The sequence below is a fragment of the Rhamphochromis sp. 'chilingali' genome (genome assembly GCF_963969265.1).
Source record: "Rhamphochromis sp. 'chilingali' genome assembly, chromosome: 14".
Lineage (NCBI taxonomy): Eukaryota > Metazoa > Chordata > Actinopteri > Cichliformes > Cichlidae > Rhamphochromis > Rhamphochromis sp. 'chilingali'.
In genome coordinates this window covers 26,149,047-26,220,009 of record NC_137941.1, presented here as the reverse complement: position 1 = coordinate 26,220,009, position 70,963 = coordinate 26,149,047, and the positions used below count along the sequence as shown (strand labels likewise).

General features: G+C 39.5%; 11 protein-coding genes across 11 annotated transcripts; 8 read left to right on the top strand and 3 right to left on the bottom strand.

Moving 5' to 3' along the window:
- Positions 1-20,941: 20,941 nt before the first annotated feature.
- Positions 20,942-21,905, bottom strand: LOC308410437 (gamma-crystallin M2-like; the record flags this gene model as incomplete). Its single annotated transcript, XM_080903774.1, has 3 exons — positions 20,942-21,214; positions 21,556-21,798; positions 21,888-21,905. The coding sequence occupies 3 exons, from the start codon at positions 21,903-21,905 to the stop codon at positions 20,942-20,944; spliced, it is 534 nt and encodes a 177-aa protein (XP_080759900.1).
- Positions 21,906-22,551: 646 nt separating this feature from the next.
- On the bottom strand, positions 22,552-23,278 carry LOC308410436 (gamma-crystallin S-1-like; the record flags this gene model as incomplete). Its single annotated transcript, XM_080903773.1, has 3 exons — positions 22,552-22,824; positions 22,899-23,141; positions 23,270-23,278. The coding sequence occupies 3 exons, from the start codon at positions 23,276-23,278 to the stop codon at positions 22,552-22,554; spliced, it is 525 nt and encodes a 174-aa protein (XP_080759899.1).
- Positions 23,279-25,511: 2,233 nt separating this feature from the next.
- LOC308410435 (gamma-crystallin M2-like) lies at positions 25,512-26,542 on the bottom strand (the record flags this gene model as incomplete). The annotated part of the gene is made up of 3 exons (XM_080903772.1): positions 25,512-25,787; positions 26,168-26,410; positions 26,534-26,542. The coding sequence occupies 3 exons, from the start codon at positions 26,540-26,542 to the stop codon at positions 25,512-25,514; spliced, it is 528 nt and encodes a 175-aa protein (XP_080759898.1).
- A 2,114-nt stretch (positions 26,543-28,656) lies between these two features.
- On the top strand, positions 28,657-33,805 carry LOC308410563 (gamma-crystallin M3-like; the record flags this gene model as incomplete). The annotated part of the gene is made up of 3 exons (XM_080903967.1): positions 28,657-28,890; positions 33,036-33,284; positions 33,524-33,805. The coding sequence occupies exons 1-3, from the start codon at positions 28,699-28,701 to the stop codon at positions 33,803-33,805; spliced, it is 723 nt and encodes a 240-aa protein (XP_080760093.1). The 5' UTR covers positions 28,657-28,698.
- Positions 33,806-36,390: 2,585 nt separating this feature from the next.
- LOC308410560 (gamma-crystallin M3-like) lies at positions 36,391-37,130 on the top strand (the record flags this gene model as incomplete). Its single annotated transcript, XM_080903964.1, has 3 exons — positions 36,391-36,432; positions 36,517-36,759; positions 36,855-37,130. The coding sequence occupies exons 1-3, from the start codon at positions 36,424-36,426 to the stop codon at positions 37,128-37,130; spliced, it is 528 nt and encodes a 175-aa protein (XP_080760090.1). The 5' UTR covers positions 36,391-36,423.
- Positions 37,131-40,244: 3,114 nt separating this feature from the next.
- Positions 40,245-41,026, top strand: LOC308410561 (gamma-crystallin M3-like). Its single transcript, XM_080903965.1, has 3 exons — positions 40,245-40,292; positions 40,397-40,639; positions 40,735-41,026. The coding sequence occupies exons 1-3, from the start codon at positions 40,284-40,286 to the stop codon at positions 41,008-41,010; spliced, it is 528 nt and encodes a 175-aa protein (XP_080760091.1). The 5' UTR covers positions 40,245-40,283; the 3' UTR covers positions 41,011-41,026.
- A 4,171-nt stretch (positions 41,027-45,197) lies between these two features.
- LOC308410562 (gamma-crystallin M3-like) lies at positions 45,198-46,002 on the top strand. Its single transcript, XM_080903966.1, has 3 exons — positions 45,198-45,260; positions 45,382-45,624; positions 45,713-46,002. Exons 1-3 carry the CDS (start codon positions 45,252-45,254, stop codon positions 45,983-45,985), a joined length of 525 nt encoding a protein of 174 aa, XP_080760092.1. The 5' UTR covers positions 45,198-45,251; the 3' UTR covers positions 45,986-46,002.
- An 11,109-nt stretch (positions 46,003-57,111) lies between these two features.
- LOC308410555 (gamma-crystallin M3-like) lies at positions 57,112-58,465 on the top strand. Its single transcript, XM_080903959.1, has 3 exons — positions 57,112-57,168; positions 57,261-57,503; positions 57,594-58,465. Exons 1-3 carry the CDS (start codon positions 57,136-57,138, stop codon positions 57,870-57,872), a joined length of 555 nt encoding a protein of 184 aa, XP_080760085.1. The 5' UTR covers positions 57,112-57,135; the 3' UTR covers positions 57,873-58,465.
- A 6,556-nt stretch (positions 58,466-65,021) lies between these two features.
- LOC308410554 (gamma-crystallin M3-like) lies at positions 65,022-66,385 on the top strand. The gene is made up of 3 exons (XM_080903958.1): positions 65,022-65,088; positions 65,181-65,423; positions 65,514-66,385. The coding sequence occupies exons 1-3, from the start codon at positions 65,056-65,058 to the stop codon at positions 65,790-65,792; spliced, it is 555 nt and encodes a 184-aa protein (XP_080760084.1). The 5' UTR covers positions 65,022-65,055; the 3' UTR covers positions 65,793-66,385.
- Positions 66,386-67,471: 1,086 nt separating this feature from the next.
- Positions 67,472-68,286, top strand: LOC308410556 (gamma-crystallin M3-like). Its single transcript, XM_080903960.1, has 3 exons — positions 67,472-67,533; positions 67,647-67,889; positions 67,972-68,286. Exons 1-3 carry the CDS (start codon positions 67,504-67,506, stop codon positions 68,245-68,247), a joined length of 549 nt encoding a protein of 182 aa, XP_080760086.1. The 5' UTR covers positions 67,472-67,503; the 3' UTR covers positions 68,248-68,286.
- A 972-nt stretch (positions 68,287-69,258) lies between these two features.
- LOC308410559 (gamma-crystallin M3-like) lies at positions 69,259-70,362 on the top strand (the record flags this gene model as incomplete). Its single annotated transcript, XM_080903963.1, has 3 exons — positions 69,259-69,270; positions 69,377-69,619; positions 70,059-70,362. 3 exons carry the CDS (start codon positions 69,259-69,261, stop codon positions 70,332-70,334), a joined length of 531 nt encoding a protein of 176 aa, XP_080760089.1. The 3' UTR covers positions 70,335-70,362.
- Between the last annotated feature and the right edge of the window lie 601 nt (positions 70,363-70,963).

The following is a 70,963-nucleotide window of genomic DNA, read 5'->3' as shown; positions in this document are numbered from 1 at the left end:
GTGACATGGACCATGAGATTGAGGCACAGGCATTAGAGCCTCTTAATGCGCGTTTTGTTTGGATTTCCACCAGCGTGGAATTACCAAAAAAAGATGGGACAGCCTAGCATATGAAACAGGAAAAGACCGCCGTGTAATCCCTTTATTTCAACAAAGTAACTGCATTCTAAATACCACCTTTTTAAACGGTAACTGTAACGGAATACAATTACTGATATTTTGTATTTTAAATATGTTACGCCGGTACATGTATTCCGTTATTCCCCAACACTGGTAACAATACAAAAAACGATTCCAAAACATGAGAGAGCCTAGAACTGATTCTGGATAGCAGACGATCTAGCGAGGAGGAGGAGTCAGCACTGGTATAAATATCGACTCAGTCCAGATCGGTAACAGCATATCCAACACCACCATACTGAGCACTGGAGCTCCTCAGGGCTGTGTGCTCAGCCTCTGTTGACTCGTGACTGTGCAGCAATGCACAGTTCAAACCATATCATCAAGTTTGCCGATAACATGATTGCAAAAGCGATGAGTTAGCGTACAGAGACGAGGTGCAACAGCTAACAGACTGCTGTAGAGTCAACAAGGTGTCTCTGAAAGTGGACAAAACAAAAGAGATGATTGTCGAATTCAGGAGAGCATGGAGAGATCACTGTCCATTTAACATTGATGGAGCCTCTGTGGAGGTTGTCAAGAGCACCAAATTCCTTGGTGTTCACCTGGCAGAGAACCTCTCCTGGTTCCTCAACACCAGCTCCATAACCAAGAAGGCCCAGCAGCGCTTCTACTTCCTGCGGAAGCTGAGGAAAGCCCATCTCCCACCATCCATTCTCACCACCTTATACAGGTGGACTATCGAGAGTGTCCTGAGCAGCTGCATCACTGTCTGGTATGGTAACTGCACCATATCGGATTGCGATACCCTGCAACGGATAGTAAGAACTGCCTATTCTGCCCACCTATCGTACCCGCTGCATCTGCAAAGCCACCAGCATTGTGGAGGATCCCATGCACCTCTCACACAAACTTTTTACCATGCTGCCTTCTGACAAGAGGTACCGAAGCATTCGGCACTGCAAGACTGCACAACAGTTTCTTATCCCAAGATGTCAGACTCCTGAACACTCAAGACTGAAGAAGTTTATTGTCATTTCGTATGGTGTTATCCAGCCTGAAACGAAATACTGTTTCTCACCGGCCTCTACAGTGCAATAAACAATACAGTCTAAAAAGAATAAGTTTAAAAAGAGCAGTAAAAAGGCAGTAATGAATTGCAACAATAGTTATGGATAAATAACATAAAATCTAAGTTCTAAAACAAACTCAAGTCACATTCATTCGGGTAGACAGCAGCAGTCCTTTCACAGAAGGGGATGGTTAAATTAGGTAGTGTATGCATCTGGGGAGTGTATTGTATGTGTGTATGTGTGTGTGTAGGTAGGGGGCATTACAGTCCGTTTGTGGACCTCACAGTGTAGCTGTGTGAATAGCTGTGTGGGTGGGGATGGGTCACAGTCTGTTTATCAGTCTCACGGCTTGTGCAAAGAACCCTTCCAGCATCCTGGTGGTTCTGCAGCTGATGCTCCTGTACCTCTTGCCAGATGGCAGAAGGGAGAACAGGTCATGCGAGCGGTGGTGGGGGTCTCTGATGATGTAGATAGCTCTGCATATGCAGCGCTGTGTGTAGAGAGATGCGATGGGGGGGGGCAATCTTCTTAACAATCCTACTGAGTTGACGCTTCTCATAGGACTTGCAGCTGCCAAACCAAGATGTAAAACTTTGTGTCAGGATATTTTCGATGATGCCTCTGTAAAAAGTTGTGAGGTGAAGTGTGGAGAGTGCTGCTTTTCTGAGTCTCCTTAGGGAGTGGAGACTTTTGTGCTTTTTGACAACTGGTGTGGTGTTAATGGAGAAGGACAGGTCATCAGCAAAGTGTACACTCAGGAACTTAACACTGCTGACCCTCTCCACAGCAGTACCATCTATGGTGAGGTCAGTGTGGTGATCTCTGCCAGCCTTCCTGAAATCGATCACCATCTCTTTTGTTTTGTCCACATTGATGGAGAGATTGTGGGGTCTACACCACACTTCAAGCTGCTCCACTTCCATTCTATAGGCAGACTCGTCGTTGTCAGTGATGAGACCAACCACAGTTGTGTCAGGACACACCCCTGAGGAGAGCCTCTGCTCTCTAAGATGGTCTTTGATGTGTGGCTGCCCACCTTGACTGTCTATTGCCGCTTTGTCAGGAAGCTGAAAACCCAGTTGCAGGTTGCCGGGTTCACGCCGAATACCATCAGCTTGTCCACCAACTGCTGTGGAATGATCGTGTTAAAAGCTGAGCTAAAGTTGATGCAAAGGACTCTGGCTGGACTGACACACACACACCTTCATACATCAAGTTACCTTTTGCACAATGGTCAGTGTTTTTGCACAACCAGCTGTCACTGTTGCACTTTTCTATTGCATTGTTGTGTCTGCACTGTCTTGTGTCTGTATCATTCTGTTCTGTCTGGTGTTGCACTGTTTTTGTTTTGTTGTTTCTGCAGTTTTATGCAATTTTGCATGCTTTGTTTTGTTTTTTTACAGCACATTGTGTTCTGCGTCGTGATCGGCTGTAGACCATTGTCAATCAATCTCTTCCGTGCCGTGTCTCCTGTACAGTGGAGAATGTGTTGAGCTTGTCAAATTTATCTTGATCTTCGATCACTACAGTGTGACTCTGAAGTGTACTGTATGTTTGTAAGTTTTCTCCCCAACAAAGACAACAATGTCGACAAAGCATTTTGCACCGTTAAAGGCACCTGCTGTAGCACCCAAAAGGCAGAGGAAGATGCTAACCATAGCCCACAAAGTTGGACTTCTGGACATGCTAACGGAAGGTAGAAGTTACTGTATTTTTCAGATTATAAGGTACATTAAGCGAAACAAAACAGTCAGATAAGTCAGACTTTACTCAACTCATTCTTCTTGCTTCCTCCACTTCTGTACCATTGATTCATTAATGTTGAATTCTCTGGCAGCTGCTCTATTCCCATGTTGTGGACCTGAAAACAGGGTTTCATCTTTGGTTTCATTCCATAATACTGGACTTATTTTTCTACGAAGGTTTGAATTTTGAGAGTGTTTAACAAGAGAGAAAAGTGTGAAAATGTTCGTGCCTGTCTGAGAAAAGTCTATAAAGTGTGTAGTGAGGGGTTTTACAGCCTTAAAGCATCTATAATAATTGTAAAAAATAAAGTTGGCTACTTCGCGGATTTCACTTATCGCGGGTTAGTTTTAGAACATAACTCACGATAACTACAGTCCGGCTTAATAAGACACAGTCAAGACCCCCAACTGTTGAGTAGATAGACACTTGTATCAGACAAGATTGGGATAGCATTCCTTCTATTATTATACAGGTTGAAGGGCCACTGCACACTGACCATACAAACACCAACAGAAGCCCATTTGTTCGTTTTCATTATCAACACTGGATTGTCCAATCAAATCTCCTAACGCAACCGGGCCCTCCCCTACCTTCCCTCTGGACTCAAGTGGTTGGCAATATGGACAAATAAAAGCACAAAGGTGCAGCAAAAAGCTAAAAGGAAAGAAAGAACCTAGAAATGATGCAGCAAAATGTGTCAAATTAATTGACATGCTAGCTGCCTTGGCTGCTTCACAGTCAACAGTAGTACCAGCAGCAACTTGTAAGTTCGGGCAGTTACAGAAGGCTCCTGTTAGTAGCATTAGCTTTGAAAAACTGCAGGAGGAGGGACAACAGCCCCCAAAACAGAGTGGCTAGGCAGAAATGGAGGAAATTGTAATTTATATGGTAAGAAGATAGATGGAGGAAAATAATTTGAAATAATTAGAAATTAAACCAAAAATGCCAGGGCCGATTTTTAGTCTTATATACAGCGGTAAAGTGGCCCTTTCCCAATTTTTTTTAAGACATGTTTCTGCCATTACATTCAGAATAAGCTAATATTTCTCTTAAAATTGTATTTTTGGGGGGCGTTCACTTCAAATATTTGGTGTGTTTTCAGTGTTCTATTAATCTCCTAGGACCTGGCGTCCACATATGTGGACATCACTTTTTGGGTTGTCTAGACCAAAATACTAAATTTTGCTCTACAAGGGCCTGATATCCACTTACGAGGACAGTATACTGCCACTGCTCTATCGAAATTTAAACCGAATGTGCTCATATGTGGATCTCATTTTTCTCAGAAACAAAAATCAGGTAAAAAATAAAAATCAGGCAATTCTTTGTTGTTACATTCATCAGGTCCCAATCAGCCCAAATAGCAAAGAGAAATATAAATGCACGCCATGAAAGAGTTCATGTCTTAGGAGGTTACGTTTTGGAAATCATTACATTCTTTTTTTTTCTTTTTAATGTACAGTACATTTGACATAAATAGACTTCCTGGCCGCTCCCTTAGAAATAGGGTGAGAAGTTCAGCCATCCTGGAGGGGCTCAGAGTAGAGCCACTGCTCCTCCACATTAAAAGGAGCCAGCTGAGGTGGTTCGGGCATCTGACAAGGATAAGATAAGATAAGATAAGATAAGATAAGATAAGATAAGATAAGATAAGATAAGATAACCTTTATTAGTCCCACACGTGGGAAATTTGTTTTGTCACAGCAGGAAGTGGACAGTGCAAAAGTTATGAGGCAAAAATTAGAATACAATAAGAATAAATACAGTACACAACTGTACAGAATAGAATAAAATAAAATACTATATACAGTAGAATAAAATAAAATAAATATACAATAAGATAAAAATAGAATACAAATACAAATACTATATACAACTGAGTAAAAATACAACGATGACAGAAAGGATTATTGCACTTAGTATTATTGCATATGTATGGATGTGTGTGCTTGATCAGTTAAAGTCTTTATTATGGAGTCTGACAGCAGTGGGGAGGAAAGACCTGCGAAATCTCTCCGTCCCACACCGTGGGTGCCGCAGTCTCCCACTGAAGGAGCTGCTCAGTGCTGTCACAGTCTGCTGCATGGGGTGGGAGATGTTGTCCATCAGGGATGACAGCTTAGCCGCCGTTCTCCTGTCACTCACCACCTCCACTGGGTCCAGAGGGCATCCTAGAACAGAGCTGGCCCTTCGGATCACCCTGTTCAGTCTCTTCCTGTCCCCAGCAGAGATGCTGCCGCCCCAGCAGACCACGCCATAAAAGATAGCAGAAGCCACAACAGAGTCATAGAATTTCTTCAGGAGTGGGCCCTCCACTCCAAACGACCTGAGTCTCCGCAGCAGGTACAGCCTGCTCTGCCCTTTCCTGTAGAGGGCGTCTGAGTTATGAGTCCAGTCCAGTCTATTGTTCAGATGATGCTTCCTGGGTGCCTCCTGGGTGAGGTGTTCTGGGTATGTCCCACCGGCAGACCCAGGACACACTGAAGAGATTATATCTCTCGGCTGGCCTGGGAATGCCTTGGTGTTCCCCAGGACAAGCTGGAGGAGGTGGCTGGGAGAGGGAGGTCTGGGCTTCTCTGCATAGGCTGCTCCCCCCGTGACCCGGCCCTGGATAAGCGGAAGAAGATGGATGGATGGACGGATTTGACATAGCCCAACAGGGTTCCAACTTTTTGTAAGTGCAGTCATAAATCTGTCCCCATGAGTTTAAGGACACAGGATGTCATGTGCTGTAAACCTTGTGAACCAAATGTGTAAGTTGCTATATTGGGCTATATAAATAAAACTGACAAATGTGGAATGCTTGAGTAAATTTCCTCAGCTACATTACACCAGTAAAAGAAATCATTGATCATTAACGCGACATGTTTTTAAGTCTGATTTCCAGAGGAAGCAAGGTCAGTTATATTTCATTTAAATAGGCTGACTGTGTAGCTACAAATCTAAAAGCAGAGACACCTTAATGGCAAATAGGAAACTATAAAAAAGCGCTATAATGTTCTATTAGTAAAAGACATATTTGCTGAGCCCACAGTCATCAAGAGAGACCGGAGCATGAAAAAGGAACCTTGAATTTCTCTGGAAAATCTTACGTTTCTATCAAAGACACAGTGCTAGTTTTCACTTTTGACTGCACACCCAGGGTCTGTCATTTATCAGCCTCTTGTAGTGCTTCATCAGCTCAAAATGCTCTCACTAGGATCTCAATTACTGTGACGCAACTGTGCTCTATAAACAAACCATTGTGTGCTGCTTAGGAGCAAAATACAGTTTATATTGCCACAAATAGATTCAGTAACTACCGTGCAATCTGAATCTGATGATGTTTAAGAGAAGCGCAGAGCTCTGCAGTTATGTAAAAACATGAGGCAAGCAGGGGTCTGAGATGAAAGGTTGAGGAAAGGAAAACATAGCGCTAGATTTGGGATGAACTAGTGTTCATCCCAGATATGTCAGTTTTCCACTCGGAGTGAGCTATCAATAGACCTCGCTTTGGGAAACTCTGATTCCATTATAAGCTTGTTTTTCTGTTTTGTCTCCATGACAATTGGCCTTCAAAGAGAAAGCTGAAGAACACTAATTTCCAAAAATATACACAGCAAGCCTCATTTCCTGAAGACTGTCCCTCATCTCAGTCTCAGGATCTTCCTTTTGTAAAGAACCATCACCAAGATTTCAGAAACACTGAACCTCCCCACTGATATCAACCACCAAGCATTTTTACTCTAATTAGATTTCATATACTAAAGTAAGAATATATTTTTACTTATTAAATGAAGTTTACCACCAATTGTTCTGTTATTTATTGTCTAAATTAATCAGCTGCCACCTGTGTCTTAAAATAAAGCTATAACCTTAAACCAAAACAATGAAGCTGTGGCTCAATAGTGACCCAAGACTCACTTTGATAACTGATTCGTTTTACTGTGAAATCAAACATGTTTTTTATGTCTCCATATTATTGTGAATGTGGTGCAGTGCAAAGGCATTACATCAAAGTTGGTGGTTTTCCATCTTCATTCAACTTCTACCAAGTTTTCCTGTCTATTGTGGCTGCTTTTAACACAGCATTGCAACTAGTATTTGTATTTGTATTTCTGAATTACTTTAACTACTAGAAGACTTTGGTTTTAGAACTGAGCCAGGTAACATGAAGCCTATGTGGTAGTACAAAATGGAATGACTTCCAAAGTTGCCCTTTGGACTGTAAAAGTGAGTTAGGTGTAATCACACCTAAATCACCAACTTGTATTATCAGCAGGTGGAGATATATATTTAATATATTTAAAGCCACAAAGTCAGTAGTGAGCAAAAAACGTATGAAGCACATTTCAGGGCCTGTAATTGGTGGAAAAGATAAAACTAGGCGGCTAATATTTAAATACATTAAAATTTGTTTATAATGTTTTTTTAAATGTCATTTTTTTATTTTGGCTTGAAATCTCCAGAGATGTTCAGTCAGGTTCATGTATGGGTTCTGGCTGGGCCATTCAGGAACATTCACAGAGTGGTCCCAAAGCCACTCCTGTGTTCTCTTGCCTGTGTGTTTAGGGCAGAGGTTGAAAACCTGCAGCTCAATAGCCGCATACATATACTATATGTATTAATTTATGCTCCCCTAGTTACATCTATCATCTGCCCATCTGTCCCCCATTACCCCCTGCTGCTCTTTTTGGTTTGGTAGGAGGAGCTAAAATTGTTCTTTTGATAGTGAAGGCTGCCTGGCTTGGGTTCATTGTCCTGTTGGAAGATAAACCTTCACCCCAGTCAGAGGTCCAGAGCACTCTGGAGCAGGTTATCATGAAGGATGTCTCTGTACATTTTGGCATTCATATTTTTCTTGATGCTGAGTAGTCTCCAAGTTTCTATTGCTGAAAAGTCCCTACAGCATGATGCTGCCACCACCGTGCTTCACTGTAGGGATGGTATTGGACAGGTGATGAGCAGTGCCTGAGTTTCCTCCAGACTTGACGTTTGGTATTCAGGCCAGAGACCTCAAACTGGCCACTCTACCATACAGGCCTCATTGGTTGAGTTCTGAAGAAATAGTTGTGCTCCTGAAAGGACAGTGCCATGTCGGAGTGACCATCGGATTCTTGGTCATTTCCCTGACTAAGGCCCTTCTACTACTCTGGGAAGAGTCCTGGTGGTTCCAAACTTCTTCCATTTATGATGATAGAGGACACTGTTCATTAGGAACTTCAATGGGTTTTTTTTTTTAACTTTGTCATTATTTGTTAATTATGTGTTAATTTAATCTATTTTGGCATATGACTGTAACATGTGAAGTCCTGTGAATACTTTCCAGATGTACTATATTCAACATCTAATGATCAAGTACAGCGGTCCCCAACCGCCGGGTTGAGTTGAGGCCTGGGTGTGAAATTTATGGTTTTCAGGGTTTTTATAGGATTTTATCGTTATTTTTTTTAAAATCATTTTTATCATTAACTTGGTTTCCCTGGGTATTTTCCCGTGTGTTATGAATAAATTTTCTTTCTTTTTTTTTGGTACCGGTACTGTTTTTATTTTGTTGTATTTATCCGCGACACCTTAAAGGCCAGTCCGTGAAAATATTGTCGGACATAAACTGGTCCGTGGCGCAAAAAAGGTTGGGGACTGGTGGTTTAAAATACATAAATAACCAAAAACAAATGCATAATGTTGATGTCCTTAACAGTAACTAGAATCTTAGAGTTGCAGAACTACTGCTCTATGTTACACAATGTTCCCACTGAGGTACCTCATTGTTACAGTGGCATTTTCAGTTATTTCATGTGTTTGTTTCATTCATATCACATTGTAAATGGTGAGAGCAGGAGTATGTGAGGGGTGTCAGGCTTGTACAATATAGAAATTGAAGGGGTGAGTCTGTTGTGGCAGCCCAGGGAGGAAACAATGGCCGGCTTCATGAGTTCAGAGTACAGCTGGTTAACATTCCCAACTAGCGTTACTACACTGCAGATTGAGGCTCCAAATGTGTGCTACAGCTTGGCACATTTAGCATGGCTGCTTTGCTAATAAATAATGCAAGCAAAATAATACTGGATAAATGTAAAAGGAGTGATGAATAAATGCTATCACAGTAAATTTATTAGTGATTATCGTGATTTATTGGGGATTCGAAATCGATGCTAGTTTGTCGTAGCCCTTTCTCTGCGTGTGTGAAGCAAAAACACTGTGTTATACTGCCATCCGCTCATCTCTTCATTAGAATGCAGCACCAGTCTGCAGCTGCACACAGCAGAGAGAGAAGAATGATGAAACCAGAGCTAAAAATAGCTGCCTCCCAGGATCCCCCTCTTATGGCACTGTAAACACTCAGAGAGCCAGCGACAGGCAGTGGCTGGCAGCATGTGTGTGTGCGTGCATGTGTGTGTACATGTATACATGGATAAGGATCCTGTGTGTGTTGGACATACTGCAGTCCTCGCCCTCCCCTCCCCCTTCATAAACTGGTGTTTAGATTGGCAAGCATTCATCATTGAGCCGCTGTACAATTAGAACCATCTGTGGGATTTTTACTTGAACAAGCCGAGGGAGCGTTAGTGCCTTACAGCTCTACAGAAGAAACAGTCACCTTGATAAAGCTTAGAGACACGTTCCCATTAAGAAAGGGCAAATTCCAATTGGGCAAAACCTGACATTATCCAAGCAAAGTTGTGGCCTTAGTTTGTAGTCCACATGTCAACTGCTGGTTTCTCTGAACTATTATAGCAGTGAATGAACAACCCAGGTTATTATAAAAATGCTTATTGTTATTATGGAATGAAATTAAGGATTAAAAACCATTTAATTCACTGTTTTTTTGACCAGTAACATTGTTTAATCGTTCCCTAAATTAGTCAAAACAAGAAGTCAAAAGCACACCACCTATGTGGATAAGAAACCAAGTCACAGCTTTGGAACCTTGCTAGAAATCTTATTCCTCATCCCAGGAATAAGTGAAAACAGTTGAAAAATCAAATTGCATGAACCTGCTTTGAAACTAAAAATTGACATGTAAAAAATAATGAGGACCACTGCATTAAATGGAATCTGGGTCACTTTTCTTAAATCTCAAGACTCTGAAGATTCAGGGAACATCTTATGATTGATCTTTGAAGCAATCTGAGTATGAGTAGTTAACTGACTTTAACTATGGTTTCTAGAAATGAAAGCATTGGTTTCTCTCCAGGACAGTCACACACTGCATCTGTTCATGGCAACAGACAGCATTTAGTCTTTGTTTAAAGAGGCAGTCAGCCTTATCAGAGGAACAGGTTGTCCACTTTTTACACACTATATGCAAACAGTGTCAGATTCTGCACACATGCCACAGTAAGGTTAGCTTCCTGCTGATCTCCAAGTCAATTAGGCACCATCATAAAAATAAGATGCAAACCTCCTGCTTACTTCACACGTTTCGCAAATTTACAAATGAATATGCTTTACTCTGTAAAACAATTGGTGTGACGCAGTAAATACATCTCTATATACTTCTGTTTCCCGCAGATTGAATTGAGTAGATTACATGAACAGTTCAGCCAATCTCACAGGCTCATTCAACAGCAAATCCGCATGGCTAAAGAGGACAACATGTGCACCACAGGCTGGAAACAACACAGGAACACCCCTGGAGATTTAAACAGTAGGTCTGAGCCAGATGAGGCTGTGACAACCTGATGCAAAAATAAAGAGTGCAGCTTCACCACATTCGACCCAAGAACCAAATAAATGCAAGTGTTGAGTGCTGACTTAGAGTCCTAATGCATCTGTGCAATGAAAGAAAAGAAGTGTTCAGATAGCCCATCAAAAAACTGAATTCGGTTGTTTTCTGTTCCACAATTTAGAAGCCCTGAATCAAAACCTGACTTTGTGCTGTAACTCATATGTAGATACCATATGATAACAAATATCAGATATTTAGTAAAACTAAGTACAATTTATTTAAAAAGTAAATTTAAACATGATTATCACTGACCAAAATGCTGTACTCACAGTGGACACACAGCAACAAATGAGAAAAGAGTGGGCTGGAAAGGCCGTAGAATGAAAATTTCTTTAAGGCCTACACTTCACAGCAGAGGTGGAGGGCCGCACTCTTTATGTCAAGTAGTAACTGATTAACCAAACTTGGAGCACTGACTGGAAAGGCTCTGTCACTGTGTTTGACGTATGACCTTGGGATATGTAATAAACCTTTGCCTGTGTATCTGTGACACCTGTGAGCTCACTGTAAACAAATTAGACTGGTAATATAAGATGGGGCCTGAAAAACAATCAGGAAAATATTCAACTGAATTCTAAAATTAATGTAGTAATACCAGGATGAGGATGAGTGATCTCATATTTTTTAGTGGCAGTCAGTAATTTTGAGTTACAAACATGTAAAATGTTAAAAAATAAATAAATAAATAAAAAGTTTCTAAAAAAAGTCACGGACGTCTTTTTCATATCATGCAAAGAAGAATTTGTCAGTGGTTCTAGCCATTTCTTTCTTTGTCAAAGCAAAGCTGCGAGTGACAGCTGTTTCAGCGCTATGAACAGCCTTAGAGCCCAACTCAAGTGGTCGGTCTATAGAGCCATGCTATATATATGTAGCATGGCTTGCTACCTACCAAGATGGCGCCGCGGATGGTCGCCCTGGTGCTTCAGTGCGTTACTTTTGTTTTGTTTTTGTGCATTTCTTCTTAACACATGACCCTACGCTGTGTCACTGCATCATTCCATGTTTGGCACTGATCACCACCTGCACTCATGTATATATCTTTCAACGTAGCACTCTTAATTCTTATTCTCATGTATATATCTCATGTATATCTCATGCACATATCTTTCCACGTAGCACTTTTAATTGTTATCCCTACTTTTATTTTTTTTCCATGTCTATTTAAGTGCTATTTATGACACTATGTTTGCACTGAAGCACCGCAGCAATTTCCTAATGTTGTAAACCTGCTCAACATTTGGCAATAAACCCCATTCTGATTCTGATTCTGATTCTGATGTATGTGTGTGTGTGTGTGTATTTGAGGAAAGTTTAACACAAGGTATATCACATATTACACACGTTTGAAACATCGTTTGAAATTCCACAAACAAATGTAGTCATCTGTTTAACCCAGTCCTTGAAGAGAAAGATTATCTCTTACTGCAGCTCCTGTCATAGACAATCCACCATGGGCAAAGTTTGACAGGCCTTACAGGGAACATAACACACTGGTCTCCAGCTCAGTTTATCTTATGTCCAATTCAGGCTGAAACTTATGCTGGACAAGAATTATGCTGCCTCCTCACTTGGTGTTTGCTAGTCAAACAACAGAAGTTATTGCATTCTTCTACACAATGAAGAGGGCTCACATCATCAATTTCCCCAAATCTAACTAGCTAATGAGAGACTAATAACTCTTTAATAACACATTAGACATGCACCACCTAAGTAGCCAGTTTAATTTATTGATTACAGCAAATCACCGACACAAGTATCAACATTGGACAGCCATGACAGAGCCCATTATGCTGTCTCTTTAACATCTGTAAGTCCAAATCCTCGTTTTGGCCGTTTTAAAGCAAAAAGTATTTGCTGGTGTGCGGAAACACACAAGAATCATTGTGGCTCCCAAACCACCCTTAAAAGCTTTGATGATGGCTTGAAGTTCATAAGGTCAGAATCTGTATATGGGACTAAATGTGTGGTTACACTACATTAGCAGCAGCCTGTCATTGAAGATAAATATGAAATCTGAAACAGAGTCCAAAGATATATTCAAATCTCTCCTGTGCAGTCATCTGCTCTGCATCCATGTGGTTTCCTGAAAGGATTGCCACGTCATGCACAAAGATGCATTATTTTGTGCGTGTCTGTGCAATAATACAGCCTTCATGTTCTCAGATTCAGGATAGATCAGAGATCATAGAGAAACTGAGGGAGATAGGTTTCCATGGCAATACCGTTTCTTTTTTCCTTGTCCGCTGTTTGACGTCACATCAGGCTCCCTGGTAAACCTTTAACACAAGGGTGTGTGTGCACAGATGAGAGCAGAAGAGGTACTAATAGAAAAGTAGGTTACACAAGGCTGCAAAGATTCATATTCATACTCTGTGAATGTAGTAGAAGCATGAGTGTCTGACCTGCTTAATAGCACTGCACGTCTTAGATACACGATCTCTCTCACGTTTTAAATGTAGCTAGCACAACAAAATAATTCTCGTTCTTATTTTCTAACACCCTCAAGTCCCTTTTTATTCATTCTCAGTTTGTACGAGAAGATCGGCTTGGGGGGTGTCTGCTTTTTTAAACTGCTGTTGCTGCAGCTTTAATGCTACACATCAATCACCTCGTGAAGGCTTTTTGGTTTTTTAAACTCAGCCTTACCCTGGTCCAACACTGGTCCCGGTCCAACACTCTGTGTGCAATTCCGCCATCTTGTGGTAACTCGTGACTCTTGTGGCTTGATCAAGCAGCAAAAAACAGCCTCTGAACATGAGATACAACCAATAAAACTTCCTGTAATTCTTAAAGAGTTAATGCAGTTCATTTTTTCAAACAACTTTAAATTAAAGCTCAGTTTGCACTTCAGCTACATGATGATTTTTTAATTCATAATCCACTATGGTGGTAAAGTTATATAAGTACTTATATAATAAGGAAGTAAATAAACACAAGTAATCGTTTAACATATTTAAAAATATTTTTGCATTAAATGTGTTAATTTTTCATATATTCATTAGATTATGGTGTTTATGCTTTTTTCATTTTTTTTCTTGTATTGTCTAATCTACATAGTGTAAATTCTTTCAATTGTTTTACACCAGGTTCTATTCTAGTGTATAAATGTGCTGTCACTGTCTATCATCAGCCTGAGCAGATAAGTGACTTACAGTGGGGCAAAAAAGTATTTAGTCAGCCACCGATTGTGCAAGTTCCCCCACCTAAAATGATGACAGAGGTCAGTAATTTGCACCAGAGGTACACTTCAACTGTGAGAGACAGAATGTGAAAAAAAAATCCATGACTCCACATGGTAGGATTTGTAAAGAATTTATTCGTAAATCAGGGTGGAAAATAAGTATTTGGTCAATAACAAAAATACAACTCAATACTTTGTAACATAACCTTTGTTGGCAATAACAGAGGTCAAACGTTTACTATAGGTCTTTACCAGGTTTGCACACACAGTAGCTGGTATTTTGGCCCATTCCTCCATGCAGATCTTCTCGAGAGCAGTGATGTTTTGGGGCTGTCGCCGAGCAACACGGACTTTCAACTCCCGCCACAGATTTTCTATGGGGTTGAGGTCTGGAGACTGGCTAGGCCACTCCAGGACTTTCAAATGCTTCTTATGGAGCCACTCCTTTGTTGCCCGGGCGGTGTGTTTTGGATCATTGTCATGTTGGAAGACCCAGCCTCGTTTCATCTTCAAAGTTCTCACTGATGGAAGGAGGTTTTGGCTCAAAATCTCACGATACATAGCCCCATTCATTCTGTCCTTAACACGGATCAGTCGTCCTGTCCCCTTGGCAGAAAAACAGCCCCATAGCATGATGTTTCCACCCCCATGCTTCACAGTAGGTATGGTGTTCTTGGGATGCAACTCAGTATTCTTCTTCCTCCAAACACGACGAGTTGAGTTTATACCAAAAAGTTCTACTTTGGTTTCATCTGACCACATGACATTCTCCCAATCCTCTGCTGTATCATCCATGTGCTCTCTGGCAAACTTCACTGGACATGCACTGGCTTCAGCAGCGGAACACGTCTGGCACTGCGGGATTTGATTCCCTGCCGTTGTAGTGTGTTACTGATGGTGACCTTTGTTACTTTGGTCCCAGCTCTCTGCAGGTCATTCACCAGGTCCCCCCGTGTGGTTCTGGGATCTTTGCTCACCGTTCTCATGATCATTTTGACCCCACGGGATGAGATCTTGCGTGGAGCCCCAGATCGAGGGAGATTATCAGTGGTCTTGTATGTCTTCCATTTACTGATGATTACTCCCACAGTTGATTTTTTCACACCAAGCTGCTTGCCTATTGTAGATTCACTCTTCCCAGTCTGGTGCAGGTCTACAATACTTTTCCTGGTGTCCTTCCACAGCTCTTTGGTCTTGGCCATGGCGGAGTTTGGAGTCTGACTGTTTGAGGCTGTGGACAGGTGTCTTTTATACAGATGATGAGTTCAAACAGGTGCCATTCATACAGGTAACGAGTGGGGGACAGAAAAGCTTCTTACAGAAGACGTTACAGGTCTGTGAGAGCCAGAGATTTTCCTTGTTTGAGGTGACCAAATACTTATTTTCCACCCTAATTTATGGATAAATTCTTTACAAATCCTATCATGTGGATTCATGGATTTTTTTTTCACATTCTGTCTCTCACAGTTGAAGTGTACCTCTGGTGCAAATTACTGACCTCTGTCATCATTTTAAGTGGGGGAACTTGCACAATCGGTGGCTGACTAAATACTTTTTTGCCCCACTGTATTTAAAGACAACTTTCAAATATTCCAGCAACAGTAAGTGGCTAAAAGGTCAAGCACTAATGTAATAAAACAACATGCGAAATACATAAAAACTGCATCGCCTGCAAAGCACCATTCATCTACTACTGATCAAGATAAGGTAGAATAAGAAATTATGGAGAATAACATTTTAGGAAGGAGCTCAAATTGGGATCATTTTGCCTGAGCCTGCATAGAGCCTAAATCCATATTAAGGTCCCAGCAGGTCTGCATGAGTGCCAGGTGCATGCTGACAAGGTGTTAACAAAAGTCCATGTGTTTGCTTCAGTGGCTGCTGTGGGATGGAAACTGTGAAGTTATTGGCTGGCCGAGGGTGTCGTGGGCTCTCAGCCACATCGCAGAGACACGACCTCTCAGTAGTGGGCATCTCAGAGGACATGAGGGTGACAGGAGACCGAAAGCAAATATATCTCGTCTGTCTACAGCACAAGCCAGAAGCGATTTTAGCATTGCCTTTAATAAATTACCCTCCCCTATACAGTACATGCCACTTTTTACAGCAAGTTGGCTTATTATGTTTTCATTTCTTATACTGGGTTTTCAGAGTGTGCATATCAAATAAGTTATTTGCAATATTAAACATAGCTATTTCATTTTCAGGCTCTTTCTTGTGTTGTTGGTATGTTACTCAGTATTTCATACGACATAAACTTCCAAAGCTATGGTTCCACTGCAGAAACACACTTAATTGACAATATGAAGCTTCATTGGAAATGACAACTGCACAACTTCAAGCGACACGAGGAATCATACATTGAGTAATAGAGAACCACCTGTCCCAACCATTGTATAATAATTTAGCTCTTTTTACCCAGTTTTCATAGAGTTTCATGGGACGCATCAGGAACCAAATTAGCAAAGAGTTGAAAGTCAAGTCAACTTTATGTATATAGCACATTTAAAAGACATCAAGTGTCGGCCAAAGTGCTGAACAGAGGGATAATATAATCAAATAAAAAAGAATTAAAATAGGTAAGATAAAAAACATTGTAAGACATCCACATATATATAGACACACAGAGGCAGACTCTTATATACACTTGTTTGTAGAAATACATATGTACATGCACATATGCACATACATATACAAAAGTGTACACATTCACACACAAGCACAAATACGTGAACATAACATACGTGTATAAGTATACACATGCAAACATCATCCAGTGACATAAAAGACCAGACTAGCTAAAACGGAATAAAAGTGTCAAAGAAATCTGAAAGCCTTTGAAAATAGGTTGGTCTTCAAATTTGATTTGAAGATTTCCAAAGAGGAAGAGAATTTTATAAAAGAGGGAAGATTGTTCCAGAGTCTCGGAGCGGCAGTGGAGAAAGCCCTGTCACCTGGATATTATGTCTCATTTATAACAGTGGTGTCTGCACAAAATAAGTCCTGAATGAGGTGTATGGGGACGGAGGACTGTTATCTCACAAGTTATCCACCTCACATTCCCCACCCAGTGAGCACTGTTTTGTCTAAACTGGTGCTAAACTGTGAACTGATTGCCTTATAGTCATTTGTGAATGTTAAGTCTCAACTCCAGTGTAATTTGACAAATTTCTCTGACCACAAACATTAGTGCTGCATTATTAATTGCATGTCATTTTTGTGCCCAGACATTTTGCATGAAACAGTGATGGTTCTTGTTACCACTGTATCACAGGCTTCTAACAGCAGCTTGCCAACCTTTTAAACAGCCCATTAGGAGTACTGCTGGGAAAAAACATAGTAATCAGTGATACCGCCAGAGTAGCTGTGCTCATTTTTAAAATGAACTTTTTCATTGCTATTCTTATCCCTGTTTAAGACAGCTGGATTTCTCTCCATCTACCCTGTGTTTTCTCTCCCTCCTTGACTTTTTTCATTGTTGCCATACAAGGTAACTCTTGCAGCCAGAAACTGCATTCTTTTCCCAAGATTAGCATGATTCCTCTCAGCTCCTGAGACAAATCACAGCCGTCGACTTGTAAACACCAGAGCTGGAGGAAACAGGCAGCTCGGGGGTTCTTCAGCCAAAATCTTTTAGGACTAAAGCTGTTGTAAGTGCTGTACTCTACAGAAACTACAATAAAACAGGAGTATGCACATGATCCAGATGAGTGTACCCCATTAGCTACAACAGCTAATTCCTGCAAAATCTACAGAAAATCTCCACCTGAGTCTTCATGATCTTACCCTCAGCTGGACTGTGAAGGACTGGGATGGATTGATACCACTGAGATCTCTGTTTTTATTACAATTGTGAACATTTTAAATGCATCAATTTTCCAATACAGTTATACTTGCCTTCTGTGTTGTTGATTGTGTCGTTGATGTTTTGTGTTTATGAAATCGCCACTTTCATATTTTACAGCCAATTACATGCGTCAAGAAGGGAACATATATTCAGTTCTTGATGACGTTGTTATCTGCATATCCTTTTTTCTCTGCATTTTGTAAATAAATGCACACAGTTATTATAAATGCATTCTGCAGTTTTCTGGGTCTGTCTAGATCTAGATGTCTTATTTCTAAAAGCATTAATTTATTTATTTCTTCGCAGTTTTTTATTTTAATGTATTAATTTATTCACTGTTCTTATGTATTTATTTATTATTTTTTGTTTTATTCTTGTGCTATTGCTGCATTTTCAAGAATTTAATGCAATTGTATGACCGATAAAAGTTTACTGGGTGGTTATTCGTACACATTGTTTTGGATGTAAATAGCAGGTCTGTCTTATCCACCCATATAATTTATAGTTATACATAATAACAAAAGCTTTCTGAATCATAAAAATCTGCACTGAAATCATTCCCTGCTCCATTACAGAGAATGATTTCTGTGCAAATCACTTCTCTGACACACTAAAGCTATTCTCTCTTTATAGAGCTGTGTAGAGGACACTACTGGAACTGAAATAGAAACGGAGCCTTCACTAATAATTAAACATAAACGCTTTCTGAAAGTTTGTTGTAATGATGCAAATGGAGAAACAGACAGACCCAGACTGCTGCTCCCCACACGATCCATAAGAGGGTGCACTTTCTCTCTTCTCATGCTCTCTCTCTGTCCCTCTATCTCTCTATCTCTCTCTCGTTGTCCTATCCAGTCAGGACATGAAGGGTCACAAACAAAGAGGCTTTAGAGGTGAATAACCCCAGCTAGGAGAACATGCTGGCTGGGCTCCCTTTGTGTTGCTGCGGTCATAGTGTTGTTCCAGCGAGCGTCAGCACTAACAGCAGCTGGTGTGCTTCAAGCTCTTACTGGCAAATCCCACTGAGTCATCAGCAGGCTGTTCCTCTTTGTCCACAGGTTTAGGTGAGCCCTGTGACCTCCTTGTTGGAGTCCTGTCTGCTGGGTGTCACACTGCAGCACCACCTGCACTGACATTAGGACACAGCAGGGTGGGATACAGGCACCCTTTAAAACACCTGTTGTTCTAACTTGAGCAAGATGTGACCGTGTGCTTACTTTGCCATCCTTAACATTATTACCTTCCTTATGTACTGTTTTCTTCTGTCCATGCTGTGATGCCTGTAAGCTGCTCTTTTGCTAACATTTAGCCAAACTTAGCCAAGTTAACCCTTTAACATTTAAACAAACTACATACATGGCAACATTTATTTCATTTGATGCGATGAAAATAGGAAGCATGAAATAATGACTGAACACATATTTGCACCGAGACATTAAAGAGGTAATAAAGGACTATTGTTCCTGTCAAGTTGAACTCTTCGAATAGTTTACACCAGGAGTGTCGGACTCCAGGCCTCGAGGGCCGGTGTCCTGCAGGTTTTAGATCTCACTCTGGGTCAACACACCTGAATAAAATGATTAGCTCATTCCCAGGCCTCTGGAGAACTTCAAGACATGTTGAGGAGGTCATTTAGCCATTTATAATATTAGTGATGTGCGGATCGATACTGAAATATTGATTCCTCCCATACCAGTCATTTATGCTCTAAAATCGATTCTCATATTAAAATATCGATATTTTAGTAATTTAGGGTAAATTTGTAGTTTATAGAGTGGAAAGAAACTATATCATTCGGATTGTCTACATTGGAAGGAACTACTTCCTCTTCCGCCTTTAATAGTCATGTGTGAAATACAGCTGTATAAATGTGTCGCAGCCCCTGGCGTGCACACTCACAACAGTGGCTGAGCGTAAACGGAGTCATGTGTGGACGTATTTTACCGATACATGTGGCAAGAAAGTGAGGTGTTGTGGCAACACCTCTAACCTTGTCAAACACCTCAGAGCAAATCATATCACAGAATATGACGAGCGTATGTTGAGGCGAACTGAAGAGGAGAGGGACAGGTGCTGCTAGGGCGAGACAGACGTCTCTCACGGGGAGATACAAAAAAAGGTTTTTGTACAAAGTATTGGTATCGGATCAGTATCGCTGATACCACCCTGAATTTTACTTGGTTTCAGATCGGAAAGGAAATCAGTGGCATCGCACATCACTATGTAATATATCTCAACTCCTAGGTTACTTTTTAAAATTCCCAGCTGCAGGAAATATCCCCACATTCAGTCAACAGCATCTCCATAAATCCACGGACTCCTTAATGATGACTGATTGAGAAATAAAATAAGTCTCTGTTCCAATCAACACGTTAAAAAATGTGGGGGAAAAATGTAAATAAACACTTTCTAACACTGAGTCACGACACTGATGTTATTGAATCTTTGTTAATACTTCTCTGCATCTCTTCAATAGCTGTTCTGTTATGTTTATGAGAATATTAGAGCAGCCGTATTGGTTACTATAAGCATTTCCTCTTCTTTTAGCTGCTCTGTTCAGCGGTCGCCAGATCTGCCTCCATCTCGCCCAGTGCTTAACATCCTTTTCTGTCACACCAACCCTCTCCACGTCTTCCTTCATGACATTCATGAATCCTCTCTGACATCTTCCTCTTTTCCTCCTGCCTGGCAACTCAATATTTTATATCTTTTGTCCAATATGCCCACTATCCTTCTGTACATGTTCCCAACCATCTGTTCAGCCTGAGCTGGTCACTCCCAGAGAAAACCTCAGCATATTCAACTCTGACAGCCTAACGCCTCCAGTGCCACCATCTCCAAACTATACATTACAGTAAGTCTCATTTTCATCTTGTTGCTGTCCTTCTTTCACAAGTCACCCCGACACCCATCCCCACCCACTCCATCCTGCTTATACCTATTCTCAGTGAATTTAATGTAAACAATATTCATAAAATTGTTCAAATTCATTTGGTAATGATGTCATTAATCTGTATTGCTTGAGGAAAAGCTTAGATCAGGTCGTGGATGCAGTAAAGAGGGCGTTACGAGTAAAAGAAGAATTAGAGGAATTTTAAAGTTTAATAAATCATGCTCTTTTTCATCAGGACAGAGGAGGGTTTGAAAATCATTTTACACTTTCCAGCACTCATGAGCATGAAGGGATACACATACTGAGCACAATTCTTTTTTATTAAATGTGCAAAGAACATGAGATAGACTGAAAACATGCGATAGACTGTCTAAATGTCATGGACACGGCGGAAAGACCCCACATTGGGACTCATTGCAGCCCACTCATTGAAGCGGCGGTACTCTCCTCTTTCCAGGAGATACTGGCGTCCACGATAGTTGGGAAGCTCGTAGAAGACCCAGGCGCCATCCTGCACTTGGGCAGAGTGAACCTCCCGGTGGTGCCAGCGGTCGGGCAGGTTGTTCTCATCTTCAGTGCAGTCCAACATCTGACCGCTGAAGTCAGGACGCTCATAAACACGGACCCTGAATGCACCAGAGGACTGTAATGCAAACATCAGTTCAGTCTGAGTGGTAATACCATTTGTGTTTTACAACAGTGCTAACTGGCATCTACAGCCATGTGAATGCAGTATGCATTTTAAAAAAAATCTATTTGAAAAAGACACTAGCAAATATCCGACATTGATCTTGGAATATAAATCATTTATCATTTCTAAGCTCTTCAGTCTAATTTGTCATAAAACTGATTAAAACCTGAACCTAAGTGAAGACTAACTGGGGTTTTCATTGTCAATAAATGTAACATCTGGAATAGACAGTTAAACTATCACACTAATGACATGAGGTGAAAAGTTACTAAAGACTGATTAATTCCACTCACGTTCCGTATGATCCGACATGACCTGATGCTGTCATTGTAGCCCATCCAGCTCTGATAATGTGGATACTCCCCCCTGGTCAGTATGTACTGGTAGCCCATGTAGTTAGGCCTCTCGTAGAGTACCCAGGACCCACTCTCTACGCGGATAGAGTTGCAGTGACTGAAATGGGCGTTCAGCTCTGGACAGTCACTGCTGCACTCATAATAGCGACCTTGGAAGTTTCTGTCTTCATAAAATACGATCTGTGAATGGATATGCATATTCACACTTCATGCTCGAGGTGCTGCTGCTGCAGTTGAATCTTTAAATCAGATAATGTTCGTCCTCCTACCTTTCCCACACGGTCCATGTTTGGCCCTCACACCAATTTTTGAGCACCGTTTCTTTATCCCACCTTTTACATAGACATTATTGCCTACAGCCTTGGTCCAGATTTATATATGCAGTGTATGTGGGCACACTGAAATGCACTGCCAGGGGCATCATTGTTATTTTAATAGCCTCAGCATTTATATCAGCACAATGGCTGATGCTGCATTTGTTTTAGCTTTATACAGTGTTTACAGTGGCTGACCTTTTGATCTGTCAAAGCCTGATTCCAGAAACGATTTATTGATCCAATTAAAGTGTCTGCTGCTGCAGCTGCTGCAGCTGCACCTGATGCTGTAAAGTTGGCTTGTGGGCACATAGCAACATGATACTGGCTTTAACTAGGCTTGAGTGGAGGGGACAGGTGATGCTCCACCCTCCATCAGCAACCCCACCTTGGTACAAAGTCAGCTGACAGCTATCACATGAGCTCTGCCAGACGTGGTGTACAGCTACATGTAGAATTAGGAGCAATACAACGTTTGAGAGAATATATATTTTCATTTCCTCTAACTTGTGGTGAAAAGATTGAGATCATGCGATCTCCCCTTAATGTATTCACAAGAAGAGACAAGTGCAATGACACATTCAAATTAAAACAATATATTTGATTAACAGGTCACATTTTAAGCCTTTATGAGTCTTCTGATGGAGCCTACAACTGCTTTCAGAGCTCCCCACTCTGAGCAGTGGTGGTACTCCCCTTTCTCCAGCAGGTACTGACGGCCGCTGAAGTTGGGGTGTTCAAAGAACACCCAGGTCCCCTCTAGAACCTTGCAGGACTGGACTTCTTGCCGGAGCCATTTATCCTGGACTGACTTTATGCTTTCTGTCAGCTCCAGAGATTGGCCAGTAAAGTTAAGTCGTTCATACAGCATCAGCTTGTAGGGCCCTTTGGGCTGAAAGTAAAGAAATGTAGTCAGTTTGACGTGTGACGTGTTTTTCTACTGATCACTTCTAGGCGGAGACTTACATTTCTGATGATCCTGCAGGATCTTACACAGTCATTGAATCCCATCCAGGAGCTGTAATTATTGTACTCTCCTGGACCAATGACATATTGGTAGCCGGTAAAGTTGTTGCGTTCGTACAGAACCCACCAGCCACCTTCTACTTTCACTGAATTGCATCGGCGGATGTAACCATGCAGGTTTGCTGAGTCCCCTTTGCAGTCATAGGACTTTCCTTTGAAGTCCCGATCTTCAAAAAACACAATCTAGAAAGAGCAGAATTATACAGAATTTTACTCGCATCGAATTCAATCTGAATCTGTGTTAACTGAAATATCTACAGCACTAAATTTAGAGCCCAATTAGATCATCTATGAATGCTGTAAATTCTCACCTTCTCCATCTGCCGAGCCTAAAATACTACACTAAGTTACCAACGTAGTACTCTTTATACATGGCAGAGACAATGCTACCAAATGCATGGTTAGCAGTGCCTGTAACCATGATTACAATTCAAATATTCGTCTAGAGTCTGCCTATTGTTCTTACTCATTGAATTGCTTTTCCGAACACAATGATTGTTTAGCAGTGCCAAGAATCTAAACCTGCTTGGTCTAAACAGATTTGAAGCACAGCTATAAATGTGTGTGCGCAGTTTTATGTAAAGCTTTTGTTAAGCTGTTGATTATGAAAGTTTGAGTTCAAATAAAATCTATGATCCTTTTTTTAACCTTTTTTCTTTTGTATTATTATCTGCATGCAATCATGGAAACAAGTAGTGTATGTGTATCCTTGAATGATGAAACATTAACTGAACTGGTGTACAGAGGTCCCTCATTTATCGTGGGAGTTACGTTCTAAAAATAACCCACGAGAAGTGAAATCGGCGAAGTAGCGAACTTTATTTTTTACAATTATTATAGATGTTTTAAGGCTGTAAAACCCCTCACTACACACTTTATACACGTTTCTCAGAGAGGCATGAAAATTTTCACACTTTTCTCTGTTGTTTAAACACAAAGTTCAAACCTTGTAGAAAAATAAGTCCAGTATTATATAACGAAACCAAAGGCTCCCGCAGGTGACGATGTTTCGTTGACATTGTTGTGTTTGTTAGGGAGAAAACTTACAAACATACAGTACAGCACATTCAAATATACAGATTTATGTATATTTGAATACGAGGCTGCGAAAAGGTGAACCACGTTATAGCGAGGGACCACTGGACTCACAAATCATATCTCTTAGGAAAAATTCCCAATATCAAAAAAAAAGAAAAAAGAAAAAACATATAAAAGTAGAGTATTTTGAGTCAAGTTCCCAATCAGGGAATTTGCTAAAACCAACACTAACAAATATGAGAACATTACAGCAATGTTTTAGTAAGTTCATAACCTTACAAGATCATTATAACCTGTTCACATCCACCAATGACCAGCCAGCAGCTTAGGGTGTGTCTTTGAAATAGAAATAGCTTCAAATCAACTCTCTTAGATGGAGTTCTTCCCTTTATACTACAGGTGTACTATCCATTATTCTATTTCAAATATGTAAGAAGACAAAATGTAACCTAACCCAGAATAGGTCACTTGCAATGTGATGGTTATGTGATGGAAGTTAAGAAATTCAATTATGATGCATTTTATCAATGTAAAAACAATCATTTTAAGTTTAGCCCTATTCATGTTATAGGTTCTATATTGGTACAGTGATTATTGATTTTTGATTTTACAGTTGAAAATGGCCATCTGAAAATGCATTTTTCTGTTATTTTCGTCATGAACCTAAATACTGCAGGATGCCTAAAAATGAAGCTTATGTTATACTCAGTTAATTTGTTTAGTAAAGTTCAGTAACCACAGAGTGATATAGCAACCTAGTGTGTACCACAGAGTGTAATAAACACAGTGTATCAGTGCTTATACAAAAAAGTGTACATACACTTTTCTAAAATGATCAAATGAAAATAAACACTATATCATCGTTTTATATCTTATTTTACATATTTGTACTGAGCCATAGAGTGGAAACGTAAAAACTACAACTTTGCAAGAGGGTCTTTATCTTTATGCAGCCATCATTTCACTCAGCAACATGCATTATTTGAAAATGTTTAACTTTTATGGGTTTGTAAAAGAACTTTCATCTTCCTGTTGTTAAATTTACTTGTTTTTTCTCATCTGATTATGCATATATATAACTAGACCTCTGGGTTGACTTAAGCAACTTCAAAAAAGGTTTAAAGAAGATGAAGGAGAGACTAAAAGCAGCTGACATAACAGGTAATGTAATAAGAAGCAACAGAGGCTGCATTGTTATGAGTAAGAAGGGTATTTATTTATTTAAGTATAGCACTTGGAGTGCTGGAAAGAAGTACAGGGTATAGGAGGGAAAAACAGTGTTGGAGGGAGGAACTTCCGGATCTTCTTCAAGAGTTCTAGAACTTATTTAAAGGTTACAAGACATCCATGGTATCAAGACTCTGTTGGTTGTCTTATCAGCAAGACAACCAACAATAACCAAGCAATGTTCTAGAATACAGAGTCCTGCAGCTTGATCCGTTTGTCAGATTAAGAACATTGTTGGCTTGGATAATTTTTTCACAAGCTGCAGAACCCTACTTTGGTGCTGCTGCTCTAGAGTTCTGTGACCATTCGGAAGGATCCTGCAGCAGGGGAGTTGGCGCCCCAGTCTGTATAGTTGGGGTACTCTCCACGTTCCAGGAAATACTGGTGTCCATGGTAGTCTGGTTGCTCATACAGGACCCATGCACCATCCATCACTACGCAGGAGCGCAATTCCCGAAACTTGAAGGTCTCATAAACTGATGGGCAGTCTTCGACACACTCAGCTGCCTGGCCTCCAAAATCCTGCTTGTCGTAGAATCTGATCTTCCAGGATTTTCCATAGACCTGTAGCAAGTCAAATCTCACAAAATCAAGTTGGTGTTTTGCATTAAATAATAATACTTTGAACTCAAAACTACACATGGTTTCTTGGCTGTTTTCCCACTTTCCTTAAATAATTGATGTGCATTGGCACGGGCATAAAGCACCCAGCTGCCAAATCATGAGCCTTTTATCTCTCCTTTTTGTCTGTTGGTCTTTGACTGATTACTGCTTGGTTGGTGCACTCTGTGGTATTTTGCTGCAGCCAAGCACTCCTCTACAACTTGTTAGAATAGGCTTATTGAACCTTGGAGAAACTGGGTCACATTATGATATTGTCAGAGCTGTTACATTAAAAAGGAAAATCAATTCTAAAGAATGAATGTTAGTGTCTACCGCCTTACGTTTTTAATTGAACGACATGACTTGATGCCATCGTTGAATCCCATCCAATGCTGGTGATCGGGGTATTCACCCGGGCTCAGGATGTACTGGGAGCCTGTGTAGTTGGGATGCTCATACAGCACCCAGCACCCACTATCCACCTTAATGGAATTGCAGCGACTAAAATATGAGGTCAGGTCAGGACTGTCAGTACTGCACTCATAACTACAGCCTTGGAAGTTCTTGTCTTCAAAGAACGCAATCTGGATAGATGAATATACAAAAATTACTCAGTATTTTACAACATTAGAATACTTTGACTTCTTATGCAAATAAGACAGGCGATAGTTTGCACTCTATTCACTCAAACAGCATTTGTTCCTTACCTTCACCATTGTTACTGATATTGCTTGCCTGCCATCCAGCTGCAGCTGTGTTGTGGCTTATATTGAAAAGTAGAATGTGCAGACGAGGGAAAGCTATTGTCATCTAAATTACCTTGATTTGCATATCAGCAAAATGGTTTGGTCAAGTTTGATTTCCCTTTGTCTACATGTGATAGCCTCATATCAAAGAAGTGCCAAATGTGACATGTAAAAGTACTACTACTTGATGATAAATGTGTTGTTGTTTTTTCCACTGAATTCTTAGTCTCGGTCAGCACTCTCTTTTTGTACACCTGGAAATCATTTGGTTATTTATCCACATTTACAGTCTGTTTTTTGCAGGATGAGATAACTAATGCATTTTATCATGAGGGCAAGAAGAAGCAAGGCAGTTATTTAGTTTTGGATGACTGTTGGCTGTATTTAACCCTGAAAATAGGATCTCTTGCTGCTTTTGTCAATAATTTATATCCATATTTGTCTTGTTCTTGTCAGTGATTCATGTATTTTGCACGCTAATCTAAAGACCTTTTCACCTGTAAACAAGTGCGCTCCCACAGACTGCCAAATTAAAGTTTAAATATCTTCTATAATATGACTTGTATAAACAGTGGTACTATTGGACATAATATCCATTAAATTTTCTGTTATTTTCTTCGATGAGCGATCAAAAAGGTTGGTAATTACAGGTCACTGTTGGCTTAGGATGCTCCATGATGGGCATGGTTTCTGATTATAGTACATATTAAATAGAGTTAGACTTAATTTGGTTTTCATTTTAGTTACATTTAATTCAGTAGTCTGATGATCTTGTGTATGTTTAAATACATACAAAAGTTACATAAAAATGCTAAACAGTCATTAAACTAGTTAAAAATGATTAAATACACACTAAACACTCTACGTTAAAGCCATCATTACTGCCAGCGATACACTTAATTGTAAATGCTTTTGGTTTTCTTGTATCTCTTATATAATGCATTGTATACATTGTACACTGAAAAACGTTTTGCTCAAAGCAAATGCAGAAATTCGCTGACTTCTTTAATTTCCATTCTTGCTCTTTTTCCCAAATCTCTTTAACCTTGTGAGGTATAGACCATAATTGATCAGTCATGATCTATTACCCAACCCTCACCCTGTGCTGTCTGTATGTCATACTAATCTGTTCTTATTTAACTGTTCATCAAAGTATTGGCATTTTCAGTTTGTTTTCCTTTTCTCCAAAACATAGAGGATGACTCACAGATTCTCATGGAGACACAGCTGGGAAAAAGCCAGAGAAAAACAAAATATTAGATCTTTGGTTGGTATTCTCAAAATCAAATGCATCTGCAGTGGGGGAAATCAATATTTCCCCCACTGCAGATAGATAGAAAGATTGACTTGATAGACTTGATTTTGCCACCATATAGTTGCCCCTTGCTGACCATTAGAAAGAATGCAGCTTGTATGCACTTCATCACAGGACCTGCAAAACTAATGGGGGAGGGGTGTGTGTGTTTTGTTTTTGTTTTTTTCTTTAAACAGACGTGTTGCATTCCATGGCATTATGATTGCAAATACAAATTTTTGCAGATGCAGTAAAGTAAACCTATGGTCGTTTGAAAATGATGATAGTGAATTCTTACTGGTCTGAATTGATACATCCAAACAAAGTACAACAATTAAGCCAAACACACAGGTTAAATGTGACCAAATGAAGATTTGTGTGAAGACATGTAGAAACTGTAGCTCAGTTCTCCTCCCTCCTCTCCGGCCTTGTGTCTTCCATCCACTTCCCCTCCCTTTGTTCTGGATCGTGATGGCACAAATGAAATTAACAGCGATCGCAGAGCTGCTTATTCATCAGCTTCCAGATAATTTGAATGACAAAACCCTGTTACAGCGCGTATCAAGTATAAAAGCTGTCTGGCAGCCACAGGTTGTTGGACAGTTTCCCACAAATACAGAACATCAAACATGGGCAAGGTATGCAGAGAGCAGACCGGAAAACAAGCACTTTTCAAATTTAAGACAAACTCTGCAGATGAACAATGGAGAGAAATAAAAGAGAAGGTCAGCTCTGACATCTTTTCTAAATCAATTTTGTAAAGTTTTTTCTTTCTTTTCCACAGATCATCTTCTACGAGGACAGGAACTTCCAGGGTCGCTCCTATGAGTGCATGAGCGACTGCTCTGACATGTCCTCCTACCTGAGCCGCTGCAACTCCTGCAGGGTGGAGAGCGGCTGCTTCATGGTCTACGATCGCCCCAACTACATGGGGAACCAGTATTTTCTGAGGAGGGGCGAGTACTCGGATTACATGTCTTTTGGCATGAGTGACTCTATCCGATCCTGCCGATTAATTCCTCAGGTACTCAGGGATTACAACAAGGAAAACATGTCTAGTTCATATAATATCATAGTTTATATGATATTAGAAACTATGATATTGTTGAGCTGATGAAACTGCTTTTCACACACTAAGTCTGCAAATCTGATATCAGCAACATTTCACTGTAGCCTTTAACGGTCCAACGTTTCCTCTCCTCCTTTAACTAACAGCACAGAGGCTCTTACAGGATGAGGATCTATGAGAGGGAGAACTTCCAGGGCCCGAATCACGAGCTGATGGACGACTGCGACAACATCATGGACCGCTACAGCCTGTCTGACTGCCAGTCATGCAATGTGATAGATGGCCACTGGCTGATGTACGAGCAGCCCCACTACAGAGGCAGGATGGTCTACCTGAGACCTGGAGAGTACAGGAGCATGAGAGATATCGGATATAGTGGCATGAGGCTCAGCTCTGCTAGACGTATAATGGATTCCTGTTGATGCAAAGGAAAATAATGCGCTGAATAATAAAGTGAAAGATTAAACTAATGCCATCTGATATTGAGTAGATTTGTGATGTACGTGTGTGCGGGTGGGTGTGTACGTGTTTGTGTGTGACTGTGTATTCATATCTCTGTGGGGACCAAAACTGTAAGTTTACTATACTTTTGGGAACCAACAATTCTTATGGGGACAGAATCCCAGTCCCCACAAGTTTAAAGGTATTTTTCAGACTCAAAATGTGGTTTTAGTGTCAGGGTTACAATTAGGTTATGGTTAGGGTAAGGAGCTAGGGAAGGCATTATGTCAGTTAGACGTTCCCACAAAGATATGAATACATGGTAGTGTGTGTGTGTGTGTGTGGGGGGGGGGGGGGGGGGGGGGGGGGGAGTCGGGTGTCAACTACACTGTAATATATGAACTCATGCTAAAAAGCACACTACAGAGCTATAATAGCATACATAATAGAGGGATATTCAATTCCTCTAATTTCTAATGCAATTCTAGTTTATTTATAATAATCACAAAAATAGTTGCCCCAATCTCCATTAGAGAAGATCCTACAACGCATACAATAATAATACAAGAGCACATGTGTAACTTAAGACAGTATTATATCTGCTATGAAAATATCATGTTGCAGAAATATGTACAAAATGCAGTTAAATTACACATTGTCACAACAGTGTATATAAAAGATGTGTGCCTTAAACCAGATTTCTTTCTCCAACAGGAGGTGCCGCCTCTTGTTGCAAAAAGAATTGCAAAAATCTAAAATAAAATTCCCATTTATTTCTCTTGATCTCAGGCCAAACTAAACAGTTCATGATCTCAAGTTTCTTTATATCTAGTTTCAAGTCATGCTTCTCCTTTTGTAAAATATGGTCAATATGAGAGTCAAAATGATAAAAAAGCAGGATATGCATTTCCTTGATTGTCATGTCATGTTTCAAAAGCAATGGTGAAGACACTCTGGATTTTATATGCTACACAGGTTACAACACACAGTTTAGACTGAATGATTTGTATTCACAATAAATGTTATTAGTAATATCACACATACAATTAAACACGCTTCTTCTGGGCTATAGTCTCAGCAGCATATTAAACATATCAGCTCCCCATAAGGAGAATCACATGCTAACGGCTGTCTAAATGACTCGGGTAAAGTTTGTAGCATGCGTGCTTGTTGTTTTTGTCGGCTTCCACTTGTCTTTGCACTAGGATGCTGTCGGAGTAAATGTGCAGTCATATTCGTTGTGTTCCCACTAGTGCTGTCAGCGTTAATCTCGTTTAAATGACGTTAACGGCACAACACGGCAAATCTCCGTTAACGAGCTACCGTGGATCGCCCCGTGCGTGGGGCTGGACAGCCAACACGTTAACGAGCTAACTGCGCTAACACACTAGCTCCCACCCATGTAATTGAGCATTGCGTGGCGTAGTTCCAAACACCAGATCTGAATGAGGGTGGGGGAGGTTCAATTTGCCATGTTGCAAGGAGAGCTTAACTTCTGTCTCGCTGGCTTGCCCTGCGCTCAGTGAATCTGCGTTCGACTACTCCGCCTAGGCTGCACTGTCGAGCGCAGATCCACTGAGCGCTCAACACAGACAGCATCGTCAGAAGGAAAGTTGATAAAATAAATTTAAAGTTTTGTATTGTTCGATACATATGTGTACCGAACCGAAAGCACTGTATCGAACGGTTCAATATCGATACGAGTATCGTTGCACCCCTAATAGATATATATGGATATAGACAGTGTTGGGAAGGTTACTTTTAAAATGTATTCCGTTACAGAATACATGCCCCAAAATGTATTCTGTAACGTATTCCGTTACGTTACTCAATGACAGTAACGTATTCTGAATACTTTGGATTACTTAATATATTATCATGCTTTTTACAACTACATGAATGTACTATTGCTGTGTGATTTATTACTATTACTGAAGGTCCGCGACTCTGAACTGTAGTAAAGGGACCTCTGACTAATACGGCGGGGTCCCTGTCGGCTTGTAGCCGAAAAATAGCTTTACTTTGTTGTGTGGGTCAACTTTTCTTGCGAGAGACAGAGAGAGGCGTTGAAAGGCTGCTCCAACGGAACTTATTGTTTTCGGAGGAAAACACGAACACGGTGTACAGTCGAGTCTTAATAGCTTACTTACAACTGGGCTCGTCAGGCACTCTTCTTGGCTGCAGTGGTTATTATTATATTTACATGCTTCCATCTCCTGTTTTTCCTCGATGACAACTCGTACCTTTCCACTCGCCTTTTTCTCCCTCCTCGCACTCACAGACATATAACGTGTATGGCAGTCCATTCTCCCTGCAGCACGGACTACACTGCCCATAATGCTACATTCTTTAGAGCTATGCTTGTAGCATTCTGCCTGTTAGCTTAGCACAACAACAACAACAACAACAACGAAAAGGCGCTCTCTCACCCAGGAAACACACAGTCGCAGAGAGAGAGAGAGAGCGTCACCATGTAACCATGGCAACCGTAACGCTGCCGCCTGGAACAACAGAACGTAGCTGTCAAACAAAACCCAAACAGTCCTGACCCGCGACAAAATGAAACAGGAAAGTACCGCAGTGTAATCCATTTATTTCAACAAAGTAACTTTATTCTGAATACCACCTTTTTAAACGGTAACTGTAACGGAATACAGTTACTCATATTTTGTATTTTAAATACGTAACGGCGGTACATGTATTCCGTTACTCCCCAACACTGGATATAGATACATACAATGCTGAGGATTATGTACATCAGAGGTCCCTAACCTTTTTTTTGCTACGGACCGGTTTATGTCTGACAATATTTTCACAGACAGGCCTTTAAGGTGTCGCAGATAAATACAACAAAATAAAAGCAGTACTGGTACCAAAAAAAAGACGATTTATTCATAACACACGGGAAAAGACCCAGGGATAAAAATGATTAAAACAAATAATGATAAAAACTGATTAAAAACCCCGAAAACCATCAATTTCACACCCAAGCCTCAACTCTCGCAGCCCGGTACCAAAGGACTCACGGACTTGGCCTGGGGTTTGGGGACCGCTGATGTACATGATGCAGTGGTAGACCGTGATCACCAGTCAGTATTGGTAACTAGTAAATGTGTTTGCGGAGATGTAAATGCTGTGATGTAAAAACTACAGTCTTTTCTTCACAAATGTAACTGTGTTTAAATCTAAAGTTGAAGCATTTGTACATTTGATCAGTTGCTCAGCTCTGATATGCATTCACATAAGAGTAACAGAATGCTTTTCAACACACAGCAATCACTGACAGTACAAAGAGTCCCAGCTGATACATCTGTTCACTGTCACCCACCTGTACCCCATATGAGAGCCACAGAGGTTGGCACTGCACCAGATGCATACAGTCTGGAATAATAACCATTTACAGAGCGATTTAACAAACATTATAGCCCTGTATGGTATCCTGCTGAGTAAGATATTCAAAACAATGGCTCCATAGATCATTTAGCCATCATGATGGGTATAAAAGTGACAGAGAGCTTGGCTGGGCCAAGTACGAGTGGAATCAGGGACAGAATTGACGACCAAAATGGGCAGAGTAAGAGAGAAATTTACAAACTGTTGCTGTAATTGAGACCAATAAACACTTGATTAAATCATACATTAAACTGTTTTATTTTCAGATCATCTTCTATGAGGACAGGAATTTTCAGGGTCGCTCCTATGAGACCAGCAGTGACTGTGCTGAGCTCACCTCCTACCTGAGCCGCTGCAACTCCTGTAGGGTGGAGAGCGGCTGCTTCATGGTGTACGAACGTTCCAACTACATGGGTCACCAGATGCTGGTGAGAAGGGGAGAGTACCCTGACAACCAGCGGCTGATGGGAATGAGCATGAGCGACTGCATCCGTTCCTGCCGCATGATTCCCATGGTATGTAAGACCTGAAAATATATAGAAATACACAGAAACTATGGGGTACCCCACATGTTTCAAAATAAAAGCATCTATCAGGCACTGAGAATATTTTTTGCTTGCATGTGCTGTGCACAAACTTGTAAGCTTCTTAATCATTTTGTGCTTTACTTCTATCTACTTCTATTTTCTGCAGCTATATGTGTTAAACAACAACTCTAATATTGCTGATAAAGTAATGATCTGTCCTTTCACAGCACAGAGGGCCTTTCAGGATGAAGATCTATGAGAGGGATAACTTCGGTGGTCAGATGCACGAGCTGATGGACGACTGCGAGAACATCATGGACCGCTACCGCATGTCTGACTGCCAGTCTGCCAACGTGATGGATGGCCACTGGCTGATGTACGAGCAGCCTCATTATAGAGGCAGGATGATGTACCTGAGACCTGGAGAGTACAGGAGCTTCAGGGAGATGGGAATGGGTCCCACGGACATGAGGATTGGATCCATCAGACGTATCATGGAATCCTGTTAGGCAAGACAGACAAAATAAATAAACTGTTAATAAACAGTTCATATCTGTTTCAGTTCATCATTTGGGTCGACTTCCCTGGCAAACTCACAAACCTGAGAGAAAAGTGCATGAATTATCAGCAACTGGCTGCTCTTACTGTTGATAGTTTATCCACAGTGTCACTTAATTCTTCTACTTATGAAATGTGTGGTGTCATATGAAGCACATGCCACTGAAAAATAAATTACTTAAATGTAAATAAAGCCGACATTACAGAACAACAGTTGTCTTTTATTTATGTTAATGCATGGTGCACTCCTGGTTAGCATAGGGCTGCTTTTCAGTCAGTTTTAATTTCCTGTTCTGCTCTGTGAAAACAGAAACAGAAAGTGTGTACATAAGAACATCTTTTGGTTTTATTGAAATACATTTTGTGTGGCAGAAATAACAGCGATGCATAAATCAGATGTATACAGGTAACATAAATGGTTAGCACACACTACACACAGCGCACCCAGTAACTTATACTCAATCCCAGCCTATTGGTCTTGATATGTCATTATGTCTTCAGACTTTCTACTTGTTACAATTCTCATAATGGCCATCAATAATGAAAGTGAAGGGTAATGATAGCTCTACTTGCCCTGCGTGTCCTAAAGATGGAGATTTTACAGCTGTGGTGAGGACACTGCATATAAACTAAAAGAAGCTTCCGCATCTTGTTTGTTCTGGATCCTGAAGGAAGGAAGATTTAGAGCCACAAGAGAACACTTTACTTTTATGTAAGCTAGCAAGGTCATGACAATGTTGGAACACAGCTGTTTGACAAGAATTTAAAAGGGCTACTCAGTAATGGTCTTTCGCATCAGAGCTGGCTGAAAGAGCATGGGTCCCAAACTTCAATGAGCTGTGGCACTGTCATCTCATGTGAGGGCCACTTTAGTGTTAAGGTTGTACAATAAAACAAACAAACAAATATTTATGAAAATGTAAATGTTTTTTCTCACTCTTAACTAATTGAAGCCTTTCATGAACTACCAAATGAATATAATAACTATAACTGTTTGTATTTAACAAAATGACAGTGCAGACATAAGTGAAAACTTTTCTTTACAAATAACTAACAAAGTCAATCCCTCAACATGTTTGTGCTCTCTGCTCATATTGCCTTATTAAATCACTTTGTGCTTTTTAAAGAACTTATTTTAACATTGGACTCAACAACAAACAAATCCTCCCCAACAAAAAAATTAACTTCAAGGGTCAAATTGCATTATATTTCTTCACGTAGGGGTGATGTAGGCCGCAAGTGGCCCCCGGGCCGCGAGTTTGAGACCCCTGTTGTAGAGCGTGGAATATTTAATTTTTGTGTTGACAGTTTGGATTTTTGAAGCAGGCAAAGTCTTTATAAGCTGAAGGTTGCTCATTTTGGCCTTTACATTCTCGAGGTAATGCTGACTGAATATGGCAATGTTTTTCTGGTGGAAATGTAACAAAAACATTATAGTGGGATTGTTTAATCCCACTATAATGGGATTAAACAATCCCATTATAGTCCATAATATCCATATTGCACAGGCTCTCCACCATATCTCCCTGACAACTTATTTTTTTCTGTTTTCTGATCCGTATACAATCCATAACAAGTAGAAAGTCTGAAGACATAAGTGAAGTTATCTTTTTATGGAGCACAACCATTGCAGATATAAATAATTTGGTGATGCTTTTCCTATTAAAACTGGTCAAATTGCCCACTGTGATAAATGTCTATACCAACCTGATCTCATGTTGTCTGTTCATTTGAACCAAATAAACAGCAACTCTGCAGTGAATCTTATTAAATGGTATCCTGACAGACTTAGTGCTGGATGCTGTTTTCTAACTTCATCATTTTAACTTGTTCACATATTAGTATTCCCACAACTTGCACTCCTCACGAGCAGCCAAAAAATGCTCAGTTTATTTAAATTATTAGTTCAGAGGAAATTGATTACATGAAATGTTTCAGTTATTCATGTTTTTAAATCTTATCATGTTGCTCACTTGTAGCTGAACAAATTTCTAAAAACAAAAGAGAAGAAAACACTAAAACTTTCTACCTTTACATATTGCACAGGCTCTCCACCATATCTCCCTGACAACTTATTTTTTTCTGTTTTCTGATCCGCATCTAATGCTCTACTTAACTGGACAATAAATCAGTTTTTGTGTGTTTTCATACCTCAAAAAAGGAAATGATCTCTACAGTGTTCATGTTTATATTTATAGTGTTTTATATTTTTACATAAACATATAATGACTTCAAAAACATCTGTTAGTAAATGAAATGTCCTTTACACTGAAGACAGAAATGCTTGTCATACTACAGTTGGAAGCTTCTATTTATTTTCTTTATGTGTAGCAACAATACCACATGTATACACTACATGCATTTCCACTAGTGTGGCGTCACAAAATAACCCTTTAGTTCCCTGACTGCTCAGTAGGCTTCTATGCTGTGTTGCTGGGTCAGGGGTTTGCACAATAGACGCCACACATCCTATGTTCCCACGCTGCAGGTATAAAAGTAACAGCTACCACTGACAGGAATACACAGAAGCCACAGCTCAGTCCTGAGGAACCACCAGAAGACCGTGACCATGGGCAGAGTATGTAAAGCATGGGAAAGATGTTTATTCATTAAAAAAACAATCTGTGGATTCCTATTCTAACGAGCTTTGTTGTTCTTTCAGATCATCTTCTACGAGGACAGGAACTTCCAGGGCCGCTCCTATGAGTGCATGAGCGACTGCTCTGACATGTCCTCCTACCTGAGCAGGTGTCACTCCTGCAGGGTGGAGAACGGCTGCTTCATGGTCTACGACCACCCCAACTACATGGGAAACCAGTATTTCATGAGGAGGGGCGAGTACGCTGACTACATGAGCATGATGGGCATGAGCGGTGGTATCAGGTCTTGCCGTACGATCCCCATGGTAGGTGTAAAGTGGTGGTACTTCCATATAAGACCTTTTTGGAATTAACATAAGTTTCATGCTTAATTTTATTTTGTCTTGTGTCTATAAAACAGCACAGAGGCCAGTTCAGGATGAGGATCTATGAGAGGGAGAACTTCGGTGGTCAGATGTACGAGCTGATGGACGACTGCGACAGCATCATGGACCGTTACCGCATGTCCGACTGCATGTCCTGCAACGTGATGGATGGCCACTGGCTGATGTACGAGCAGCCCCACTACAGAGGCAGGATGATGTACCTGAGGCCCGGAGAGTACAGGAGCTTCAGGGAGATGGGAATGAGCGGGATGAGGTTCATGAGCATGAGGCGCATCATGGACATGTGCTAATTTTACATTTTGACTTCAATAAATGATATAAATTTCTAAATTCTTGTGTCATGACATTTACTTTCATCACTGTGAACCTTTTTAAGATCATTCATACTGAATTCAAATGCATTGAGTATCAGTGGAAACCACCGAGTAAAAAACATGTTTTCATTCTTCTTTTGAATGGCATCTCCAAAAGACTGAATTACCACCTGTTTCTATTTGATTTGTAGAAGTCAGCTGTGGTAGACAGCGATATATGGATATGCATCCATATATATGAAGAGATTTGCTTCATTTTGGGTTCAGGGTCAACAAATTATCAGTATTTATTAGTAGTAGTCATTGTTTTGGAGCATCAAAGTGATATAGTTTATGGATGTAGTTCCATTCTGCCAGCTGAAAAGCACAATGTCAGCAGTAGTGATGTTCTGATTTGCAAAAGGAGAAATTAATCTGAAAGGCAATAACAGTACAAAGATATAAGGAACATAATTGTGTAGTGTTTTTCTTCAACTATCTGAGTATTCAGGTGAATATATTTCACCAAATCTTTACCCTGATTGGTTTTGACAGACTGCTCGAGAGCCAATTAGAATGCCTGAATAAGTAACATGACCACAACAGAGATGACGTTTGAGAACTGACCGATAAAAGCAAGGCACCAACGAAAAGTCAGTGGCTCATATGGAGAAACTGGAAGAGTAGGTTTCAAATAAATTTTACCAGCTGACCATATTTGATGGTTGTGGAATTCCAGGTGGAGTTTATCTTTTTTTCTTACTGTCCCTGCATGTGTTTCTTCTAGATACTCCAGTTTCCTCTTACAGTCCATATGCATTAGGTTAATGGTGATTCTCAGTTGGCCATGGATGCAGATGTAAGAACATGTGGCTGTCTGTCTCAGTATAGTAAGAACATGTAAACCCCAGCCATCTAAGGATTCAAACCCAGGACCTTCTTACTGTGAGTCAGTGATGCTAACCACGGAACCACTGTGCTGCCTCTAAATCCAGTTCCCCTACAATCCTAAATGATTTCAGATCATTTGCACTTAAATCAGTTTTGATAAAAATATTTGAAAACTGGTGAGGTAGGCGATCTTGAGAAAAACAGCAGGTGGTTGACCCGGTCTCTCTACAGGCTAGTGGGAAGAGTAGAAGATGCCACAGTAACTTTGTTCAACTCAGTTTTAAAAAACTTGGAGAGAAAAGGTTCTCAGCCACAATATTAAAACCACTAATGAGGCGAGGTGATTAATGAGTATTGATCATTCTGTTACAATCCTTTGCTTTTCCAGAAAAGTTTAGAGCATTGCATTCCTGTGGATCTTACTTTGACACTGAGCGTCTGCCTGAACTTAGCTCTGAAGTGACTTGTGACACACAACAGAGATTCCAAGGCTTTGTTTTGACATCCAAACTCCCCAGATGACAGTCCAATCAAAGAACTCCTTAATGAGCAAGAACAAACCTTTCCTCCACAACTGCCTTTTAGAAATGTACTGCAAACACTTTAAAACTACTTCAACAGAGGGAACATGTCTGTGTGAAAAGAGGAAGTAAAGCTTGTAGAAGTGCAATGAATACAGTTATTTCCTTTTCTAAAGTGGTGTTTTTTCAAGGTGTTTGATCTTTTTTATGAAAATAGTTTATGATCAGAAATTATTATCAAAATTATTCAAAAGAAAGACAATGAAAGTAAAAAAAAAAAAAAGACTAAATACCTAATGATCTCACGGCCCAATTCCTATTTTTAAAACTTCATAGCAATGGAAAATGTCAAAAGATGAAGACTAAAGAACATATACATTCATCTGCACAATATGAATCTGCTGAAATCATTTATTCTGTTCATGAAATTGTCACGGTCTGGCTGGCAGACCGTGGGGAGATGGGGAAATAGGACCCAAACGCCGGACTCTTCAGTGCAACAGTGTTTATTTACAAGGTGGTGAAGTAAACAACAATAAATCCCCAGTTTCCCAGACTCCCGTGTAGTGTCTTCTTCCCAAAAGTCCCTCTCTGCCCCAGTGTCCCTTGCACTCCCCGTGCTCACTGCTCTTTCTCGTCCCACACTATTCCTGAGGGGAAAACAATAGAGGCAGCCGTTACACACTTATCCCAGCAGGGATACACTCACACTTGACTGTGCTTGAAGACTGACGTGTAGTCAAACGTAATAATCCAGCGTCGGTGGAAGCTCCATCGCTCATCTAAATAGCTCCCCCGACAAGCCCAGATGAGGAGCAGGTGTGCGGCAAGGACTTCGGGTGTGGCCAGCCCTCAAGTTAGGCCACACCCCCAGGGCTGAAGGTGCCTGTAACTTGGCCACAGAAGAAAGGCAACACACACACACACCTGCCTACATACAGATGTGCACAGGGGCAGTGCAGACAACACACCAAATAATAATAATAATAATAATAATAATGATAATAATAATAATAATGATAATAATAATAATAATAATAATAACAATAACAACAACAGTCATAGTCCCCACTGCCCACGGACCCTGAGTCCCCAGAGCCGGGTCCGTGACAGAAATAACAAACAAACAACTCTCTTTTTTTGTAAATACCACCACTTGAAAACAAATTAAATATACAAATACCTGCCATAGCATTGAAAATCACAAATTCAAACTCAGTTATAACAAATCACCAAGTATACTATTTCTTTTTCCCTCTTTAACTCATACTCAGGAGTTTGGCAAAAGTTCGTATTATTAGCCTTGAGGGGCTCACTTTTACATACCTGATGAAAACAAATCCACAAACTACTATCTATTTATCTGGCTTGATAACTGCTATCTGGCTTGTTCATATAAACTCACTATTGTACTATACAGCTTGCAGAAAATCTATACTTTTCAAAAGTCATTCACATCTATATAAATAACGTTCTAAGCTATTTTTATTTAAAAAAAAAAAAACAACCTCTGCTCTTGTGAAAGGAAAATTCTGTTAAGAGGTTATGACCTTGTTGGTATATGGGTAAGCAACTAAAAACTGTATAGGCTTCTATAACAGCTTGCTGTGTCAGGGCTTTGAACAATGGACAGGCAAACTGTCTTTGTCTCTGGCCAGGTATAAATACAACTTGTTCAGACAGCCAGTGCATCAGTTCAAAAACAGTTCTCTAAGAGACCTGAATCACCGCAGTCAACATGGGCAAAGTAGGAAACTAAATTGTTAAATCAACATTAATTAGCCTATACTTAAGTTATCTTGGAGAGCATGATTGTAAAAATGTCCTTTAAACCCATTGTACTTTTTTCAGATCATCTTCTACGAGGACAGGAACTTCCAGGGTCGCTCCTATGAGTGCATGAGCGACTGTCCCGACATGTCCTCCTACCTGAGCAGGTGTCACTCCTGCAGGGTGGAGAGCGGCTGCTTCATGGTCTATGACCGCCCCAACTTCATGGGAAACCAGTATTTCATGAGGAGGGGCGAGTACGCTGACTACATGAGCATGATGGGCATGAGCGGTGGTATCAGGTCTTGCCGTATGATCCCCATGGTAGGTGTAAAGTGGTGGTACTTCCATATAAGACCTTTTTGGAATTAACATAAGTTTCATGCTTAATTTTATTTTGTCTTGTGTCTATAAAACAGTACAGAGGCCAGTTCAGGATGAAGATCTATGAGAGGGAGAACTTCGGTGGTCAGATGTACGAGCTGATGGACGACTGCGACAGCATCATGGACCGCTACCGCATGTCCGACTGCCAGTCGTGCCACGTGATGGATGGCCACTGGCTGATGTACGAGCAAGCCCACTACAGAGGCAGGATGATGTACCTGAGGCCCGGAGAGTACAGGAGCTTCAGGGAGATGGGAATGAGCGGGATGAGGTTCATGAGCATGAGGCGCATCATGGACATGTGCTAATTTTACATTTTGACTTCAATAAATGATATAAATTTCTAAATTCTTGTGTCTTGACATTTAATTTCATTTCTAACTCAGAGAAGTAACATTTTAGTATCACAGTCATTAAGAAGTAATCCATTACATTACAGCATCACATCCTCAGAAACAAATTCATAAGAATACTTTTGCTTTACCAACATATAACACCACATACACAATGGTTTATTATGCATTTGGGTATTGCATAAAAATAGAAAATAAAGTACATCAAGTAAATAAGAATATCTTTTGGTTTTAATGAAATACATTTTGTGTGGCAGAAATAAGAGCGATGCAAAAATCAGATGTATACAGGTAACATAAATGGAGCTAGGATTAGGTTAGCACACACTACACACAGCAGATCTCAGTAATGGTCTTTCGCATCAGAGCTGGCTGAAAATCTGGACAACTTAATCAGAGATGTGCTTTCTGAACACTGGAGAAAGCAATACAAGTAAAAAAGGGATGCTCTTTTGGTATATCTCTAGATACTCCAGGGGTACATAACTATGTTCAAAAAGTATGAAAAAGTGATTTTGTCCACTAACAGTTCCAATATTGTCATGTCATCGCAGGAGGTAGAATTTATGTTATTGTGAAAAAAATCATCAAGACAAACACTGTGCAAGATGTCCCAAATAAGATTCTCAATTAGTTCTCTACTTTCAAGGTTGTAGAGCATGGAATATTTTATTTTTGTGTTGACAGTTTGGATTTTTGAATTAGGCAAAGTCTTTAGAAGCTGAAGGTTGCTCATTTTTGTTTTACCAACATTGAACACCCCTTAGCATTTACATTGATCCTGTTGGTTATATGGTTCACTTTACATATGACTGCATTACTTAACCTTACTGCATAGGAAGTTGGCATTGGTGGCATCTCCTATATCACATTACCAGCTTGTTTATTTCCCCCTGAGGACACGCTTCAGCCAAAAATCAGAACAGTGCCGTGGAGCTGCGGAGCTTCTTAGTAGCTGGCAGAAACTGATTGTCACCACAAAGTGTTGATTCAAAATGTCCTCTAGCACCAATCACAGGTATGGTCATAGCGTCAGTTGCTACTGATAAATGAAAAACAGCAGTTTCAAGTGGGGGATGCTGTGGGGTAAACAGTTTTTCATGATGGGCGGTGAGGGGGTGCAACATATTCAGTTTTAGAATTCATATTTAATGTTAATTATAGCTACACATACTTCACAGTGTGTCTCTATCCAGCCTTCCTCCCTCACCCCAAACGTCGCGACAGATGGCCGTCCCTCTCTGAGCCTGGTTCTGCTGGAGTTTTCCTCCTGTTTAAATGGTGTTTTTCCTTTCCACTTTGACCAAAGTGCTAGCTCACCGAGGGTTACATGATTGTTGAGGTTTTTTCGGTTTTCTTTGTATTATTGTATGGTCTTATGTTACAGCATAGAGCACCTTGAGGCAACTGTTGCTGTGATTTGGCGCTATATAAATAGAAATGCATTGAATTAAAAATGTACTTTTACAATGTAATGGCCTTTCTTGTTGCCATCTCACTTGCTGACAAGTACTTTAAAACATTCATTTGTAACCACTGCCAGTAGGAATTGGGCAGGTACCCTGTCAAACTAAACTGTTAAACGAATCAAAACTTGAGTTTCTGAAATAACCCCCAATGTGAAAAATACTATTGACATATTTACATGGCAACTTTAACTTTAACTTTGTATTTCTTCTTATACAGTACTATAGACAGCACAATCTTATGGGTTTACTATATCCATGTGTGATTTTAGACTTCAAATAAATGCACTGGCTGCTCTCATTTACTATATAATGTACTGCATTTACTTCATGCTACGCCCACATGTACACAGGTATTTTTGAAAACAGATTTTCCATTTTCGTTTTTTTTTTATATATATATATATTATTCCGTCCACACGTGCAGTTTTGAAAAATATCTCCGTCCACATGTAAACGCGAAAAACGCTGTCAAACGTTGTCAAGAACATGCCAAATCCTAGCTGTGTCGGAAATGTTGGCCAAACAGAAGTCTAGAAGCCTGGGAGGGAAAGAGTAAACAGGGTTTTATGCAAACCTGCAGTACTTCTGGAAAGTTTTTGTGTTTTTCGGGAAAGGTAGCTAATTTTGTGTTACTTTTCAAGTGCCTTCATTTCAACCAAAACAGTATTTTGGCTGGTGTAGACTCACAATTTAGGAATGAACAAAATGCATACAGCATGCATAAATTTTAATTTTAAAAAAATTAAATTTATTCCAAACCGACATCAGAGTCAGGATGTAGGTTGTGAGAGCGTCTGTGTTGAATGGAGAATGCCTCTGATGCCTCTGTCTTTCTAAATGGTGGGACAGTAACTGCATGTGTGTATATGTAAGCGTGTATAAACTGCAGATAGACAGATTAACAGCAACAGTATTTTGTCTACATCTGCCATTGTAGAAATGTATCTCACGTCAAAAACGGCACACACCTTTGACGTTGTGTGAGTAAATCTCTGTTTTCCTCGTCCACACATAAACGCAAAAACTGAGTTTTCGAAAATCTCCACCCTGGCAGGAGTTTTTAAAAAATCTCCATTTTCAGTGATCGAAAATGCAGTTTATGTGTGGACGAAAGACGCAAACGCACAGAAAAATCTGCGTTTTCAAAAGTACCCGTGTACGTGTGGACGTAGCCTCAGTCTCAACTACAGTGCAGTGAAAAAGTTGCACCCTCCTGATTTCTACTTTTTTTTTTTTTTACATATTTGTCATATTAAAATGTTTCAGATGATGAAACTAATTTTAATATTAAACAAAGATAATCCAAGTAAATGTAAAAGCTGCAAGAAGGTCCTGAGTGGCTTTGTAACTCTTTCCACACTGACAGGTGTGACTGACTTTGTCTGATTCTTTAGATTGTGGCATGTGTTCCTTTGTGAGATCTATTAGCCTACTTCAGTTTGAGACACAGGTTCTATTTAAGTGATTTCTTAACTCAAAAGATGTGGCTGTAATCAGACCCGCGGGTGCATTTTTAGTGATATTATATGTATTTATTTGTTTTTGAGCTAAATTAACTTTGTTTCGGATGCTGTAAACAGTTTCCAAACTTACTCAATATCTTATCCAACTTTGAGTTGGGATTTAAAAATAGTATTTTTTATCTTATCTTAATGAATCAAATTGTTTTATGCAGGTATCAGGTATCAATAGCAACTTTTTTAAAGAACTAAACTTGTATAATACTACTCTCACGATGAATTAGTCCCCTCATCTAGTGTTGCTTGAATGACAGAATGATGTCATGTAACACTAACAAATTCACTATTATTAGATACATAATGACAAGTGAGCCGAGTCTGGCCCTTTGGCAAATATACGTGATTGATTTTTAGTTTTCTGTTAACACAGAAACTTAACACAAATCCATTGAAGATTCCGATGAAAATCTAAATATTTAATTCCAATACACAGGACCTTATAATGTATTGATGCTACTTTGAAATAAAATGTAATTGATTTGTTATATTTACACCTGCCTTATTCAAACCATAAACTCCTAAGAGGCAGTTTGCTTTGAAGTTTTGGTTTATAGTTTTGATTTTGATTTCTCTCTGTGTTTTTTAATAGCTATAAGTAGTAGAGACACAATTTGTAACAATCTATTAACCACCATATATTATGAAACACTAAAAGGGTAAAGCGTAGACTGAAATAAATAGCTTTTTCTTTCTCAAATCCATAGAAAAACATGTTCTCAGCTTAAACGTTAAAGAAATCCTTTAGGTTAAGGCAGATAAAGGGCTTTCGTTAATGACATCAATGTTTAGTACTGAAAATGTATCCTTTCGTGAGACTATCATGGTCTCACGAAAGGATACTCATTTCTATAAATTAGCCACTTACAAATGACAGGGCCATACAGTGTGGTTTGAAAGGCTAAAAAAGGGACTATTGTCTGTTTCACTGTATTGTAACTCCAAAAAATGCTCATTGTATTGAGTTCCCTATGGAAAAATCCATTCTAAAGTCTTCTAGGGGATCCAGTCACATGGACATGTAACAAATGTCCTGCACTCTATAGGCCTCTATACCATGTTGATGAGTCAGGGCTTTACACAATGGGAGCCAGAGATTCTTTGGGTTCAGCCAGGTATAAAAGTAACAGTTAAAACAGGACCATCATCAGTGTACCACTCACACAGTTTCACGAAGTAGTAACACACTGTGAAGCAACTAACTGGGACCATGGGCAGGGTATGCGTATTCACCTCATTAACTGCTGTCATCATTGGCTGAATTTTGTATTATTTTGAGCGTGGTTGTTGACGTGTGTCTGCTGAATCTAACTCCAAACCAATGTATCCCTGTTTTTCAGATCATCTTCTACGAGGACAGGAACTTCCAGGGTCGCTCCTATGAGTGCATGAGCGACTGCTCTGACATGTCCAACTACCTGAGCAGGTGTCACTCCTGCAGGGTGGAGAGCGGCTGCTTCATGGTCTATGACCGCCCCAACTTCATGGGAAACCAGTATTTCATGAGGAGGGGCGAGTACGCTGACTACATGAGCATGATGGGCATGAGGGACTGCATCAGGTCTTGCCGTATGATCCCCATGGTAGGAAAGCTGTGCTGTGGATATCATTTTCCTCCAGATATTCTAGAAGGGTTTTCTGATTCTTTGTTGTGAACTGTTTCCCCTACAGCACAGAGGCCAGTTCAGGATGAGGATCTATGAGAGGGAGAACTTCGGTGGTCAGATGTACGAGCTGATGGACGACTGCGACAGCATCATGGACCGCTACCGCATGTCCGACTGCATGTCCTGCAACGTGATGGATGGCCACTGGCTGATGTACGAGCAGCCCCACTACAGAGGCAGGATGATGTACCTGAGGCCCGGAGAGTACAGGAGCTTCAGGGACATGGGAATGAGCGGGATGAGGTTCATGAGCATGAGGCGCATCATGGACATGTAAAAAAAAATATATATATATAGAATGAACAAATAAATAAAACTTTTGACTAAATGTTTGTGCGTTACATTGATTATTATTAATTTTACCATTCTTGTATCATGTCACTAAAGCCATCCGATGATTTTAGTACAGAATAACTACATCTTTGGCATCAGCACTGACACAACTGGATGGACAACCAGGTATAACAGATGGGCTCAACTTAATTAGGTGTTGCATAAAAGAAATCACAACCACGTTTCTGAAAAACTTGGCGTCCTGTGCAAAATGCAGATAAAAACAGAAAACAGTTATTTATATATAAGAGAAGGCCATAATATATTCACAGTACTGTAGAATACAATAAATTGAGAAAATTAATAATTTTCAGAAAACCTTTGGCTCTTTTTCAATTCAATTCAAATAAGTGATACTAAAATACAAATAACTGGAGGAACATTTTTGCAACCAGTAATGTTAATTGGCAACAGGTCGGTAACACGACCATGGGCATAAATGGAGCAACTTATAGAGACAGAGTTTCTCAAAAGTAAAAATGTCTGCTAAAACTGAATGTTAAAAGCAAAACTTTCAATATTTCATCATCTACGGTACATGGAGAATTCCAAAAATATGGATAAATCGATTTCTGCAAGGGACAAGACAGTAGCTGCAAAGGACCCCATTCATTCTTTATAACACTAATTTTCACTCCACCTGAACCATAAATTCTGCTGTACACATATGAAGCAGCTTCACTCTTGATAGGATTTCTACTATGTTAGAATTCTGCCTTACTGCTGTTATTTCGGAAATGAGGGTTTCTACAGGCAAAAGCATGTCACTCATAGTAGCCAACTTTCACAAGGAGAAAGTAGAATGTAAAACTCTTCAAACTGGCACCTAGTCACTGGTTCTGATATGTGGTTCAAAACCAAAACCAGGAGAGTGGAGTAGCAGGTTCAGGGGGCAGTGTTAGTGGAGGTTGAAGGGCAGCTGTAACTCAGATTTTCCATCATGTTTCTCCTATATTAGTAGCTGCCAAGACCTGGAGGACAGAGGAGGGAACAGAGAGCAGATAGAGCGCATGGGCCAGCAGCTGAGCTTGAGAGAGGGAACTGAAAAGCATCCCAGTGTCACTGTTGCTCAAAAAACACTGTGTAAATAAAATGTTCACTGACCAAATTGTGCAAAGTTGGAGCAGGCAGAGGTGCACCTGCAAGAGCTGGACCGGGCCAAGGCCCAGACCAAAGTCTTGGAGAATCTTCTCACTTGGTCTTGCTCTTCGCCAGCATCATCACCGCTCCTCCAAGCTTTCCTTGAGGTCTTCCAGTGAATGGTGGATGCGTGTCGTTGGCCCCCAGAAGAGTGTACCCTGCAGCTGTTCCCACTGCTGCCCAGGGATGCCCAGGCAGTGGTGTTTTTAACCCAGTCCAGTTTATTATCTCTGTGTGGACTGAGGTATTTATAGTCTTCCACAATGACCACATCAACCCCTTGGATAGAAACAGGGGTCACAGATTTCCTGGTCCTCCTGAAACCCACAATCAATGCTTTGGTCTTTGTCACATTGAGCTGCAGATGAGTCTGCTCACACCAGGAGTCCACCACAGACTTTGATCAGTCTCCTCACCCTTGGTGATGCATCCAAACACCACAGCATCATCAGAAAACTTGGCAGAAGAAGATGTCAGGTATCTGTGCAGTGGCTGAAGTCTGTAGTGTAGAGGGTGAACAGGAAAGAGGAGAGGACAGTCCCATGTGAAGCTCCTGTGTTGCTGATCACCTTGTAAGGCACACAATGTTGAAGTCGTTCTGCCAGGTAATCAACAATTAAGGACACAAGAGAAGAATCCACCTACATCGCTGTCACTTATCACCCAGGACAGTCGGACTGATGGAGTTGAATGCACTGGACAAGTTGAGAAACATGACCCTCACAGTGCTGACGGGCTAGTCCAGATAGGTTTGGATATGATTGAGAAGGTAGATTATGGCGTCCTCAGCTCTGAGGCTGCGGTAAGAAAATTGAAGGGGTTCCAGATGTGGTCTGACGTTGGAGTTGGTCAAGGATGAGTCTTTCTAGGGTCCTAAAGACATGGGAAGTCTGTGCCACGGGTCTGCGATACTGGGGGCCACCAGGACATGGTGTTTTGATACAGGAACGAGGCCTGACATCTTCCACAGCACGGGGACCCTCTGAAGACGAAGACTCATCATGAGTCGTGAGAAGTTTATGAAAGACTCCACAAAGGTAGGGGGCACATGCCTTGAGGACACAGGGACTCAACCTGAGTGGAGTCTTCTCATTAGTCTCAAATCTAAGCTGGTTGCTGGAGTGATAGGTGGGGGAGGGGTGTCAAGAATTTCACAGGAGGCTGTGGTGCAATGTGGAGAGAGACGGAGAGTTTGGTGTGGCTGGGTAAATTTACATGGGTAAATTCCCTGGGCAAATAATATGGCCTGATTCCAACGGCACACAGTTCAATGTCCGTCTCAACGTCTCCCTCCTCCTCTTAATAACAATACTACTACTACTACTAATAATAATAATAATAATAATAATAATAATATTAATAATAATAATACATTTTAATTAAAAGCTCCTTTCAAGACACCCAAGGACACTTAACAATAGAATAAAACACATACAACAATGATAAAATGAAGAACAATAAAAGCAAAAAAGGACAAGATAAAATAAACAAACAACAGGTTTACAGTGAATATGCAGAACAGATGGGTTTGGAGTTGAGATTTAAACTGGGGGAGAGAACCAGTGTTTCTTATATCTGGGGGTAGAGAGTTCAGAGCTGAGGCTGAGACAGAAAGAAGACACAACAAGTTGGATAGAAGAAAAGGTCGAAGTGAGCAGGCAGAAGAGGTCGTGCTTAACAGGTTAGAAAGTTAAGGAGGAGCAAGGTTATGAAGGGCCTTGAAGGTGAGCAGAAGAAGCTTGTATATTATCAGGGTGTCATGATGCGGCTGTGTGGAGGCAGGAAAGGACCCAATCACAGACTACACAGAGATGAGAAAGTGAACTCAAAAGGCAGCTTTATTGCTGACACAAGGGGAAAACGGTACAAAACTAAACTGGGAAAATATAAACTAAACACATGGAGAGACACAGAAGGAAATACACAGCCATGGATGAGGGAGATGCTGACATAAATACACAGAAGGATAACGAGGAAATGAGAACACAGAGGGAACGCAGCTGATACGAATTAACAAGACACCACAGGGGAACTACACCGAATGCAGAAACATGAGACATCCACAATGAAACAGGAAACGGGAATGGAAGAGCGGCAGACCAGAGGGAGCAAGGGAACACAAGGGAGAGAGAGTGCATACATGACGGGCTGGGGAAACATAGATAAACATGACGGAGTGAAACACAAGGAGGGGAAAACAGGGCACAAGAACATACCTAAGTACAAAACACAAACACACTGAAGGAGACACAGGGGGCAAAGACACGAGGAGAAATCCAGTAAACAAAACTAAACAGCCTGCATACACGTTTGACTAACAAGGTGGACTCAAACCATAATACAAAATGACAAAACACAAGAAAACTCAAAACGCTGGGTCAAATGACCCAGGATTGTGACACAGAGAGCCGGTGACATTCCTGGAGAACAGGGGTGATGTGAAGGTAGGAGGTGGTTGTGGTAATAATGCGGGCAGCAGAGTTTTGAACCAGTTGAAGCTTATGGAGGGATTTTTGGGGAAGACCATGCAAGAGAGAAGTACAATAGTCAATGTGGGAGGTAACGAGACTATAAACAAGAATGGATGCAAACTGGGTGGAAAGAGAAGAACATAATCTGTTAATGTTGCGCAGATGTAAATAGGCAGAAAGGGTGAGACTACTGATGTGAGATTTATAGGATAGTGAACTGTCTAGGATGACACCAAGGCTCTTAACCTGAGGTGAAGGGAAAACTGTGGAGTTATAAATAGTGAGTGAGAAATGATTCGTCTGACCTTCACCTCTGCATCCAAGGTGTGTTTTCCTCCAGATTTCAGCCGGTATGTCCGTGGGTCTGGCTCACAAGCCACCAGGATCTGAGCAATTAGCTGATCTCTGAAGTAAATACTGCGTGTGGTGTGTTGCTGCTGCACCACTGTCCCATTCCTGAAATAAAGTAACAGTTCAGTTGCAAAAAGAGCAATAAAAACTCTCACAATCCACATGTTTGAGAGAAAACTATATAAGCAAACTAACACTCTAAATAATAATAAAAGATGAGGAAAAACAAAAAAGTAAGAAAAGGTTAAAGTATGGAGAAAAAGCAGGAACAATTGAAACAGGCGGCTGATGCATTAGTTCACCTGATGCAAGATGTTAGCGGGGGTTGAGGCGCCTGGGAAGGGATCTCAAAATGTCATTGTAGGTGGCAGACAGTTGGTGTTTTAAGCCACCTCTCTGTTGAAAGATGGCTGTTCACAGTGAACATACTCTTTCACTCGCTTTCAAACCGTCTGTCTTCTCTGTCCAGAATGTGAACATTAGCAGCCCCTTATCCATTAGATGTGGATGTACAGCTGAGTCTTGTCATGTTGAGGTGGACCGTCCATTTATGGAGCTGTTGTTTTTGTCCAATAAAGAGATCTGAGCACTCGTCGCTGCACAGATGGTTGGATGTCTCCTGCCTCAGACAGGCAGTGGGGGTGAATGGTGGGGTGTGGTTGGTGGCTCAGCGCTGCAGGGGAGGGATGGAGAAGTGGGTTCAGAGGGCAGCGGAAGGGGAGTCTCTTCGTCACGCCTCATGGTATTTGTCTAGTCTTGTCTCCCCTGTTTAGTAGCCTGCTGGGACCTGGTGGAGAGGGGAGTTGAGCTGGGTCCAGAGATGCTCCCGATGAAAGGAGCGCTGTGAAAATGAAAGAGAAAAGCAAATCTTGTTCTTCATCAGCTCCTGTGCATGCTGATTCTCGTCTTGCTACACTGGGAATTGGGAATCATTAACCATGTGAAACACTGCTCAAGCCTTTTAATTCAGCTGTTTTTTTCTTTTGTTTTATCAGAGATGGGCAGTAACGCGTTACTGTAATCTGATTACGTTTTTCAAGTAACGAGTAAAGTAAGGGATTACTATTGCAAAAAAAGGTAATTAGATTACTGTTACTTTCACGCTGCATTACTGCGATTTTTTTGCGACAGTGTCTCATGACAATGATGTAAGCGAGTGCAATGTTCGTGGCAACAGCTGTGTGCAGATCAAGAATGGATAATATAACGAGTGCGGGCAGTACTGACCTTACTTTGAGTTTGATTCCGTAAAAAGTGACAAAAACATTAACGTCCGCTGCTCACTGCATTGGAAGAAAACTTCTTTTTACAGCGAAAAAACACCTAAACTTCCAAGCAAGCACCGATACGCTGCCACGGGAATGTGAAACTGCCAGATCCTTCCACTGACCGCTACGACACACCTTCACCAAGGCAAACCTCCACCTGCCCCACTCCTGCTGTACAGGTGAAAACAGAGCAACAGGACCGCTGAGTCTTTGATTTGATTTATTTTCTGCTGTGTTTCACTTGCATCTATTTGAGAGAGTGAGTGTAAACACAAAAAACTATTTTATTTTATAGACTGGTATATGCAGAAAATAGGTTTAAATGTTCAACAGATTTCTTCCAGTCAGAGAGTGTTGCATATAATTTAATGTTTGCTTCATGCATAAAGTTAAAAGATTAAAACTAATCAAACTAGTTTCAAAAAGAGACTTTTTCATTTGATTACATTTATATGATTGGATATATATGATTTATATATATTTATTTATATTTATATTTATATTTATATATATGATTTATTATGCAGAAAAAATAGAATTGGGCTGAAAGATCCATCGCTTTATTCAGGTTGTAAATCATGTTTTTAAAAAGTAACTAAGTAACTAATTACTTTTGAAAATAAGTAATCAGTAAAGTAACAGGATTACTTTGGGGGGGAAGTAATCAGTAATTAGTTACTGATTACTTTTTTCAAGTAACTTGACCAACACTGTGTTTTATTTATTTATTTTAAATGAGTAGGCTTGTATTTCTGAGCTCACAAACAACTGTTGTTTTCAGAGATACGTGGTCTTCACAGGAGGGTCACTACAAACGTACGGCTTATAGAACAAGCAGACAATTTTTGTCTGCTTGCCTTTTAGTCACCACACACCACTGCATTGCATACTATATGCAAAAAGTGAAGTTGACTTTACAGTACACAAATAAATTTATTTTGTGGTCTTCCTTGTGGTTCCTACACCCTGTTGTTGTCTTTTATGTCATGGTCTGGGGTATGTGGCTGGAGTTTTCCATCAGGCTCGTGAGCCTACCTGGGATCCGCCCCTGGGCAGGGCCACCTCCTCCTCCAGTTCCTCACACCTGCAGCTGATTGCAGGCAATCAAGCCAGATTAATTTAAGCCTCAAGCTGACGTCCATTCACCGCCTGTTTGTCATCAATCCATGTTTGTAGCTGGCTCTCATGTTTCAAGCTCTCTTTGTGATTTACCTTGTTAACTATACTTTCTTGTGGCACAGTTCCTGGATTCACCTTGTCTCAAACCTCTGGCTCAAGTTCTGCTCTCAGACTCAGGATACCAAGCCACCATTTTGGAAATCACTCTGTGCTTCACCTGCCTGCCCTCCTGCCACCACACTCTATCAGGAACCTCCGGATCTCAGGTCAGCCTTTTCACAATACTCAGCTCACCCCGGATTCACGTCACCCTCCTCATCACTCTTTTTCTCCTCCTGTAAGTAAGAATAGTTACATAATATACTTACCAATTTCAGAGCTCCACTCAGCTACTTCCCTAACTCTGTCCTCTCTCTCCCTCAGTGTGAATGCTTACTGCCCTATTCCAGTCTACATCTCAGGCCCATTTCCCCTCACTAGATGCACGTCCCCGTAGCCACATTACCCAGGCCACGCCACATCAAATTCTGCGTTTCATTATTTTTGTCCTTGCCAAGCTTTCAAGTCCAAGGTTAACCAATAAATATATTGTAAAACCACCTGCTGTCTCTGTTCTGGGTTTCTGCACCTAAGTCCAGTTTTGGTACTGACCACTTGGCCCTGTGACATTTTACCTGTTACGTTCTAGATCATAAAAATGTAACAGACTAGACAGACTCTTTAAAAGCCATCCTTCCAAAATTTCATCTACACATCAAATTTGCAATCAGAGGAAAAACACTGGATAAGACACTCAAATAGAAAACTGCCTCATTTAGGTTTCTATGAAGCATTTTGAGAAAATGCTAAATAACAACCAGTCTGTTTACCATTGTTTTTAAGGCAGTGAATGGCCCAAAAATAAAAAGTTCATCAACCTAAAAACGAAATGTTTCCAGTGTAAAAATACCACAATAATAAATATTAAAGGGGGAAACATAAGCTATATGTACAGACAACAAGAGCAACTCAGAGAGCGGAAACACCTGGGTGATAAGAAACAGTTAAAACTAATCAAAGACAATGAGATGAGGTAAGTAAAACTAAAAGCATAAGAGGAACAGGAAGTAGCTAAGGGAACACAGATGAACACTCGATGACAGCTAATCAGATCAATAAATTAAAGGCTCAAGATAATATGCAAGAACATAAAAATCAAGTGAAACAATAAACAATTTAGGATTTAAATAACACACCAAATGATGAAGGAAGTCCAAAAAGCAGTTTTAAAAACTGTCCCATGTCACTTACCACTGTCATTATGAAGTCCCACCTCATCCATAGGAGTATATCTATAGAGTAGAGAGGTTTACAGAAGATGGACCCATGCATCTCATCTTGAGCAGCAGGTGATCTATGAGAGAATCACTGATTATGTGAAAAACAACCTGCATAAGAAGCTGCTGTAGTCTTTTAAATGCTGCTTCCTCCAGAGTGCGTTATCATCGCTACATGGTTTGGTGGCAGAAGAGAAAGCCCTTCAGAGGATTATGAATTCGAATAAGTTGACATTAGTTGACATTAGTGCAAAACAGTAAATATTCATCTCATTCTGTCTTGAAATCATCACAAATTCGGTTTCAAGATCATCAAGAATCCTGGTAATCCTCTGGTTCTTGGCTATTATATGTTAAAACTGCTCTGATATCAACTGGTCAAAATGAAAGGTCACTGATGGAGTACTTGCTGTCAGTTAATGTCTTTACAACCTACTTTTCCTCCAGGAGATGGTGCCGTTCAGTTCTGTGTGCTCCTTTGTCACCTTTGCAACTTCAGTAGGGTCCAGGTATCTCATCATGCTACCAGTAGTGACACTGACTCTAGCCTTATACAAGACTGGGGGGGGAAAATCCAATTAACCTGATTAACAATTCACTAAGCTCTGCCCCAGACTCATTTGTGACTGTAGCAGGATTGCAGGCCCATTCAGAAGACTCACCTCAGTGAAAGCTCTTCTCACTTGGGACACAGCTGCTGAACATGCATTCACCACCCCTAAGGGAGATTCACTTCTGTCCCTGTCCTTGTCTAGCCAGAGTCATGGTCCTGGGTTTTATATGTAGAAGTTGTCCTTTGTGGACCTTTGAATTTCTGCTTATAATTCTAATGTTCTATTTGCTTCTTAGATTATTGTTTAGACTTATTATTACACCCCTAGCCTCATTATCTTGTGCATATATTCTCTTAGTCCCCCCTTTTCCTTTGTCATGTCATCCCTCTTGGTTGTGTGCTCCCATGTTCCATGATTCCTCCTAGATTACTAGTTATTGAATTCCTGGATTCAGCTCTACCATTGTTTTATATTTTTATGTCTTTTAAAGACTTAAACTTCAAAGTTGTTTTTGAGTTTGCAATTTGTCTCCCGAGTCCTGCATTTGGGTCGTCATCCTGCTTGCCAAGCATCTGCTTCATGACAGCCCCTGTGCCTGCTTGTCTCCCTGTCTCTCCCCTGCAGAATGCAAGTATGATATTATAAATCACTGGCTGTCAAGTTGCCCTTGTAAGTGAGGAGAACCTGGCTGGAGGAGTGCCAAACACAACAAGAATTTTGCAATGGTCCATATTTTCTGTAAAGTTGAATTTCAAGACATTGCACAGACTCTAGAAATGCCTTGTCCCAACACTTATTCTATAACCCAAGCACATGAAAGCACATGTTTTCTCCCAGCTTCCTGAATAGTTGGTATATTCACCAAGGAAATTGAGGCAGTGATCCATTGTTGGATGGACCTGACCTTTGAGGTGGACCCACTAACTGTCCTTTTGTACCAAGTACAGTGGGCACACACCAGCATATTCATCTCTCAACTAGGTATCCGAATAATCTTTCACTAGAGAATTTTCTTGTGGCCCTCTCTTCTGCATGTGTCTCTGCCAGTGTTATTTGTGTCCCAAATGCAGCCTCTTACTTGCCTCCTGTTGGTCTGTTTATACTGTTATCCACCCCTAATATCCTTGGTCACACTTTGCTCTAGATTTTCCCTCTGGTCTAACACACTTCAATGGGAACACATTCATTCTCACCATTATGGAGTATTTTTCTAAGGCAGACCACTTTGTGCATCTTCCCGAATTTCCCACATACCAGCAAACAATAGAAATTATGGCTCATTGTGTTTTCAGATTACACAACATACCATTGGATGTAATTTCTGATCAAGCCCCTAATTCACCTCCCAGGTATAGAGAGACTTCAACACCACACTGGGAGCTAAAGTGAGTTCATCATCGGGCTTTCACTCTCAATACTCTAAAATATACACATAACACTATGACCTCCTATGCTACTGGTTTGTACCTATTTTGGGTTTTTGCAGCCCTGGAGGATGAGATCATTGTCTCCTCTAGAACACCACCTGTGGTGTTGCAGTTCTACCAAGACAGCTAGCCTCTGGCTGGAAATGTATGCCAGACTCAAGCCCAGACTTCAAACGAGGTCAGAAAGGATGGTACATTGTCCTCTTTTTCTTCATATTAGAGCATTTTTATGACCCAGAAGGAACAGCAACTAGAAAATGAACTTGAACTTGGAGACCTTTCAGATACTATGTTGATATGATCCTGTCAAGTTTATCCAAAAAGCATTTTTTTTTCAGTTCTCTATTGAATCTTAAGTAAAGAAATCTCCAGTGTAGCAGAAAATAATCTAAATTAATATTATAAATTCATGCAGTTTTGCTATTATAATGACCTTGTATGATAACATGATATGAAAATAAAGTTCAAATTCGCCCATAAAAAATTATTCTAACAAAAAAAAACATAAGACATGACAGTTTTATAGCATTTAATAGAGATAAAATGTGTTTTCTGATTTAAACAAACGTGGCAGTTTCTTGTACATAAGCTGTTATAAGTGAGGGATAAAACAGCTTCAGTTTTTACAGAATGAAGGCAAAATTGTACACGGCTTCTTTAGTTATGGTAAGGGTATAACAAACATTAAGCCATAGGTAAAAAATCTCTCCTTTATTTTGGAGAAAGCCAAAACTGACTTTTTGGGGGTAAAGTTTGTGGTGTTTTCTTTGTGCCCTTGGCTAAGACTGGGAGAATAATTTAATAAAAAGAAACATCACACATTGTACAGTTAGAGTTAGTGTTAAGGTGGGGTCATCACCTACCCAAAGGTCAAACGATCAAAAACATCAAACAAACACTCTGTAATTAACACTAATCTCACAGTTACATGATATCATACTTGCATTTGTCTAACACAGTCAATATTTTGTTGATGTATTCTTCCTCCTCTTTATCCGTTTGAGGATTTATAACCAAAATACAATATAAACAATTTCTGATGGAGTACGATGTAGTTGTATGTAAATGTATCAGCAACTAATTTAAAATGTCTTGTTGCTACAGTCAATTTATTTTTCATATTCTACAGTGGAAACAAGCATGTTCACCGTGAAAAACAATTCAAACACCCAGTTTTGACAGTTTATGTGTGACACGGGTCATAAGCACGGTTGAAAATGCATTCTGTAAAAAGAGAAAAGGCCTTTCTAAAGACTGCTGGTGCCCAGTGTCTATAAAAAAACTGGACCTAACCTTTGCTTTCTGTGGGCCTCACTAGCAAGTTGCTGAGTAATGGGTTCTCTGGTGTAGGGGAGGGGTTTCTTTACGTTTGGTCAGGTATAAAAGAAAAGGGTTAAACCAGGTAGAGAACAGGACAGAACAGGAGTAACTACTCACTTGCAGGCAACATGAGCAACACTGGCATGAACATGAGGGGCAAGGTACAGATTTCTTTCTTTTTTAATCAACAGTGATTACTGCTTCCAAATAACTGCTGCTTTTTAAAGAAGGATTTTATTTTGCTGTTTTTCAGATCATCTTCTACGAGGACAGGAACTTCCAGGGTCGCTCCTATGAATGCATGAGCGACTGCTCTGACATGACCTCCTACCTGAGCAGGTGTCACTCCTGCAGGGTGGAGAGCGGCTGCTTCATGGTCTATGACCGCCCCAACTACATGGGAAACCAGTATTTCATGAGGAGGGGCGAGTACGCTGACTACATGAGCATGATGGGCATGTCAGACTGCATCAGGTCTTGCCGTATGATCCACATGGTAGGAAAGCTGTGCTGTGGATATAATTTTCCTCCAGATAGGCTTGAATTATATATTCAAATTCTTTGTTGTGAACTGTTTCCCCTACAGTACAGAGGCCAGTTCAGGATGAGGATCTATGAGAGGGAGAACTTCGGTGGTCAGATGTACGAGCTGATGGACGACTGCGACAACATCATGGACCGCTACCGCATGTCCGACTGCATGTCCTGCAACGTGATGGATGGCCACTGGCTGATGTACGAGCAGCCCCACTACAGAGGCAGGATGATGTACCTGAGGCCCGGAGAGTACAGGAGCTTCAGGGAGATGGGAATGAGCGGGATGAGGTTCATGAGCATGAGGCGCATCATGGACTCCTGTTACTAAATGTTCACTGTCCAATGCCACTAAATAAAATAATTTTACAGTACTTTGACCTTTGTCGAGATTATTAATTAACTCATCATGAAAAAAATGATACATTGTTGTGATACATATATATACTGAAAATATTTGAAGTTTTATAATTTTATCTGCAACAAACACAATAGCAAGCAAATATTGATTCTAAATTGTATTCAGCTGATGATACCTGATAATATAAAGTGTGATCTTGAATAGAATACCAATTAGCATTTTCAAAAACTGAAAGATAAAATCAAAATAAGGGAATTTTCAAACAATTGTCAAAGTAACATGTTTTCTGTTTATGTCATGTGTAAGTGTCATCTGACTGACACTAACTTGGTCATAAAAACATCTGATGATGCTAATCTATGTTAAATTTTTTAGCTTAAAATTTGGTTTTATGCATCATTAATAGTTTAAGTTTCTTTTATTCTTATTTTCTTATTTTTAATCACTAAATGAATTCTGAAACTATCTGTCCAGTATTTAGCTACAAGCTACAAGTGCTTAAAAATTGCTTGAGGATACGGTTGAAGTGACTCAGACCTACACCCTATAATGAAGTTGTAAATACTGTGACATGTTGTATATTTATTAATAAAAAATTTGTTGCCATCATATACATGTATTGGGGTTTGTTTGTTTTTTCGTTTTAAAGGTGATGTGTCTAATATAAACAATCCCAGAAATTATTCAGTTTTTAACAATGACTCTGTTTGCATCAGGAACAATACAGACAGTGAGTCATTATTTACTGTGTTTGGATAATTGGTCATTGTGGTTTTACTCCTGAAGTTAAAAACAAGACACTTTAAAAAAATCAGACATTTATTTAGATTGTTGTACTGTGAAAGTTAATTCTAACATGTTGCATATTAAGAAAATACTGATTGTGCCATCTGTTTCCACTTGTATTATTATTTTTATTTATTATTTGGTGCAAGAAAAGACAATGGTTGCCATAAGCTCAATTCATAAATAAAGAGCCAAAAGGTTCTAAAAGGCTAAATCTAAATACAGAGTATTTAGATTTAGCCTTTTTACAGAGTAAAATACAATTATCAATTTGAGAAATATTTATATTATTTAAGAAGGCAATCAAATCAGATACTACAAGAATCGAACACTGCAAAATTATGCAAACATAATGTTAAAAACAGACACATAAACCATGCTAAAACTGAATATATCTATAATCCTCCAAATAAATGATCATGATGATGACAATTAATAGTGCAAATTCTACAAAATGTTTTTCAGTTTCTGAGTTGCTGATTTTAACTTATGTCCAGAAAAAAATGTGCAATAAACATCTACATTCCATTAGCATGCACTGTGAGTTCTTTCTACTTTACAAAACCTTAATCAATTATTTTTATGTTACTCTGATTGAAGGTCTCTGGTTTAATGCATCTAAATGGGCACGACAACCTTAGAGCTGAGAATAGAGGCTTTGTGTTACTCGTCAAAAGGTTTTGATTGATTGATTGATTGAATCTTTATTTTGAACATGTTGAAAAAGTATAAAAAAATAGAATTAAAAGAGACAAATGAACAAAGCAAACAAAAGGAAAACGAGCAACCACAACTCCAAATAACGTCCATGTTCAAAAAGGAGCAGGAAGAAGCATAAGCTTATTTAATCCCACCCCTTTTCCACTATCTAGTATCAATAGACTACAGAAATACCTCCTTGTAATTACATTATATGTTATGTGTAATTTTTTTTTTTTTTTTTTTTTTAATATATACACATATATGTTTCTATCTATCCATACCTACGTATATACACACATACGCACATATACACATTTTCAATAACCCTATTAACACCTGAAGGATACACAACCTACAATTTTATATATATTTTATATATATATATATATATATATATATATATATATATATATATATATACACACATACATACACACACATACACATATATATATATACATATATATACATATACATATATACATATACACATATATATATATACACATACATACATACATACATATACATACATATACACATACATATATACCCATACCAACAAACCCGTGCATGCGCACACACATGAAAATATTAGACAAGAACACCCTATCAAATCTCTACCTTTTCCCTGTACCCTGTAAAAACCATATCCTTAAACCGCTTTTTAAACTGCGCCATGCTTGGACATTGCTTCATATCTTTACTTAGTCTGTTCCACAGCTTCACTCCACACACAGAGATGCAAAAACTTTTTAATGTTGTACGGATACGAGGATGTTTTAAATTTAATTCCCCCCTCAAATTGTATCCCCGTTCCCTTTTAGAAAACATTTTTAGAATATTGTCAGGAAGCAGGTTATTTATTGCTTTATATATAATTTGTGCTGTGAGAAAATGAACCAGATCTGTGAATTTTAGAATTTTTGATTTTAAGAATAGTGGATTTGTATGATCTCTGTAACCAGTTTTATGGATTATCCTTATGGCCCTTTTTTGTAATATAAAGATTGATGATAGCGAACATTTGTAAGTATTGCCCCAAACCTCTGCACAGTAATTCAAATACGGTGCAATCAGGGAACAATAGAGAATGTGGAGTGATTTGTGGTCCAGAATGTGTTTTACTTTACTCAAGATTGAGACACTTCTTGAAATTTTGTTATGTATATGATTTATATGAGACTTCCAGTTTAATTTATCATCTATAATCACACCAAGAAACTTATGTTCAAGTACTCTTTCAATTTCCACACCATCTACATGAATCTGCACTTGTGCATTTCTAAGGGAATTCCCAAATAAGATAATTTTAGTTTTACTTAGATTTAGCGATAGTTTGTTCCTGTTAAACCATTTTTTAATTTTGCACATTTCTGAAGTAATTGTATCCAGCAGCTCCTTTAGATTCCCCCCAGAACAAAAAATATTTGTGTCATCTGCAAATAATACTAATTTTAATATATCAGATGCCTTACAAATATCATTTATATAAATAATAAATAATTTTGGACCCAGTACAGAGCCTTGTGGAACACCACAAGCAATGTCCAAGCATGATGAGGAATGGACACCCAGCTTCACAAATTGTTTCCGGTCACTTAAATAATTTTTCACCCATTGCAGTACAACCCCCCTAATCCCATACCGTTCCAGTTTATTAATTAATATGTCATGATTGATTGTGTCGAATGCTTTCTTGAGATCCAGAAATACTCCAGCTGCATACTGTTTCTGATCTATAGCATTCGTAATCTCCTCAATTGATTCGATTAATGCCAGAGATGTTGATCTTTTTGATCTGAATCCATATTGACTGTCAGAGAGTAATTTATATTTATCTAAGAATTTGTCTAATCGTTTATTAAACAGGTTTTCTAGGATTTTGGAGAATTGTGGTAGTAAAGAAACAGGCCTGTAATTTGTGAAGTGGCGTCTATCCCCGGTTTTATACAGCGGCACAACTTTAGCTATTTTCATTTTGTTTGGCACTTTTCCCGTCTGAAATGATAAGTTGCAAATATATGTTAGAGGTCCTACAATTCCTTCAATCACCTTCTTGACGATTTTCATGTCAATATCATTACAATCAGTGGATGTTTTATATTTACACATGTGTACAATGTCAATTATTTCTTTTTCCTCCACTGATGTGAGGAACATTGAGTTAGGGTTCCTATCAATCAGGTTTTCACTACAGTCTACTGATGGCAGTGACTCAGGAATTTGTTCTGCCAGTTTTGGTCCAATATTTACAAAATAATGATTAAAGCTGTTGACCTTATCAGCAGTGTTTTCCATAATATTGCCATTATCGATAAAGTATTGTGGATAACTTTGTTGTCCAGAATTATTTTTAATGATACCGTTTAAAACATCCCATATTCCTTTCATATTATGTTTATTGTTGTTCAATATTTTACTATAATACTCCTTTCTACATACACGTATAATATTGGTCAACTTATTTTTGTATTTTTTATATTTATTTTCAGCTTCTTTTGTTCTTTGTTTTAGGTATTCCCTATAGAGTGTATTTTTCTTTTTACATGCATTTTGTAAACCCTTAGTGAGCCATGGTCTATCTGAATATTTGTGCTTTCTGTTGTATTTTATTGTTGGACAGTTTTTATCGTACAACTCCATGAATATTCTTAAAAATATGCCATATGCAATATCAATATCAGCTTCTTTGTACACATTGTCCCAGTCCTGATTTAATAGATCGTTCTTAAATGCAGTCATAGTTTCTTCTGTCCTTACACGTCTGTATCTCAGTTGTTCTTCATGCTGATTTTTCTTATAATTAGTGTCATAAACTGCAAAAACTGGTAGGTGATCACTGATGTCATTAATTAATATTCCGCTCACAATGTTGTTTTCCATATTGTTAGTGAAAATATTGTCAAGTAAGGTGGCACAATGTGGTGTAATTCTGCTAGGCCTGGTTATTTTAGGATGTAAACTCAAACTGTACATAGTGTTTAGGAATTCGTCGGTCATTTTATGCTTTTTTGGATTCAACAGGTCAATATTAAAATCACCACAGATAAACATAACTTTTTGATTTGTTTTAGAGAATATTTCCTCTATGAAGTCATTAAATACTTGAATACTAGAGCCAGGTGTTCTATATATACAGCTAATTATTACATTTTTTTCTTTTTCCTTATAAATTTCAATTGTTATACATTCTAGTAAATTATCAATTACAGTTGTCATACTTTCTACCACCTTGTAGTTTAGGTTTTTATCCACATACACAGCTACTCCCCCTCCACTCTTGTTCCTTCTATTTACAAAATTCACTTCATATCCCTCCAGTCCAAAGTCCATTCCTTTCTCAGCATTGATCCATGTTTCAGAAATGGCAATAATTCCAAATGGATTTGTCAACTCATTTAGATATTCCTTTATATTGTTGAAGTTGGCATACAGACTTCTGCTATTAAAATGGATTATTGATAATTTATTTTCCGTGTTGATGGTGTGCTTAAACTGTTCATCAGTGAAGTAGCAGCAGTTACAGCTGATGTTGTAGAAGAAATTATTTTCCGGGTCTATATCCTTTTCTAAGTCTAGAACATTATGGTCTGTGTATCGAAATGTTCTCAGTTCCAGATTATCATAAAGAGAATTCCAATGAGTCATGTTGATATTGTTGCCGGATGCAGATGAAGTTCTTTTAGACTGTGCCATGTGTTGTGTTGTGTGTCACGTCACATGTGTATTCATACCTCCAGAGTAAGTTGACCTCAGTATTTGTCCAGCTCTTCCATATTTCTGATGACCAACACTTTGGCTTGTTCCGGTGTTCCATTCAGTTTAATGAATACTTTGCAGTTGGTGGTCCATGTATTTTGAATTTTTCCCTGTTTCTTCAAGTAACGTGCTTTCCTGGCAATGTCCGCATTTCTTTTTATCAGATGTTCGTTCATGAAGACATCGGATCCTTTCAGTTTCCTTCCTTGTTTTAACAGTGCTGTTTTCTGTTTTCTGATTGCAAATCTCACAATGATGGCTGGTTTGTTACTGTCATTTTTTCGGGGTAGAGGGTGGCAAGCCTCAATGTTGTTATAATCCACTTCCACACCTTTGGACCGTAGAAAGGTAACCACTTGATGCTCCGTGGAGTTGACATCTTCCTCTCCTGACATCTTCCTTATGTTACTCTGATTGAAGGTCTCTGGTTTAATGCATCTAAATGGGCACGACAACCTTAGAGCTGAGAATAGAGGCTTTGTGTTACTCGTCAAAAGATACTACAAGAATCGAACACTGCAAAATTATGCAAACATAATGTTAAAAACAGACACATAAACCATGCTAAAACTGAATATATCTATAATCCTCCAAATAAATTATCATGATGATGACAATTAATAGTGCAAATTCTACAAAATGTTTTTCAGTTTCTGAGTTGCTGATTTTAACTTATGTCCAGAAAAAAATGTGCAATAAACATCTACATTCTATTAGCATGCACTGTGAGTTCTTTCTACTTTACAAAACCTTAATCAATTATTTTTATGTTACTCTGATTGAAGGTCTCTGGTTTAATGCATCTAAATGGGCACGACAACCTTAGAGCTGAGAATAGAGGCTTTGTGTTACTCGTCAAAAGGTTTTGATTGATTGATTGATTGAATCTTTATTTTGAACATGTTGAAAAAGTATAAAAAAAATAGAATTAAAAGAGACAAATGAACAAAGCAAACAAAAGGAAAACGAGCAACCACAACTCCAAATAACGTCCATGTTGTTATAAGTGAGGGATAAAACAGCTTCAGTTTTTACAGAATGAAGGCAAAATTGTACACGGCTTCTTTAGTTATGGTAAGGGTATAACAAACATTAAGCCATAGGTAAAAAATCTCTCCTTTATTTTGGAGAAAGCCAAAACTGACTTTTTGGGGGTAAAGTTTGTGGTGTTTTCTTTGTGCCCTTGGCTAAGACTGGGAGAATAATTTAATAAAAAGAAACATCACACATTGTACAGTTAGAGTTAGTGTTAAGGTGGGGTCATCACCTACCCAAAGGTCAAACGATCAAAAACATCAAACAAACACTCTGTAATTAACACTAATCTCACAGTTACATGATATCATACTTGCATTTGTCTAACACAGTCAATATTTTGTTGATGTATTCTTCCTCCTCTTTATCCGTTTGAGGATTTATAACCAAAATACAATATAAACAATTTCTGATGGAGTACGATGTAGTTGTATGTAAATGTATCAGCAACTAATTTAAAATGTCTTGTTGCTACAGTCAATTTATTTTTCATATTCTACAGTGGAAACAAGCATGTTCACCGTGAAAAACAATTCAAACACCCAGTTTTGACAGTTTATGTGTGACACGGGTCATAAACACAATTCTTAACAATTACATGGGCCAACCTATTCACATTTCACAAGCACGGTTGAAAATGCATTCTGTAAAAAGAGAAAAGGCCTTTCTAAAGACTGCTGGTGCCCAGTGTCTATAAAAAAAATGGACCTAACCTTTGCTTTCTGTGGGCCTCACTAGCAAGTTGCTGAGTAATGGGTTCTCTGGTGTAGGGGAGGGGTTTCTTTACGTTTGGTCAGGTATAAAAGAAAAGGGTTAAACCAGGTAGAGAACAGGACAGAACAGGAGTAACTACTCACTTGCAGGCAACATGAGCAACACTGGCATGAACATGAGGGGCAAGGTACAGATTTCTTTCTTTTTTAATCAACAGTGATTACTGCTTCCAAATAACTGCTGCTTTTTAAAGAAGGATTTTATTTTGCTGTTTTTCAGATCATCTTCTACGAGGACAGGAACTTCCAGGGTCGCTCCTATGAGTGCATGAGCGACTGCTCTGACATGACCTCCTACCTGAGCAGGTGTCACTCCTGCAGGGTGGAGAGCGGCTGCTTCATGGTCTATGACCGCCCCAACTACATGGGAAACCAGCATTTCATGAGGAGGGGCGAGTACGCTGACTACATGAGCATGATGGGCATGTCAGACTGCATCAGGTCTTGCCGTATGATCCACATGGTAGGAAAGCTGTGCTGTGGATATAATTTTCCTCCAGATAGGCTTGAATTATATATTCAAATTCTTTGTTGTGAACTGTTTCCCCTACAGTACAGAGGCCAGTTCAGGATGAGGATCTATGAGAGGGAGAACTTCGGTGGTCAGATGTACGAACTGATGGACGACTGCGACAACATCATGGACCGCTACCGCATGTCCGACTGCATGTCCTGCAACGTGATGGATGGCCACTGGCTGATGTACGAGCAGCCCCACTACAGAGGCAGGATGATGTACCTGAGGCCCGGAGAGTACAGGAGCTTCAGGGAGATGGGAATGAGCGGGATGAGGTTCATGAGCATGAGGCGCATCATGGACTCCTGTTACTAAATGTTCACTGTCCAATGCCACTAAATAAAATAATTTTACAGTACTTTGACCTTTGTCGAGATTATTAATTAACTCATCATGAAAAAAATGATACATTGTTGTGATACATATATATACTGAAAATATTTGAAGTTTTATAATTTTATCTGCAACAAACACAATAGCAAGCAAATATTGATTCTAAATTGTATTCAGCTGATGATACCTGATAATATAAAGTGTGATCTTGAATAGAATACCAATTAGCATTTTCAAAAACTGAAAGATAAAATCAAAATAAGGGAATTTTCAAACAATTGTCAAAGTAACATGTTTTCTGTTTATGTCATGTGTAAGTGTCATCTGACTGACACTAACTTGGTCATAAAAACATCTGATGATGCTAATCTATGTTAAATTTTTTAGCTTAAAATTTGGTTTTATGCATCATTAATAGTTTAAGTTTCTTTTATTCTTATTTTCTTATTTTTAATCACTAAATGAATTCTGAAACTATCTGTCCAGTATTTAGCTACAAGCTACAAGTGCTTAAAAATTGCTTGAGGATACGGTTGAAGTGACTCAGACCTACACCCTATAATGAAGTTGTAAATACTGTGACATGTTGTATATTTATTAATAAAAAATTTGTTGCCATCATATACATGTATTGGGGTTTGTTTGTTTTTTCGTTTTAAAGGTGATGTGTCTAATATAAACAATCCCAGAAATTATTCAGTTTTTAACAATGACTCTGTTTGCATCAGGAACAATACAGACAGTGAGTCATTATTTACTGTGTTTGGATAATTGGTCATTGTGGTTTTACTCCTGAAGTTAAAAACAAGACACTTTAAAAAAATCAGACATTTATTTAGATTGTTGTACTGTGAAAGTTAATTCTAACATGTTGCATATTAAGAAAATACTGATTGTGCCATCTGTTTCCACTTGTATTATTATTTTTATTTATTATTTGGTGCAAGAAAAGACAATGGTTGCCATAAGCTCAATTCATAAATAAAGAGCCAAAAGGTTCTAAAAGGCTAAATCTAAATACAGAGTATTTAGATTTAGCCTTTTTACAGAGTAAAATACAATTATCAATTTGAGAAATATTTATATTATTTAAGAAGGCAATCAAATCAGATACTACAAGAATCGAACACTGCAAAATTATGCAAACATAATGTTAAAAACAGACACATAAACCATGCTAAAACTGAATATATCTATAATCCTCCAAATAAATGATCATGATGATGACAATTAATAGTGCAAATTCTACAAAATGTTTTTCAGTTTCTGAGTTGCTGATTTTAACTTATGTCCAGAAAAAAATGTGCAATAAACATCTACATTCCATTAGCATGCACTGTGAGTTCTTTCTACTTTACAAAACCTTAATCAATTATTTTTATGTTACTCTGATTGAAGGTCTCTGGTTTAATGCATCTAAATGGGCACGACAACCTTAGAGCTGAGAATAGAGGCTTTGTGTTACTCGTCAAAAGGTCAAATTTCTAAAGTCTTCGCTTGCCCAATCATGTGATTATATAACACAGTACCGCATGCTGGTACAGCTCTCTATACCATGTTGCTGGGTCAGGGGTTTAAACAATGGGGGCCCACTGACTCTGTAGGGTTTGGTCAGGTATAAAAGCAAGGGTTAAACCAAAGAGGACAGCAGTGCAGCAGTAGCAGTAGCAACAGCAGCAGCTCATCATTAAGTATGTCCACCACTGACATGAGCATGGGCAAGGTGAGCTTATGAACGTCATGAACGTCATATGCACTGATGTTGTAGAGCATACAGAATATAGATCGTATTATTTCGGTGAACTCTAAATGAACTAATGCACTCCTTTTTTCCAGATCATCTTCTACGAGGACAGGAACTTCCAGGGTCGCTCCTATGAGTGCATGAGCGATTGCGCCGACATGTCCTCCTACCTGAGCAGGTGTCACTCCTGCAGGGTGGAGAGCGGCTGCTTCATGGTCTATGACCGCCCCAACTACATGGGAAACCAGTATTTCATGAGGAGGGGCGAGTACGCTGACTACATGAGCATGATGGGCATGAGCGGTGGTATCAGGTCTTGCCGTATGATCCCCATGGTAGGTAGAATGCAGCATGAAATCCTGTTTCTAGTACAAGTGCAAACTCCATAACACATTATTTTTCCATTCTCTCTAACAGTACAGAGGCCAGTTCAGGATGAGGATCTATGAGAGGGAGAACTTTGGTGGTCAGATGTACGAGCTGATGGACGACTGCGACAGCATCATGGACCGCTACCGCATGTCCGACTGCATGTCCTGCAACGTGATGGATGGCCACTGGCTGATGTACGAGCAGCCCCACTACAGAGGCAGGATGATGTACCTGAGGCCCGGAGAGTACAGGAGCTTCAGGGAGATGGGAATGAGCGGGATGAGGTTCATGAGCATGAGGCGCATCATGGACATGTGCTAAACAAATTCACAAAAAATAAAAGATAAAGACAAAATCTTACATCAGTGACTTTTTGTGTTGTTCTTTATTATCTCCTCTAATATAGTGAATAAACGATCATTAAAGGGGTTTGAAAGGGGAAAAACACAATGAAATGGTTACATTATTCTCTAGAGACACACACCATCACCATCAACTTAATAAAATAATAAATACACCACATGAACTTGGGGGGAAAATTTAATTCTCTATAAATAATCAAAAAGTGTGCCACAGTTTTATAAACTAATCCCAGTATTATACACAGCACACATTAAATATTGTTGTTCTATTAAACCACGTCAAAGTCTAGTTTTGATTAAAAACCTCTTTATTGCAGATCAGTAAGTTATTAAGCAGTGTTAACTTAAAACCCCAAACAAAGTAAATATAATATTTAATTTAATCGTTTTTTCCACTTAAACTTTCACTGAAATGTTATATTATAGTATGCCACATAATACCTTCAGATTACGCCTGAAATGAATGTTAAATACAAACCAAAGAAAAGCACCACCTTGTTATAAGTAAGCATGTGTGTATGTGTCTAACATCAACCAATTATTTGCTACAGTATAGATAAAAAAAAAAAAAACATGAACCTTTATAAATTAGCTTAAGCACCATTGCATTACCATTTACATACATTCAGGGTGTAGTATCATTTTAACAACAGCATTTGTGGTACTAGCACAAATAACTACATTTAAATACGGCTCTACTACTTTTTGAGTATATCACCACAAAATAAAAACACTAAATCATTTTCAAGGTAATCACAAAGAAACTCTTTTGATCTAGAATAATAGAGCCTGTCAGAGGATGCATAACAACCCTTTGCCATCAGCATTCACAGAGGGACTAACATTGGATGCTGCTGACTCATGGTTTCCATACAATGGTGACATCAACTGTCTGGATGTCACGTTAGCTATAAAAAAGGCTTAAATCTGGGATAGGATTGCTATAGCGTCATTCAGTCTATCAGCCACGATGCACGGCAAGGTACGTGTATTAGAGAAAATAGATCAAAATTTTTATCTTTCTGACCTAAAACAAAAGCTATGATTTTAAAATGTTTACTGAATTCTGCCTTGTCTGTTGGATCCAGATCATCTTCTACGAGGACAAGAACTTCCAGGGTCGCTCCTATGAGACCAGCAGCGACTGTGCTGATATGTCCTCTCACCTGAGCAGGTGTCACTCCTGCAGGGTGGAGAGCGGCTGCTTCATGGTCTACGACCGCCCAAACTTCATCGGAAACCAGTATTTCATGAGGAGGGGCGAGTACTCAGACTACCAACGTATGATAGGTTTCAGCGATTGCATCAGATCCTGTCGTATGATCCCCATGGTACAGTACCGAGATTGCTAAACTTTCATATATAAACTAATACGGCCTAATAATAATAATAACATATGTGTCATATGTGATATGGCTTTTGCAAAATGTCCATCAACATAGTTCACAGAATGAATAGTATATCAAAACCTTCGTCTCTTACATACGCTGGTCTGGGTTCCTTAAATTGGTAATAAGGCTTAGCTGGTTTGGGGCCTCTGTCATTAACTCTCTCACACTGTGGGACAGTTCGTCCATTGAAATCAGAATAGCAACTTAAATATTTTCTTGAAGCACTATTTTAAAACTTTTAGGAAATTTTTTATGTCTCTCTTTTCAATTTCTTTCTTTGAAGCACTTTGTAACTTGGTTTAAAGAATACTTTATAAATAAGGTTTATTGCTAAGATTATTACATAAAATAATTCATCCTTACATTGTAATATTAACAGCACAAAGGGTCCTACAGAGTAAGGATATATGAGAGGGAGAACTTCGGAGGTCAGATGTATGAGCTCATGGACGACTGCGACAACTTCCAAGACCGCTACCGCATGTCCGACTGCCAGTCCTGCAACGTGATGGATGGCCACTGGCTGATGTACGAGCAGCCCCACTACAGAGGCAGGATGATGTACCTGAGGCCCGGAGAGTACAGGAGCTTCAGGGACATGGGATATGACGGAATGAGATTCAGCTCCATCAGACGCATCAATGAATCCTGTTAACAACAAATACATTTTAATCTCGTAAAGAAATAAAAGAATTTTCATGCACCAGATGGCATACACAATTTGTAATAGTGGTAATCAATTAATGTGATTTAACTATCCTTTTACATTGTGTTATGTGATTCCAAAATTGAAATAAACAGTAGAAAATAAGATTTGGTAAAGTCTTGCTCCCCATCATTATTTTCTCCTAGGCATTATTCAAATATACATACATCTTCCAGGTTTTCCAGGCGACCTCGTCTCTTCTGAAGATTATTGTAAATATGGTTGGAGTTATTGATGATTTTTAAAAAGTGATTAAGAATATTTTCAAGTATCTTTGAACATTTTCAGTTAGACTCATATAGTTATTTAATTATGCCTGATTTGTTTTGTAGCATATAATGTAGTGACTGATCAGTTCTTAAAGGCACAGTCCATGAAGCGTTCATTCTACCTTAACATAACGGACTCCATCAACATGTGCTAACACAGATTTGTGGCATGTGAAAAAAATGTCCTTCTCTTTCCTTGTACTGCACTTTTAATATAATGGCAATATTCAAGTCTGTACACATATTCATTTGATAGCATCAGTTGACTCAGAAGTTAGTTATTTGTTTTGACGTGACCATCAAAAAGGA

Bases quoted from the DNA above. Each gene is read 5' to 3' on its own strand.
- LOC308410561 (XM_080903965.1), top strand. The intron at 40,640-40,734 runs GTAGGTGTAAAG...TCTATAAAACAG, and splicing joins CTTGCCGTATGATCCCCATG to TACAGAGGCCAGTTCAGGAT.
- LOC308410562 (XM_080903966.1), top strand. The intron at 45,625-45,712 runs GTAGGAAAGCTG...TTTCCCCTACAG, and splicing joins CTTGCCGTATGATCCCCATG to CACAGAGGCCAGTTCAGGAT.
- LOC308410555 (XM_080903959.1), top strand. From the start codon at position 57,136: ATGAGCAACACTGGCATGAACATGAGGGGCAAG. The intron at 57,169-57,260 runs GTACAGATTTCT...GCTGTTTTTCAG, and splicing joins GCATGAACATGAGGGGCAAG to ATCATCTTCTACGAGGACAG. The intron at 57,504-57,593 runs GTAGGAAAGCTG...TTTCCCCTACAG, and splicing joins CTTGCCGTATGATCCACATG to TACAGAGGCCAGTTCAGGAT.
- LOC308410556 (XM_080903960.1), top strand. From the start codon at position 67,504: ATGTCCACCACTGACATGAGCATGGGCAAG. The intron at 67,534-67,646 runs GTGAGCTTATGA...CCTTTTTTCCAG, and splicing joins CTGACATGAGCATGGGCAAG to ATCATCTTCTACGAGGACAG. The intron at 67,890-67,971 runs GTAGGTAGAATG...TCTCTCTAACAG, and splicing joins CTTGCCGTATGATCCCCATG to TACAGAGGCCAGTTCAGGAT.
- LOC308410554 (XM_080903958.1), top strand. From the start codon at position 65,056: ATGAGCAACACTGGCATGAACATGAGGGGCAAG. The intron at 65,089-65,180 runs GTACAGATTTCT...GCTGTTTTTCAG, and splicing joins GCATGAACATGAGGGGCAAG to ATCATCTTCTACGAGGACAG. The intron at 65,424-65,513 runs GTAGGAAAGCTG...TTTCCCCTACAG, and splicing joins CTTGCCGTATGATCCACATG to TACAGAGGCCAGTTCAGGAT.